Below are 66,965 nucleotides of genomic sequence, written 5' to 3' on the forward strand. Positions count from 1 at the left end.
TGACCCAAAAAGCAAAAATATAAATAAACAAATAAATAAATAAAGTTCATGTTCTAAAAAGAGCCATTGCAGATAAGCAGCAGCGTCTAGGATACAAATTTGTGTTTCTTTCGACTCTGAAGTGTCCTTTCTGTAGCCCCAAACGACAGTGCTCCACACCCAAGGGCAGAGGAGTCACACAGACACACTGGGGATTCTGCAGGGCAGGGTGGGGGCTGAGGCACTGAGCACAGACTCTGCCCCCAAGAGACCCCGGGCCGTCACCAGGACATGGACCCTGAATGCCACCTCTGCCGGGTGTGGTCCCCAAAGAGGAAAAACCGAGGGAGGGGATGAGAAACGTGGGCTGATGAGCAAGGATTTCATTTATGTGTTTTAATTTTTTGATTACAAAAAATGAAACATTTGATTGAGAGAAGGAATCCGGAGTTCGGACCCCCATCGACGGTCAAGAATCAGGGTTGCTGTCTCGTTTGCCAAGGCGTCGAAAATCAGATGGGCCAGACACGTAATGCGATTCAGAGATGACCGCTGGACTAGAGCTGTTACCGACTGGATTCCACGGGACGTCAAAAGACCGAGCGGCCGCCCACCAACGAGATGGTCAGACTTCTTCGTCAAAACCCTGAATGAATGGTTTGAGGCTCTTCGTGTTCCTGGAGCGAGCAGATATCATTGGGCTACACTAGCACGCGACAGGGACGAATGGAGACGTTACTGGCGCCCACTCGAGCAAATCGAAGATCAACGGGATGACAAGTGATACAAGTGATACAATTGAAACTACCCCTGTTTTTTTTTTTTGTTTGTTTGTTCATTTGTTTTGTCCACACCTGGTGGTCCCCACCGCCAGGCTTGCTCCTGGCTCTGGGCTCAGGGGTCACTCCTGGTGGTGCTCAGGGGACCAAATGGAATGCCGGGGATCAAATCCAGGTCAGCTGCTGCAAGGCAGTTGCCCTACCTGCTGTACTATCACTCCAGCTGGCCGTCCTTGGGGGCTGGTCCTACCTCTACACTCAGAGACCGTGTGGTAGTGGGTTTGAACCCCGGGTTCCTGCATGCAAAGCCTTTGGTCAGCGCACTGAGACATCTCTCCTGTCCCTGAAAGGATTTCATAACAAGCATCATCAAAAGTGTGTGTGTGTGTGTGTGTGTGTGTGTGTGTGTGTGTGTGTGCTAGAGACGGGGATGCAAGCCACGACAAGCAGACAGTGACTGCTCTGGCTGGCTGAGGGACCGTGACACCATGCAGCTGAGGCAAACCTGGATGGAGAGATGCACGCAGGTGCCAGAGATGGCTGGGGGCTGGACCAGTTATGTGGGGATACCCTTGGGGCTATCAGGTGTGGCCCCCCCAAAACCCAAAACTAAAAACAATAAAGATTTCCCTTCCCGCTGGCAAGAATTCCCAGTGACCTGGGTCTGGGGCGGGCGCGGGGGTGGTGTTTTTGATTTGAAGCCCCTTTAACAAGGAAGGGGAGCATCAGGACTCTTCACAATGACTCACCCCGTCCCCATGCTGAGTCAAAGCTGTCGGTGGGAGTGACCGCCTCCACCCAGTGGCTATAAGATTTTTTTAAATATTTTTATTTTTAATTTATTTTATTTTATTTTATTTTTATTTTTTTGCTTTTTGGGTCACACCTGGCTATGCACAGGGGTTCCTCCTGGCTCTGCACTCAGGGGTTACTCCTGGTGGTGCTCAGGGGACCATATGGGATGCTGGGAATTGAACCCAGGTTGGCCGCGTGCAAGGCAAACGCCCTCCCCGCTGTGCTATCGCTCCAGCCCTGGCTATAAGATTTTTTTGGTGGGGGTGGGGATAGGCCATACTCGGCGATGCTCAGGGCGTCCTCCGGGCTCCGCGCCCAGGAAGTCCTCCTGGCTTTGGGGGACCGTGTGGGATGTCAGGGATCAAACCCGGGTCAGCCGCATGCAAGGCAAACGCCCTCCCGGTGTGCCGTCTCTCCGGCCTACAGGCTGTGGTGCTTGGACTGGACCTTTGGGTCTCGTGACCAGTCGGAAATGTCTTTGCATACACGTGGAACGGTGGAGACATCACCCCCGATCCCACTCGGGGAGAGAATCTGGCTGCTGGGATCTCAAATGCATCTTAAATGTTAAATGTCTTTCATCCTCTTAAAATAAATGTTAGCTGGGGCTGGAGAGATAGCACAGCAGGGAGGGCATTTACCTTGCACGCAGCAGACCCAGGTTCGATTCCCAGCATCCCATAGGGTCCCCTGAGCACCGCCAGGAGTAATTCCTAAGTACATGAGCCAGGAGGAACCCCTGTGCATCGCCAGGTGTGACTGAAAAAGCATAAATAAAAAAAAAGTTAGCTATAGCAAAAAAAAAAAAAATCTCTTTTTTTTTTTTGTAACTGGTAGCAGAATTAAGGGTCTGTCCCGAGCCACATGCCATGGCCCTTCCTCCCCTGCCCTTAGCAAGGCCAACGCCAAATGCTCCTTTGACCTTTGGGGGTGAGGGGAGAACTCCCCCCCTACCCTCGCCCCTGCACCCACTCATCTACCCCTCAGAACAGGGGCCCGGGGCTCCGGAGCGGCATGCAGAGAGCACGTCCTTGGGGTTTTAGCTAAACGGACACGCTCGAAGCACAGCTGGGCTGTGGCAATTCTCCCCGCCACCACCCCTTTTCCTGTTCTTGCCTCCAGCCCCTGGGCCCGCTGCTCTTAATTCCTCAGGAAAGACGGGTCCTAATTAGAATGGATCGAGGAGTCTTTGCTCTGGCTTTGTTCCCCGTCTCGGCTGAATCGTTGCTTTAGGGCTTCATCTGCGGCAAAAGCTGGTGAGCTCCGAGCAGCCTGTGGACGGGCAGGCTGGCACCCCCCTGGGGGGGGAGCAGCGGGGACGGGAGAGGAAGGGGTGCCCAGGAAGGGGGTGCCCACCCGCCCCTGCCTCTCCTCCCGGTCTCTCTCCCTGCTCTTTTTTCCCCCTCTCTCTCTCTCCACCTGCCTTTTCTCCCTTGTCAGTCACAGCCCAGGGCATCAGGGTGCCCGGCACTGCCGGTGGAGTGTAAATTGGTGCCATTTCTCTAGAGGACAATTTGTCAAATGCTATTAAAAGCCTTAAAAAAATTTTTTTTTCTTAAAAAGGTGCATAGACTCTGAACTGCTAAGTCCCCTTCTAGGAATTTGGTGACTGAATAATTGGTCACGGGAATAGGGGGCGGCCTGTGTGCAAAAAAAAAAAAAAAAAGGGCTTTTCACCAGGGACCACCTGAAAACACGAGGGGGCTTTACAAGTGATCACGTGGGACCCGAGAGATAACAGAGAGGGAAGGCGATTGCCCTGCACGTGGCTGACCCGGGTTTGATCCCCGGCATCCCGGAGGGTCCCCTGAGCACCGCCAGGAGTGGTCCCTGAGCGCAGAACCAGGAGTAAGCCCTGAGCATTCCAGAGTGTGGCCCCCAAACAAAAAAAAAAGTGATTAAGTGATCAGTGGGTGCTGACTGGGGACATCTGCATCTTGGCTGGTTGTGAGAAGAGGCGGCTAAGGGCTAAGGGATGACTGTTAATTTGCTCAGGTGTGACCACCACAGGTCTAGGGACAGAGTTTGCGACACCTGGCAGGAGAGCCACCAGCCTGGGGTCTAAGTGGTGATGACAGTAGAGTGATGGCAGGGGGTGGCAGGGGGGGGGGGGCGCTGGGGAAGTGGGGGGAGGGACAAATCTTTGATGACAAATCAGCTCTGATTCTGCATCTGGCGCTTTGGGTGCCTGAGTGGAGGGGAGATGCTCTCTCTGTTTGGGTGGAAATCTTAAAAATTTCTCCTGAGGGAAAGAGACATCAAAGGGATATCCGCAAGTGCATCTCGGGACCTGGGAGTTGGATCCAGGACCTCAGTGAAAGACGAGAAAAATGCCAGCACTTCTGGACGGGCCGGCCAGTTTTATTCGCCTTAAAAAAAAATTGTCAGGGCTGCAGCAATAACACAGCAGGGAGGGCGCTTCCTTTGCATGAGGCCGACCCAGGTTCAATTCCCAGCATCCCACAGGGTCCCCCGAGCACTGCCAGGAGTAATTCCTGAGTGCATGAGCCAGGAGGAACCCCTGTGCATCGCCGGGTGTGACCCAAAAAGAAAAAAAAATTGTCAGTGGTTTTTAAGGCGAGAAAAAGGAACGGCGTCAGCCGCAGCATGTTAACCGTGGCTATTTCTGGAAGGCGGGATCAGAGTAATTTTCATTTTCTTCTTTCTCCTTTTCAGTAATTTCTGGCGCCTTCCCCCCACCACCCCCCCTTGCAATGAGCATTTATTACTGCTCCATGCACAAAGCGATCGTCTCTAGGGATGATTCGGAAACCACCTGCTGTACACTGAGCTGTTGAGATTTTGCGAGAGCCCGGGCTATGTTAAAAAGGGGCTTCGAGGGGCTGGGAATGCTGGTTTCTTTCTAGGTTCCAGCCCTGGCACCTGCCCAGCCCTCCACCCCAAGGTCTTATACATCTTAATGCACACACAGTCGCTGGTGAGGGCGACGCTGTTCTCTCTCCAGTTGGTAAATGAGGAAGCTGCCCAACAGAGAGGGTGCGTGCCTTGCCCAAGGACACACAGCAGTTGGAATCCCACTCTTTGGAGACAAAACCAGAGTTCTCGGCCCCGCAACCCGGATGCTGTCAGAGCCCTCGAAAGGAGGATCTGGAGTGATTCCAGCCCCCTGAAAACCAGCACCGTCTCTGCTCCACTGGCCTCCCGCCCCCAGCACTGCTCCAACCCCCCCTCCCCCGCCTCCCCGTGTTACAGCAGAGCCCTGGCCAAAAGCAACCCCCGGACCCCCAAGGACAGGTGCGGGTTCGACACTTCGTCCTAACGAGCCTTGCCCGTGCTCGTGCCTTTAAAGGCGCCTGGGAAGGAGCCCTGGGCTCCTGTGCCCGTGTTTGTGGGCCCTGGGGGGGGCGGGAGAGACAGTTCGCAGGGCATCAAGATCCTCAAACCCGCAGAGGGCCGGAGACCCGGCGCTTCATCCTGGCCCCACCACCAGGCCCTGGAAGCCCTCCTGGGTTTCCCCAAGGAGGAAAGAGACGGCCCAGCCCCTGCAAACAAACCGCTGCTGCCCTCAGGAAAAACCGGGCTGGGAGAGCCCCGGGTTGGGTGTCCAGAGTGTTTCCCCCGAGCGTCAGCTGATGTTCCCCGGCAGGGGGCTTTGTGCCCCCCCCATTACCCCCAGCCCTGCCCTGCTTCTGTCACTCCCCACCCTCCTACCCCCTGCAGGCTGGAACCCTAAAACCCTTTAGCGTGGCTCCTTTTTGTGCTCTGGGTAAGGAAAACTCCACACCCTGCCCTTGGCGTCTCCCCACATCTCTCCTCACCCCATCCCACCACCCCACCCCACCCCCGCCAGAAAGTCCCCTTCCTTTTCATGCCTCAGGGCCTTTGCACCTGCCATCTCTGAGTCTGGAGTGCCCTTCCCTGGCCACCATGGGGCACTGCCCTTGTAAGGTCATCGGAGACCTTCCCGAGCTTCTTCAGGTGTCAGCCTCAGGCGCCCAGATATGCAGCAGGGGCCCCTACTGGGGGTGGGGGGGAGGTGCAGCCCAGAACTGGGGTGCACAGGGGGCCAACCCCGCCGAGGAGGGTAATTCTCAGTCCCTGTCCTGGGTCCCGCAGAGGCTGTTTGCGCCACCCCAGTGGGGACCAGGGAACGTGTCATTTTTAATAGCCCACACGCAAACTGCCTTTTAGCACTCGCGCGACTGTGGTTTGCAGAGCCTGCCGCCGCCTGCCTGCTGCCCGTCCCCCCCCCCCCCCGCCACCCCTGTCCCCTGCAGAAGCCGGCTGAGCCCTCCTCCCCCTGCATGGCCAACTAGGAGGCTGACTCTCAAGGGCAGGGCCAGGGGCACCCCCCCAGCCCCCACACACAGGGGCCTGGGACCTTGCAGCCGGGGTGGCCAGAACGCTGAGCCCACAAGGGACTCTGAGCCTCGGGTCACCAAAGTGTCGGGCACCGACTGCAGTCCCACTGTGCGTCACTCACCCACCTGTACCTGCACCCACCCAAGAGAGGTCAGCAGGTAGTAAAGACCCTCAGAGATGGGCCGGAGCGATAGCACAGCGGGGAGGGCGTTTGCCTTGCACGCGGCCGACCCGGGTTCGATTCCCAGCATCCCATAGGGTCCCCTGAGCACCGCCAGGAGTCATTCCGGAGTGCAGAGCCAGGAGTGACCTCTGTGCATCGCTGGTTGTGATGCCAAAAAAAAAAGACCCTCCAGAGAGACCCCCAGAGCCCCTGGGTGAACCCCGAGAGGTCAGGCCCTCCCTCCGCAGGGGAGGAAGGAAGCGGGGAGGCGGGGACCCCCGGCGACCCACAGGTGAGGGGGGCAGTGTTGCTCCGTCCCTCTCCTCTACGGAGCTGCCTGTGCTGGCCTGGCGTCCCCGTGCTGGACACTGCGAGAGGGAGAGGAAACGGGGCCGTAGGGTCCCCCCACCCCAGCTGTCGAGGGACCCCTGAAGCAAACACGGGGGAGGTGCTGGTCACTCATCTTGCTGTGATGCCCCCCTCCGTGGGAGGTGCCTGCTGATGCCCGGAGTCTCACCTGCCCCGCCCCCTGGCCCCCGTGCCCCCATCTGGCTGCACCCCGCACCCCCCTAGAACAGAAGCTGCCTCCGAGGAAAGGGCTTCGCCTCCCAGTTTGTAGACAAGGGCCATCGGGGGTGGACAGACACCGCCTGTGAGCAGGGCACCTCTGTTCCTTGAGACGTGGTCCCCTAGACACAGGGTTCATGCCCACGGACGGCCGTGCCCACGCACCTCCCCACCCCGCACCTCCTTCCCACCACATCACACACACACACACACACACACACACACACACACTGCCGAGCACAGGAAGCCAAGAGGGTCCCCTGACTTCCTGGTCTCTTTGCAGGAACATCCACCTTCTACACGGTGTTGTGCCCGCTCACCCACGTGCGTGCCCCAGGGCCTTTGCATGGCCTTGCCACGGGGCTAGCTCAGCCCCCTCTAGCGTCACCTGTCAGACCTCAACGCCAATGCCACTTCTCGGGGAGCTTCCGGAACCCCACAGCCTGCTCCTGGGTTGCCAACCCACAGCCCGAGCCTGTCCTTAGCCAGTGCTGTGCTCACTGACTCAGAGGGCCGGGCACGGGGCCCTCCACGCCCCACCCCTGAGAGTAAAAACCTCTGAGACCTGGGTCCAGGGCTCCCTGAAAGCGTGCGACCCCTGCCTTGGGGTGTCCCGGGGGATGGGGCAGGGTGGGGTTCGACTCTGGGCCTGGAGCTTCTGGGGGGTGCAGGCCCCCTCTCAGCCCCCGGAGCACGCCCTGGTCTGGGGTGTGGGCAGAGAGACCCCCACACATGCCCTTGTTTGTTTTGGGTTTGTTTGGGGGCCACACCCCCAACCGGGGTTCCTCCTGGCTCTGTGCTCAGGCATCACTCCCGGCAGTGCTGGGGGCGCGGTGGGATGCTGGGGCTAGAACCCAGGTTGGCCAGAGCTAGGCATGTGTCTCCAGTCCGTGCCCTGGTCCCGGCTCCCCCTTGTTGGCATTTTCTTTGCTTTTTGGGCCACACCCGGCGATGCTCAGGGGTTCCTCCTGGCTCTGCACTCAGGAATTACTCCTGGCGGTGCTCGGGGGACTCTATGGGATGCTGGGGATCGAACCTGGGTCAGCAGTGTGCAAGGCAAATGCCCTCCCTGCTGTGCTATTGCTCCAGCCCCCTTGTTTTTTTTTTGGGGGGGGGGGACTCAGGAATGCGGGGGTCACTTCAGTGGGGCCTGATCAGGGCTGACTGCTCCACCAGGCCTCCACCTGGCCGCGCAGTGCTGGGGGTCAAACTCGGGGTTTCGGGTCTGCTGGGCAGCCCCCTGGGCCCTGACACCCCCACCCCATCCCACACCCCACTCCCACAGAGATCTTTGGGTTTTCCCTTCCCAACAGCGGAGCCCTCGGGGCATAACTCAGGGGATGTCTGAGACCCCACTGAGAAGGGAGAGGAGGGGCTGCGAGGGCCCACCCAATCCCGGTTTCCCAGTCTCGGCATCCCCGCAGCGCCCCCCCCCCCGCCCCCGTCCCCACCCCGCGGGGCTCTGCAGAAAGTGGGAGGCGGCGCCGGCCCCAGCTGGGCGCTGAGCCCAGGAGGCTGGTTCCCTGGCCCTGGGCTCAGCGCGTCTCTGGGCCCTCATTGACGACAGCCAGGCCGAGGGCGCGGAGCAGCGACTCAATTAGGGCGCAGATGCGGTGGGCTGGGCCTGCGGGGCCGGGGCGGCTGACCCGCTGCTCCCGGGAGCAGGGCTGGGGGCGAAGCCGCGGGGGACGGGGGGGGGTGGAAGTCTCCCCAAAGGGTGCGCGCGATGGAGCACAGAACCCGGAGCCCCTGCAGGCCCCCAACCCCGGGGAGTGGGCAGGGCACGCGGGGCGGACCCAGGGGAAGGCAGGTCACTAAAGGAAACTGGGCCCTTCCTTCTTCCTCCTCCACCTCCTCATCCTCTCCCCCAGCCCCCCTCCCCGTTTTCCTCCTCCTCCCCCTCTTCTCCCTCTGTCCCTGGACTCTGCCCCCGGCAGCTGGGGGCGGGTGCAGGGCGGTACCCACCCAATAGGCTGCGGGGAGGCCAGCAGGGGGCGCTGATGAGTGCGCGAGGAGCGCTCAGCGCACTGGACGTGGGTACCCAGAGGGGGAGGCGGAGCGTGGGTCAGCCAGGCTGAGCCGCCCCCTGCCCCACGGCGGGGGTTTGCTCCCGGGGAGGCCCGGAGGTTCCAGCAGGCTCTGCCAGGTGGGGGTGAGGTCACCAAACAGCTCCTCCTCCCGGCCCCAGGCGGGGGCACCGAGACCCCAAATGCAGCCCCGACTGGACAGGCAGCTGGGGAAGAGGCCGAGGAAGAGAGAAACAGGGCAAGTGAGTCCCCCAGCCGAGAGCTGGGCAGCGGGGCCCAATCCACCTCCTTTTAATTCAGTCTCATCAGGCTCCAGTGCTCGGGCGGGTCTGTCCATGGGGGGAGGGGCGAGCCCCTCACACCAGCGCCCAGAAGCCCTCCACCTTCTCCCAGTACAGGTGCAGGAACTGTTTGGCCAGACAGCGGAAGGGGGCTTCGAAGTTCTCCATCTCCTTCTGCGGGGAGACACGGGGAAGGTTAAGGGGGAGTGGGGGGGGACTCCGGGCCCCCTCCCCCCCACTCTGCGTGAGCCTCCCCCTGGGGGCTACACACGCCTCCCCCCATCGTGGCCCCCATGCCGGGGCTAAGGCGCGAGCCGGGCAGGCTCTCCACGTCTCTATGGGGCGGGTCCGTGCCGCTGGACTTGGAGCCAGTGCCCGCAGCAGTGTGGCCACCGGACGCTGGAGTGGCCCGTGCTGGGCCCTGAGCAGACAGCAGGGGGCGCTCCCTCCAGCCCAGCAGACAGGCCTGGGCACTAGGGGGAGATGGCGGGGCCAGGAGGGACCAGAGCACTGTCCAAGGGGGGCCGGGGGTGTTCAGAAGGCCTGGCCAGGCCTCCAGGCTGCAGGAGGGGCCGGAGGTCTCTGGGTGAACTCAGAGAAGAGCCGGGACGCGCCCTCGATTTTTTTCACTAATGGCAAGAACTGGCCCCCAGAGGTGGCGGAGGTGTATAGGGGGTAAGGGGGGCAGGGCCACCTGAGCCCCCTGAGCTGCCACCTGCCCAGCTGTGTGCACAGGGGGCTTCTACGTGTCTACTTTGGTTTGGTTTGGTTTTGCTTTGGGGGGGACACACCCGGTGGTGGCGCTCAGGGCTGACTCCTGGCTCTGTGCTCAGGGATCACTCCCGGCAGGGCTCGGGGAACCGTACGTGGTGCTGGGCCGTGAGTGAGGCCAGCCCGTCAATCCCCGTTCTGTCTATCCGGCCCCTTATTGATGTGTATTTTTTTTCTCAGAGAAGTTGGCAGCAGGAGGGAGCCCCACCTGCCTGGGCCGGGCGGGAGCCCCGGGGCCCAGGCACTGGTCTGGGATGGCCCCTGACGGATGCTGGCAGGATGCTGGGAGACACGGGGACCCGGGGTACCAGGGAGGGGGGCTCTCACTGCAGCTGTCACCAGCATGCAGTTCCGGGCCTGCGATTCTGCTCCTACTCCAGGACACCAGAGGACTTGGGGACCGTGACTCCCCGAGATCCCCCCAAAATGGTTTTCAAGCCCCGAAGTCACAGAAAGAAGGAAATGTTGGGGCTGGAGCAATAGCACAGTGGGGAGGGCGTTTGCCTTGCACGTGGCCAACGCAGGTTCGATCCCCGGCATCCCATAGGGTCCCCTGAGCACTCTCAGGAGTAATTCCTGAGTGCAGAGCCAGGAGGAACCCCTGAGCAGCGCTGGGTGTGACAAAGAAAGAAAGAAAGAAAGAAAGAAAGAAAGAAAGAAAGAAAGAAAGAAAGAAAGAAAGAAAGAAAGAAAGAAAGAAAGAAAGAAAGAAAGAAAGAAAGAAAGAAAGGAGGGAAGAAAGAAAGAAAGAAAGAAAGAAAGAAGGAAAGAAAGAAAGAAAGAAAGAAAGAAAGAAAGAAAGAAAGAAGGGAGGGAGGGAGGGAGGGAGGGAGGAAGAAAGAAAGAAAGAAAGAAAGAAAGAAAGAAAGAAAGAAAGAAAGAAAGAAAGAAAGAAAGAAAGAAAGAAAGAAAGAAAGAAAGGAAGGAAGGAAGAAAGAAAGAAAGAAAGGAGGGAGGAAAGAAAGGAGGGAGGAAAGGAAGGAAGGAAGGAAGGAAGAAAGAAAGAAAGAAAGAACGAAAGAAAGGAAAGAAGAAGAAAGAAAGAAAGAAAGAAAGAAAGAAAGAAAGAAAGAAAGAAAGAAAGAAAGAAAGAAAGAAAGAAAGAAAGAAAGGAGAGAGGAAAGGAAGGAAGGAAGGAAGGAAGAAAGAAAGAACGAAAGAAAGAAAGGAAAGAAAGAACGAAAGAAAGAAAGAAAGAAAGATAGAAAGAAAGAAAGAAAGAAAGAAAGATAGAAAGAAAGATAGAAAGAAAGAAAGAAAGAAAGATAGAAAGAAAGATAGAAAGAAAGAAAGAAAGAAAGAAAGAAAGAAAGAAAGAAAGAAAGAAAGAAAGAAAGAAAGAAAGAAAGAAAGAAAGAAAGAAAGAAAGAAAGAAAGAAAGGAAGGAAGGAAGGAAGGAAGAAAGAAAGGTTAGTGAGGGGCTCCCTGGCGTGGCCTGGGGCTGATGTCTGCTCGGACCCGGCTCCTGTGGCCACGCGAGACCCCATCGGGCCGCGAGTCCCCGGGCGGCAAAGGAGACGATTGCCAGGCGCAGAGAGAGGCAGCTCGCCTGGCCCTGGACAGCAGCCGCCCCGAGCAGCCCCTCTCAAAACCCGGGCCAAGGACCCCCCAGAGGCGATTTTTCAACATCACGGGGCCGAGGGAAGGGGCTCGGCTGTGACCGGAGAGTGGACACCGGGGCCAGTGTGAGCAAAAAGGGAAGCAGTGACCGGTGCCAGTGGGTGTGGGGAGTCGGGAGCCCCCGGGCATGGCCGTGGGGGACCCCCCGGGGGTGCCGGCCTCGCTGAAGCCCAGCACCAAGGCTCCTCCAGGAAAGTCAAGCCGGAACCGCGAGGTCCAGCTGTGCCACATCTGGGCGAGGCCCAGAGGAAGGGAAGACGCCCTCCAAGGGGGCTGCGGCCCGGAGCGCCCCATCATTCCGAGGGGGGGCCAGGAGCGGGGTCCCGGCTTTGACCCCCAGCACCACCACGGAACAAGCAGGGGGGAGCCCCTGAGCACGACCAGGGGAGGCCCCAGACCATGAAACAAAGCCAGGCCGAGCAGCCACCGAGCGGCGAATGGGCGAAGCAAGCGTGGTACACGCAGTGCACACGCCGCAGCCTGGGAGACGGGCGCGGTCCTTCATTCCCGAGCCCACCTGCAGGGGGCGCCCTGCCCCCATCCGGCGGGATGTCTCCAGCCCACAGGGCGCCACCTAGCGCTGGCCCACGTGGGGCGCGTGGTCACCCCCACCCCAGCACCAGGCAATGACGCGGGACCGTCGGGGTGGGGGGGGCCTGGAGGCAGCTTCCGCCCCACGAGGGCAGGAGGCGACGCCGGGGGCACCTCGAAGCCCTGGCTGGTCTCTGGCGTGGGAAACACGGAAGCCGGAAACGGGGCCAAGTTACAGTTTTTAAGTCCTGAGCATCCCCAGAGCCTCCGCCGGGCGCCTCCTCCCGGGCGGGGGCGTTTCCTGCGCTGAGGGGCAGCCGGGGGTCCCACGCCGGGGCTGTCTCTCGGCGGGCACTGGGCCGCACTGTCTTATCTTTGAGGGGGGGGAAGAGGGGAGTGGACACACCTGGCGATGCTCAGGGCTGGCTCCTGGCTCTGCACGCCTGGCAGTGCTCAGGGGACCCTATGGCATGGCGGGGATCGAACCCGGGTCGGCCGCATGCAAGGCCAACGCCCTCCCCGCTGGACTATCTCTCCGGACCTGCAACAGCAGAATCTGGATCGTTTCCGAGATGCAGCCATCGAGCTACTGGTTCGTGGCCTCGGTGGCAAGTGGCCCCCGGGAATCCCCATGAACCGGCCCCCTGACTCGAGGAGAGCCGAAACAGGGCAGGCGGACAGGGCCAGGAATGAGGTCCGAGCTGTCGTCCTGGATGTCTGGGGCTGAGCACCACGGAGCCCTTGGCCCTCCCGGCTCTGAGCTGCAGGGCCCGAGCCCACCTGCAGGGGGCGCCCTACCCCCACCCAGGGGGATGTCTCCAGGGAGTATCTTTGCCGGGCGCTGCCTGCTCCCATGTCAGCACCCTGGCTGTGGGAAAGCGGGGACCCCAACGTTCCCCAGGAGGACTGGGGGGTCCACCAGCACTGGACAGTCCGGAGCAGACGCGAGTGTACGGAGGGGCCAGCAACAGGTCACTGGCTGGAGTGAGAAGCAAGGGGCCCCCAGTCCAAGCCCACCTGGAAATCTGTGACCGCAGAGAGGTCACTTCCCCCCACACCCAAGGCAGACAGCTGTCTCATGGGTGGGCGCACAGGAGGGCCTGGGAAAGCGGGTCCCAACGCCAAAGCCCATATGAAGTAAGGCAAAGGTCCGAGGGCACCAACATTGACACCCCAAAGGCCCGGGGGGCCCTGCTAGGTCAAGATCTCGGGCCCAGGAGGGAAGCCGCTTCCCCACCCCCACCCCAATCCGGTGGCAGGGTGCTGGCCACCTGCAGCCTCAGCGGGGGGTGGGGGTCCCTGCTCCATGATGGGTGAAAGTGGGAGCACGGGAGGGGACTCACCACGGATGTTTCAAAATACTCCAGGCCTTGGCCCAGCGCCCAGGTCCGGGCCTGCACCGTGTCCACGGTTCTCCGGCCGGCCAGGTCTGTCTTATTTCCGACCAGCACACCTACCCGTGACAAACGAGCACAAGGAGGACAGTTGGGGGGGGGAGGGAGGAGGCAGGATGGGGGAGGGGGAAGGGGGAGGGGAGGGACAGCCCTGGAGAGGGTGAAGGGCGAGGAGGCTGGGGGAGGGGCGGCAAGGCAGGAGAGAGGCAGCCAACAAGTGGGGGCCCCTCCCTCACCCCTCCCTCCCTCCCTCTGAGAGCATCTGTGCACCCCCGCCCCTCTCCCGGGCCCAAATGACTGGGGGTGGGGGGGTCCTCTGCTCTCACTCCTCACTCGTGGAGCAAACTTCAAAACGGGTCATTAATACTAATCTGAGAACTGGGCTCGGAGTCAGGGCTGCCTTCCCGGCTGCATCCGCGGCCGCTAATTTCTGAGCCTGTCCCTGGAGACGGCCCTCCCGGCCCGTAATGAGCGGGATCTGCGGATCTCGCCGAGGGGACGAGGGGACGCGCAGCCAAGGGGTGGGAGGCATTCGGAACCGGCAGCGGGGGGGGGGGGGGGGGGGGAGGGGGTTGGATGTTTACTCGCACCCCAGCGACAGGAGAAAACCAGGCGGCTGGAACTAAAACCCAGACGCACACGTGCCTCGCCGGGGACGGAGCAGGGCGGGGGTGGGGGGGCTGGCTGAAAGGTTCCGGGGGGCTCCGGGACCCAGAGCCTCGGGGACAGCCCAGACCACCACGTCCACAGCCCCCCCCCCCCCCGGCACGCTCGGGCACCCTCGGCCTTGACCCACCCGCAGCCCTGGAGGTCGCTGAGGGCAGGGCGGCTGCCAGGGACATCGGGGTCTGGGGGTGGGGGTCCCTACCTGGGAGGGGGACGCCGGGGCTGTGCGCCCGAGCCTTCTCCAGCCACTTGACGCAGCTCTGGAAGGACGGCTCGTTGGTCACGTCGTAGACCAGACACAGCAAGTTGGGGGCCTCCCACTGCACCCAAGGACAGAGAGAGCTGGCGGTCAGCGCCGGGGCCCTGGCCGACAGGTGGGGGAGAGGGGGAAGCTGGCCTTCCGGGAAAGCGCCTGGGGAGAGGAGAGGGTGTCCGCCGGAGCCAGAGGTGGGCACGCGGGGCCCGATCGGTGGAGGGCAGGAGAGGGTGACTGACTTGCCCCATCACCTCTCGCCCCAGAAACGCTTCCGCCAGCCCGTTGCATTCATGCATCGTCCACTTACAGGGAGGCTCACGCACGCATATGGGGGCGCGCGCGCGCGCGCACATACACACACACATGCATGCACACACATGCATGCACACGCACCAAGGCACAGTGCCTTTCTGCTGCGAGGGGCTAAAGGACAGTCCTCCCGCCTGCCTGCTGGCCCCCATCTCCCCAGGAGCTGCTTCCCATCGTGCACCTCCTCCAGCCAGTGCTCCAACTCCTCCCCGCCCCCCTCCACACGGGGCTCTGCTCTCGCAGGGGTCCTTGGCATGCTGGGGGGTCCTGCTGCCTGCTAGGGGGGACAGAGGACAGCTCTGCTGGGTCATGCACGGAAGAGTGGGGAGGGGGACTCTTGGGCAAAGCCCTTAGGCATACAGCACAGTGCAGCCTGGCTTAATCCCGGGGTGTCAGGAAGTGCGTGGGGGGCGAGGGGCAATCCCTGCCGCCCAGGCCCCGCGGGGTCTCCCTAGAACCACTCGGGGTGGACCCCGGAGAGCCTGGGCTGTGGGGTGGCTGGAGGTATGGGTGAGCTGACGCTAGACACAGCCACCCTGAGGACCAGATCCACTCAGCGGCACTCGGTAAGCAGCTGCCCTGCGCTGCTGCTACTGTTTCTCCCGAGTTGCAGAAAGGGCTGGGAACTGAGGAGGTGTTAAATTGTAGCTGTTCTTGGAAGGGCAGGGAGGGCTCCAGAGAGCTGGGACCTCCTAATTAGCCGCCTGGCCCAGATTAGCAGAACGGTTACCTTGGAAAGTACAGCACGCTGGATGCTGAGCGGCTGGCCGGAGGGAGGGACGTGAGTCCGTGAGTCCGGGGAGGCACCAGGCATGTCCCCAAGCAAAGTCAAAGGGGAGGGGGGTGGGGGTGAGGGAAGGACGGAGCCTGGAAGTGGTGAAGCCCCACTATGGGGGCTCTTGGGCGCCCCCCAGAGGGCAGGGAAGCATCTGCACCTGGGAGGTGGCAGGCCAGGGCGGACATAACACACCAGGAAGAAATACCGTCTGCAGGCAGATGGGGGTGACTCAGAGGGGAGGGTCCCAGAGTGGGGCGCCCCAGGGCTGAGCACAGAGCTGGGGGGGATCCATTTGCAATAGGGACATTCCAGGGGGCTGGAGCAATAGCACAGCGGGGAGGGAGTTTGCCTTGCACGTGGCCGACCCGGTTCGATTCCCAGCATCCCATAGGGTCCCCTGAGCACAGCCAGGAGTCATTCCTGAGTGCAGAGCCAGGAGGAACCCCTGTGCATCGCCGGGTGTGACCCCAAAAGCAAATAAAATAAAATAAAATAAAAGTCACTGTCACTGTCATCCCGTTGCTCATCGATTTGTTCAAGCGAGCACCAGTAACGTCTCTCATTGAGAGACTTATTGTTACTGTGTTTGGCATATCCAATACGCCATGGGGAGCTTGCCAGGCTCTGCCGTGTGGACGAGATACTTTCAGTAGCTTGCCGGGCTCTCCAAGAGGGGCGGAGGAATCGAACACGGGTCGGCTGCGTGCAAGGCAAACTCCCTACCTGCTGTGCTATTGCTCCAGCCCAAAATAAAATAAAATAAAATAAAATAAAATTATGTTAAATGGGGCCCAAGTGATAGTACAGTGGGTAGGATGTTTGCGTTGCACGCGGCTAACTCAAAAAGCAAATAAATAAATAAATAAAGGTGATCTCTTAAAAACAAGCGGAGGGCATTCCAGCGGTGGGGGAGGGGGCCATCGTCGGCATGAGAACACCCCTTCATGAATGTTTCCCCCGTGACTTTTCTTGGCAGCCGGGGGACTTTGTGGGGACAGAGCTTGGGCGTGCTGCAGCCCTCAGGACGGGAGGGGGGACGGGTGGTCCGGACAGGGCTGTGTGCTACTTGCCAACTTATCCAGCATCTCAGAAAACAGCTCCTTGCCGGCCGAGTCGAAAATGAAGAATTCCTAGAGTCACAAAGGAACGGGAGCCCGGAGATCAGGCCGGGAGCACCGACACTCGGCCCCGCAGCCCCCAGCCCCGGGGAGAGGGGCCCCTGCACGTTTCTGTCTGGGCTCGCTGCAGAGAGGGCCGGGTGAGGGCCCACCGTGGGGCCCGAGGGGTGGGAACATGAGCTCTGGGCGGCGTCTGCCCGCCCCGGGGATGGGGCTGGCTTCCCGCCTGGCGGAAGAGCCCAGACATGGCCACCGAGGGCTCCGCGGGCCGGGGGGTCCCAGGGCACTTGGTTGACCAAGCGCCGTCTCGAATCTGGAAGCAATTCACCCTACAAGAGGCCAGGGCAGAGGCCCGGGGAAGGTGCTGGAAGTCGGGCAGGCTGAGCTACCCCCCGAGGCCCAAGGGGTGACCGTGGCGGTCAGCCGGGTCCCGTGCGTGCCCCAGTCCCATTGCAGGACACAAAGTCTCCGAGATTTCCTCCTGGCTGGTGCCGGCCTGGCTCCCCACCAGAACCCCCACCCAGCGCAGCTGCAAAGTGCTCTGTGGGGCGGGGTACTTCGAACTGGACTGGGCTCAGCGAAGCCTCTGAGTGTGTGTGTGTGTGTGTGTGTGTGTGTGTGTGTGTGTGTGTGTGTGTGTATACGCAGGGGGTTGCGGCTCTCCCAAGCAATGCCCAGGGTGGGGCCCCGTTCTCGGGGTGATACTCAGCTAACTGGTGACATTTGGCCTCAGCAGTGCTGGGCTTGGGGTTTCCACAATCGGGCCAGCTGGGCGACCCCCCTGGGTGGTACACAGGGGACCACGTGGAGCCACAGATGGAGCCTGGGTGGCGGTCACGGCCGGGAAGCACTTGCTCCAGCCCTTGGTTCTGTCTTCCTGGCCCCCACCTGGGCAGCTCTGACCCCTTCTCCCCAGGGAAACGGATGCCACATGCCCATTCATGGACCAGAACCAGGCTTCCCACAGGGACCCGGATGAGGACCCGGGTCACGCCGGGAGACAGTCCTCCCACTTCTCCGTTCAGAACCTCCCAGAAAGAACCGCTTTCTGGGCCCACTGTTCCGTCCCCGGGCGCCCCGGGTGCGGGATGGGGGACCCCGGCATCACTTACCACACTGTCCGCCGTGTCTGGGACCGTCACCGTCTTCACCACCAAATCCACCCCCGTGGTCTGCCAGGGAGAAACAGGAGCACTGGAGTCGGAGTGGGGGGAGGAGGCGGGCAGAAGCCCCTGCCCAGACCCAGGGGCACAGCCCCCCTTAAGTGTTGGGGCTTGGGGGGGCCTCATTTGGGGCTCGCCCGTCCACCTCCCTGCCCGGGAGCGAGCCTCACAGGGCGGCCTGGACAGTCCAGGACCCGCGTCACGGTCAGCTCTGTACCGCGCGGCATCCACCCGGGTCACTCAGGGAAACGTCCCCCTTCGGGGCGCCGGCGCCCCCCTCACCAGCGTGTAGTTCTTCTGGAAGAGCGCCCCGTCCGTGCGGAACATCTGGGCCAGGGCCGTCTTGCCCACGGAGGGGTCTCCTGTGAGGTCCGGGGAGGGCGACGTCATCCCCCCAGTGCGTGATGAGCCACTGCCCCCCCCAACCGTCCACGAAATTTCCAGAAAAGAGGGAGCGGCCAGCGGAGACGGGCTGCAGGGTGACCGCCAGGAGAGGGTGTCTGCACCCCAACAGGGACCGGGGAGGGTGCCGAGCCCCGAACCCAGAGACCTGCTTGCAAGAAACATCCCCAGTGTGGGCGGGGGGCGGGGGACACCAGACTTTGAGGCCTTGAAGGAAAAAGGGGCACGGAGGGTCAGTTCCGCCGGACACGGAAGCAGCTGAGCTTACTTACACCTCCCTTCTCTGTGTGTTTTTTGTTTTTGTTTTTGTTTTTTTGCGCTTTTTTGGGTCACACCCGGCGACGCACAGGGGTCACTACTGGCTCTGCACTCAGGAATGACTCCTGACGGTGCTCAGGGGACCCTATGGGATGCTGGGAATCAAACCCGGGTTGGCCACATGCGAGGCAAATGCCCTCCCCGCTGTGCTATCGCTCCAGCCCTGTGTGTGTATGTGTGTGTGTGTGTGTGTGTGTGTGTGTGTGTGTGTGTGTTTTGGGGCCACCCCCAGTGGTGCTCAGAGATTACTCCTGGCTCTGTGCTCAGGGAGCACTCTCGGGCAGGGCCCGGAGGACCCTCTGCCCATCTGAGATGCCGGGCATCCAGCCTGGATGAGCCGCCTGCAAGGCAAGAGGCCCAGCCTGCTGGACTGTGGCTCTGACCCCGTGCTGGGCCTTCTCTCAACTGCCCGGCTCGTCCGTCCGAGCCTTGCCCAGCTGCCATCCGACGGGCAGGTCCCTCCACTCCTGGTGACCTGGTGTGTCCCTCTATCTGCTTTGGCCTGCGAGAAGCCAATTCTCTTCCTTCCAAGTTGCCACTTCCCCTGGGGACCCAGCACCTGTCCAGCCTCAGAGCAGAAGTGGGGGCCCCCCCCGCAGGGCTTCAGCTCCTTCTCCCCTTCCCATCCCCCGCACAGAGACCACCTGACAGAAGAGACGAAGAAGCAGGACCGAGAGCAGGACGCCAGCGTCTCCCTCTCTCCACCCAGGCCTGAGGGCACTTGTGACCACCTTTATTTTATTTTATTTTATTTTATTTTAGGTTTGGGGGCCACCCCCGGTGGTTGCTCAGGGCTGACTACTCCTGGCTCTGCACTCTGGGATCACTCCTGCAGTGCTCGGGGGACCCTAGGGGATGCCGGGGATGGAACCCGGGTCGGCCAAGCGCAAGGCCAACACCCTCCCCGCTGCACCATCGCTCCGCCACACTGTGACCTTTTTTTTTTTAAAAAAAAAAAAGACCTTCAGGGACTGGAGCACAGCGGGGAGGGCGTTTGCCTTGCACGTGGCCGACCCGGGTTCGATTCCCAGCATCCCATATGGTCCCCTGAGCACCGCCAGGGGCAATTCCTGAGTGCAGAGCCAGGAATAACCCTTGTGCATTGCCGGGTGTGACCCAAAAAAAGCAAAAAAAAAATAATAATAATAAAATTAAAATTAAAAAAAGACCTTCATCAGGCAGCGTCCCCTGAGTGAGGGTGGGGGCAGCCACAGGTGGCAGTGCGGCCGGGCACCCCTTTGTCTCCCAGCATGCCGACACCCCCCTCTCGGGGGGCTCTGACACGGCTCCGGGGGCCCAGTCAGCGGGAAGCTGCTGCAGGGGGACTCCGCGCCCAGTGCTGGCACCCTGCGGGGATCCTTCCCCCAACTGGCAGCCGGCAGCCCCCCACGCTCCTGAGTCGGATCTGAGCGCGGGGAGGGGGAACCTCGGGGATAAACAGTCGTGCAGCCTCACGGTGCCAAGCCCCAAGCCAGACGGCACAAGCTGAGCCGCACCGGCCGGGGGTGAGGGGAAGAAAGGAAGGGGAGGACAGGCCAGGGGGCTCCGTGCACGGGCAGGGGTCCGGAGGCGCGGGGCAGGGTCTGCCCCAGAGGGCCTCCTGGCCATATCCACACTCGCACAGGCCTCTGGTTTTTGTATCTGAGGGGCTGTGGGGTGCAGGGGATCGAACCCGGGTCGGCCGCGTGCAAGGCCAGCGCCCTCCCGCCGTACTGTCACTCGAACCCCACTTCCTCCCGAAGCCTCTGGCCCTGCAGCCCTCGTGCTCAGCTATTTCTCTGCCCCCCAAACGGGACCGCTGGGGTGGCACGGCTCTCCTCAGCTGGGCCGCCCCCGCTGGGCAACCGTGCATGTGGGCCCTGGGGGGCACTCCCGGGCCTGGTCTGCGCCCTCCAGACCCGGGTCCCAGGCCCTGCGGCTCAGAGCTCTGGCGGCTCTGACAGCACCAATGGTCTGAGCTGTCCCCCTGCCCTCAGGGCTGCCTCCTCCTTCTTCCCGGCCCCTGGGTCGGGGTCAACCCTGGGCCCCTTGGCCCTGAATGTGGCTCCAGCCACGTGTCCCCAGTCATCTTTGTGGGTCATCACTGGGGCTTGTCATAACCCCCATCCCCCCCCCCGCCCCGCCCCATGCCTGCTCGGCCCCGGGGGATACGGGAAGAAGAAAGCGCCACACTGTGTTCCCGGCACACGAGCGCGAGTGGCCTTGTGCGTGGCTGGCCTGGTCTGAACTCTCGCACTGTATATGCCCCCCCCCCAATACCTGTCAGGAGCACAGAGCCAGAGTAAGGCCTGAGCACCACCAGGTGGGACCCCCCCCAAAACAAGAGAAAAAACAGGGGAGGGGAGGGGGCGTGGCCTGAGTCCTGGTCCCAACCAGAGTCCACTCTGAGCCGTACAAAGGGGCCCCGCAACGGTGAGACATAGGCTCAGGCTCATCCGTTCTACTAATCCCGAAAAAATATACCCGCTGTGCTGCAGACACCGGGGATACTTGCAGGGCAGCAGATCAGAGATTCTTTTTTTTTTTTTTTTTTTTTTGCTTTTTAGGTACACCTGGCGATGCACAGGGGTTACTCCTGGCTCTGCACTCAGGAATGACTCCTGGCAGTGCTCGGGGGACCCTATGGGATGCTGGGAATCGAACCCGGGTCGGTTGCCTCCCCGCTGTGCTATTGCTCCAGCCCCAACAGATGAGAAATTCTTTCTCAGGTGGATTCCATGTTCACGGCCTGGGGGCCGAAGTCACCCCTTCCCTGTCCCACCCATACGGGGGTGGGGGGTACCATTTGCAAAGAGCGTGTGTGAGTGAGTGTGAGTGTGAGTGTGTGTGTGTGTGTGTGTGTGTGTGTGTGTGTGTGTGTGTGTGCGCGTGTGTGTTCCCGCTTAGTAAAAACTTCACCGGAGTCTCTGAAGCATCTGGGGGATGCTTAGACGGACTTTTTCACGAGTCTTCGCCTTCGAGGTCCCGGTCCCCCTTGCGCGGGGGCTGGGGGTGCGCAGACAAAGCTTGGCCCCGGAAACCGAGAAAATCACCCAGGTGCTTGCTTGGAAGGAAACTCAGTCCAGGCCGAAGCGACGTGGTCGGGACGGCATAAACTGACTTTGCGGTGGCAGAGGGGGGAGAAGGGGAGAGAATGGGGTGGGGGGGAGCCAAGGCACGCGAAGGAGCAGCTCTGGACGCTCGGGAGGCCGCTGGCTGAGGGCGCTCCAGGCTCGCGTGTGTGGACTCACCTGCCAGGATGCATTTGGCTGCCAGCTTCACCATGGTAACCGGCCGCTCCGGCGGACCCGAGAGGGCCGGGGCAGCGGCTGGGGCCGTCGGCGGGCCTGCCGAGGCCGCCAAGAGGGGGGCCTGGGATATCACGAGTGGGCACCGGGACCCCTGGGGCGGGCTGGGGGGTCCACAGAGGCGCTAGGGGCTGGGGTGGCGAGGCAGAGGCCCCGAGCCTCCGAAAGCAGCCCGGGGAAGTACAAGCGTGGCGGCGCGGCCCCCGCCGCAGGTCCAGCCCCGAAACCCGAGCCCTGGCAGCGGGGATCGGCAAACGGGACCCCGAGACCCCGCAACCCCGCAGCCCCAAGCACCGCGCTAGACGCGCCGCCCGGGCACCATCTCCTGACAGCCCCGCCTCCGCCACCTCCTCGCTCGTCATGATTGGCTAGTCCCACTAAAAGCCCCACCTTCAAGACTCTCAGGGACCAATGGGAATAGGGGGCGTGGCCAGCATTCGCTTCTCGGGACACCATTCGTTTTCGGAGCTGCTCATCAAGCTCTTCCGCTCGGCGAATTGTTGCAGGAAGCTGTCAATCATTTCCACTTCCCACCCCGACGACGTCGGAGCGCTTCTGGGCGAGGCGGTGGGCAGTGCTGGAAAGCAGCTTTCTGGTTGGCCACACGCCGGCCGGGCCCATCCGGGGGAGGATCGGGGGTCCGCTGGCCCCGCCCCTCGGGGGGGAGCACGTCCGCCCTACAGGGCCTGCGCAGTGGCCAGCCCGCCGGCCGCAGGGGCAGCTTGGGGCGGACCTGGCCTCCCGCGCGCTGGCCGCTGCCCCTGTCCCCGGCCTGCAGGGCGCGTCCGGGTGGCCGGAAGCCTCGTGCCGGGGACCCGCTTTCTAGTCCGGGGGAGGGGAGGGGCGAAAGCAGTGGACAGAGGGGCCAGCGCTCCGGCCCGGCTGTCAGGTGCTCCGGGTGCCTCTCTGCGGGCAGGGACCCTGGGTCTCAGTCACCCCAGCCCCGCCAGGAGGGGGTCGCGAGACACGACACCGCCCCCCATACACACACACACACACACACACACACACACACACACACACACACACACACACACACACACACACACACACACACCCCACAACATCCTGAAACCACACAGTGTGGCACCGCCTGTATGATCTGCCACCACACCATGCGACATCACACACCACACATGACACACCACCACAGATGACACCACACATGATATCCCCACACAAGCATCACACAGACACATCACACATACGACATACACATGGCCCAACACCACACACCTTCCACACGCTGGTACACAGGATCCCCCGCAATAACGTCACTCACGGACACCCCACATGTGACACGCCGTCATAGAGACACGGCACACATTGCCCACAGGACAAACCACACCTGACACCCTGCTTCATGTGTCACGGCACACACAAATGCAGCACGGCACACACAGGACCCCTCCACATAGGACACGTCACCCCCGTGACACCCCCTACCACACATGGCCTGTGTGACGGCCCCCACAGTTGGCACCTGCAGGTACGCACATGCCCACTTAACTCCACATGGCCCGCCACACGCATACACACGTGCTTCACACATGCCAGCACCCGTGTGCCACATGCAAGGCGTCTGCCCAGCCCCTGAGGAAAAGGCTTCACGTTGTCTCGTTCCTCGTGCTGGGGTCAGGCCCACGTCCCCTTTGTCCCCTCTCCTCCTTTTCTTCTCTGGAGACTCTGCATGAGTCTGTCTCAACCTCTCCCCCCAACATGCACGCACACACACACACACACACACACACACACACACACACACACACACACACCCCTTACCTGCCCCCAGCTGGGCAGGCCAGAGTCTGGGCCCGTCTCCAGGCTGCCCTGAGCCCTGCACCCCCACACCCCGTCCCCCGCCCCCTGGGGGACTCACCCTAGCCAGGCAGCTGGTGACCCCGAGGTAGCCCTGAGGCCGCCTCCGGCCCCCCATTTCCTGCTCTGCCAGGGCCGTCTCCCTGCACCCGCTCCCTCCTCCCCGGTGATCCCAGCCCGCCCCCTGGGGCATTGTGCATCCTTCCAGAGGGGCGGTCAGCACCCCCAGAGTGTATCTGCCCCCCAACCCTGTCCCGGTGTCCGGGTGGCGGCTGAGTAGTGAGTGTGTCTCCAGCATTACCGCCGGAGCCTTGGGGCCGGGACATACCCTCGTGCCCCCTCGCTGTGGCGCCTACTGGGGCCTGGGGGGCTCGCACCCCGTACCCCGTGCCTGCCTCCTTGCCAGGGCGTGATTCAACATTCGCATAATGCCCGATACTCGATACTGGATACTGGACAATCCTGTGGTCTCGGTCATGGCCGCTGAGAGCCGAGCACCGGCCCAAGGGGGTCAGAAATGCCCAAGGTTATAAACACCCCAAAAGGGGGGGAGTGAAAAGAAGGAGTCAGAGCAATGGGACAGCGGAAAGGGCGTTTGCCTTGCATGTGGCTGACCCGAGTTTGATCCCCGACACCCCATATGGTCTCCTGAGCCTGCCGGCAGTGACCCCTGAGCACAGAGCGAGGAGTCAGCCCTGAGCACTGCTGGGAGTGCTCCCCCTCCAAGAAACCACCATCCAGGGATCAGGTTTAGCACAGGGAGTCTCACATGGCCCCAGTGGGGACCCTGCCCTCCCCTCACCCCGCCTCTCCTCCCCTCCTCCTGGGCTAGTGCTCATGCTCACCGCACAGGCAGGGCCGGCCCGGCTCAGCCCCTCGCACCTTCCCCGGGTCGGAGACCAAGACTCGGGCAAACGGGCCGCTTGGGGCTTCGCTCTTATCAGCAGGAAATGCAGCGTTCCCTTGGCCAGCCGGAGTCCAAGGGCACGGCCAAGGTCAGCTGGAGCCAGACCCGCTCGACCAGGCCCCCGGCCCCTATGCGGTGGGATTCCTCCCAGTTCCACCCCCGGGCGTGTCCTGGGCGCCTCCAGGGGCCCAGCTCCAAACCGTCAGACGGCACCCCCCAAAGAAGGTGACCGTGTTCCCGGCTACTCCTCGGCCAGGCATGGGGGGGACGCCCGCGTATTCCCAGGGGAGCCTGGGACCCCCCCTTCCCGCCACCCCGTCTCGGAGGGGCCTCCATATACCGACCTGCAGGTCGGAATATAGGTGCCCACCCCCCTCCGTGGGCTCCCCGCCCCCCCGCCCTCCCCCCCCCCCCCCCCGGACTCAGGAGAGCTGGAGGCACGACAGGAGGAACGTTCTGGAAGCCTCAGAGGCCCGGTGAGGATTTAGAAGGCGGAGGCAGAGAAAAGCCCTCCCGGGCGGGGGTGTGGAGCTGGGGTGATGGGGTGAGCGGGGAGCGTTTGGGGACGGGGTGGGTGTGGGGGGGCTGGCTGTGCTTCAGAGTGAATGGGGCCTTAACAAGAGCTCCGCCCCCGGCATCTGCACGGCTAAATTTACAGCCGCAGGGCTGACTGCGCGAGCCCCGGCCTGGCCTAGAACCCGCTTGGAGATGCTCACCCAACCCCTATTTCTGCAAGTGCTTACTAAGCAAAAAACACACAGAACCGCCCCTGCCCCCGGGAGCTGGGCGGGAGACCGGAAGTCAGGCATTAGGTAGGAAGGACTGTGTGTGGGGGGTGTGTGTGTGGGGGGGGTGTTTGTGTGTGGTGTGTGTGTGGGGTGTGTGTGTGGGGTGTGTGTGTGTATGTGTGTGTGTGGTGTGTGTGTGTGGTGTGTGTGTTGTGGTGTGTGTGGTGTGTGTGTGGTGTGTGTGTGTGGTGTGTGTGTGGTGTGTGTGTATGTGTGTGTGGTGTGTGTGGTGTGTGTGTATGTGTGTGTGTGGTGTGTGTGGTGTGTGTGTGGTGTGGTGTGTGTGTGGTGTGTGTGGTGTATGTGTGTGTGTGTGTGTGGTGTGGTGTGTGTGTGGTGTGTGTGGTGTGTGTGTGTGTGTGTGTGGTGTGGTGTGTGTGTGGTGTGTGTGGTGTGTGTGTGTGTGTGTGTGTGTGTGTGTGGTGGGGCAGTCCAGAGGCCTGGGGCTGGTGGTCGCCCATCCCGTACGCCCCTGGACGCCACAGGGTCCTGTAGCCCCCCATCCCCCTCCCTGGGGTGTCACTCCCTGTAAAGCAAACAGGCTATCTGTTTGGGGCCCCCCGTCAAGCCCGTGTGCGCCCTCTGACCCCCCCACCACAAAAGCAAGTGGGGGACAAGAGGAAGAAGCCTTCCCTGCGGGGTTTCCTCAGCCAGTGACCCCCGAGTCAGACAGACCTGGTGAGGATGAATTGAAAATCACCTATACACTGGGGTGTCACCTCCACCCCCACCCCATGTTTGTGTTAACCATCCTGGCGATTCTGCCACAGGGTCCTGCATGCAAATCCATGCTCTCAGGCAGTACCAGGCAGGACCTACCTGGAATCAGGTTGTTTCACTTTTCTCAAACACCCTTGGCCGGCCCTACCCCAGGGCCTTTGCACACACCTGTTTTTTTTTTTTTCTTCCTGGCTTCCAGGTCATTGCTCCAGTGTCCCCTTTCCTGGAAGAGGCCCTCTCCAGCCCACAGTCCATTCACTGTCCTGCCTTCTGCACTCACCCTGTCAGATACTGTTTCTGAACATGCATAGTCCACAGAGGACTGGTCCACGCTTCGGAAGTGCCACCTTCAAGGATCACGTCCCGATGCAGAGTTCTCCAAGTTGCTGGCACTGTGGTCCGTGGGTTCTGTGCAGCTCTGTATAGCATGGAGGGCTGCCTGGTGCCCCCCACCAGATGCCGGATCTTCTCCCCGGTGACCTCAGCCACGACCAGCCACCCACTCTCCCTGGTCATCCCCAGAAGGACAAGATCCCATGGGATGAGCACTTTGAGGAGAGAAGGTTGATTTAAAACAAAATTTGTACAGTGGGTAGGGCGTTTACCTTGTACATGGCCGACCCGGGTTCGATTCCCAGCATCCCATAGGGTCCCCTGAGCACCGCCAGGAGTAATTCCTGAGTGCAGAGCCAGGAGGAACCCCTGAGCATCGCCAGGTGTGATCCAAAAAGCATAAATAAATAAATTAAATTAAACAAAATTTGCTGTGGGAGGGAGGCGTGAGGGGTTGGACCGAAGCTGACTCGAGGCTTACTCCAGGTTCTGTGTGCGGGGCTCACCCCTGGTGGGCTCCGGGGGCCCTTTGCTAACGGACCCAGTGACGGGGCTTGATGATGCAGTTCTATTTCCCACGTCCGTCCCGCTTTGCAGCTGGCTGCTGATGCCTCCTCTGGTGCCGCACTGGGCAGTGGCCGTCCCCATAAAGGGCAGAAGAGATGAGAGTAGGAAAGAGAGTAGACATGAGGGTAGAAGTGAGAGTGGCTGTGCCAGCCCCCACCCCCGCCCCCATCTCTGAGTGTAACATGGGGCATGAATGTAACCAGCCACTCTGGAGGTGGCACAGCGCCTGCCATGCCTCACCTGCGCCAGCAGGGGGCAGCAGCAGCTGGGGAAATGCCCGCTGCAGCCTGGCGCCCGGGCGCTCTTGGGTTTCCTTGGCCGGCCGGTGTCTGAGCAAATCATGCTCGCAGAGTCACCTCCTTTCACGGCGAAAGCTCCTCTGCGAGAGCCAGGAGTGGCTGTGCGGGAACAAGCCGCCTTTTGCAGGGCCAGGCCGTTCCAGATGGCCCCGTCTGGCCCCCCACCCGCTCCTAGGGGTGGAGCTGCTTGCCCGACCCCCTTCTCTGCTCCTAGCCCTGTCCTGGAAACAGGAACCAACCAGGTGGAAGAAGCAGCATCCTGGGGTGCCGCCACTCATGGCCACTAGGGGGCGACCTCCAGGACTCCAGGTGCAATGAATGGGACAGCTCAGGACCCCTCCCAATCCACCCCACACACACCGGGGCTCGGCACCCCTGGGTGGAACTTGATCTAGAGGAGTCCCCAGGACGTGTGCAGGCAGAGGCTGTGTCCTTTGCCCCCTCCATCCTGGCTGCTACAGCCACCAGAGGGTCCCGGGCCGAGACAAGGTGTAGCCAGGTGGGGCCCACGCAAGGCTCTTCCCCAATCTGAGAAGCCAGGCACCGACCTCGCCTGCACACTCAGTGTCCCCAGAGGGAGTTTGGGCACACTGCAGGCTTCGGGAGTCTTCTTTCAGGTCCTTTGCTTTTTGAGTTGTGTTTGAGCCCGGCTGCGCCCAGGGCATGCTCCTGGCTCAGTGCTCAGGGATGGCTCCTGGTGGGGTTAGGGACCCCACGGCCCCACGGGGTGCTGGGAATTGAATGTGATACCATAGCACAGCGGGTAAGGCATTTGCCTTGCACGTGGCCGACCCAGGTTCGATTCCTCCATCCCTCTCAGAGAGTCGGGCAAGCTACCGAGAGTATCCCGCCCGCACAGCAGAGCCTGGCAAGCTCCCTGTGGCATGTTCGATATGCCAAAAACAGTAACAACAAGTCTCACCATGGAGACGTGACTGGTGCCCGCTCGAGCACATTGATGAGCAACGGGATGACAGTGCTCCAGTGATACTGCTGCTTGCAAGGCCAGCACCCTGCCTGTGGTACTATCTCTCTGGCCCAAGTCTTTTTTGTTTTGTTTTTGTTTTTTGGGGGGTCACATAGTTGGGGCTCCAGGCTTACTGCTCCCGGCTCAGGGGTTCCCCCTGCCCCACTGATGCTCTGGGTATTGTTTATGGAACCAGGAGTTGAACCTGGGTCCGCCAGATGCAAGGCCCCAAGTTTAGTCTCTGCTCTGTGTGTGTGTGTGTGTGTGTGCACGCGCACGTGCGTGCAGGGGTGGGTGGGAGGAGAATGCTGTCCACTCCCAGACTCTGTCCACCCTCCCTTGAGTACGGTACATGTCGATGCCAGGGAGCTGGCCAGAAAGGGCGTGAGTGGAGTGAGTTCAAGTTCAACCTCTCTGAGCTCAATCCTGTGGGGATGGTGGCGGTGAAGGGTGGGGGGAGGGGCCCCCCGGGAAAGGTGAGCCCGAGTCCCTCACCCAGAAGGGAGGCAGAGCTCTGGAGAAAGCGGCCAAGGAAATGCAGAAGAACCTGTCCGCGTTTCTCCTTCCTCCACACCACACGGCTTGAAAGCGCAGGCGGAGGGGATGAACGAAGAATTCTCAATCCGCTTCTCCTCTCCGCCCGGAGCGAGGAGGCTCTCGTTACCAGAACCCCGAGACACGAAGGCAATTTCGTCTCGATGGAAATCAAGTGCCCGTTAACGCAGTTCCCGGTGGCAGAGAATTAGCCGTCACCTCCTCTGGTTCCTCCCGTCCTCCAGCGATCTTTCCCGGACTGAGAAACAGGCTGGAGGGCCACCCAGCCGCGACCTCCCCCCTGGCAGAGCGGCATGGAGACACCTTTGTGATGCTTAGGTCAGACCTCCCCATCACTCCACGGTTCGACTTTTGCAAAAACTGCAGGAGCTGAGATGAGCAAAGTCTCAGCAGCGCTGGCTGGGCACCAGGACCCCCTGCCACACAGCCTCCCTCTCGCCAGTGCTCTGCCCAATACACTGCCCGCTGCTGGCTCCCTGGGGGCTCCCTGGGGGTTCCAGAGGAGCATGACGGAAGGGGTGAATATTAACCCTGGGGCCGGAGCGATAGCACAGCGGGGCGGGCGTTTGCCTTGCATGCAGCTGACCCAGGTTCAATCCCCAGCATCCCACATGGTCCCCCGAGCACCGCCAGGAGTAATTCCTGAGTGCAGAGCCAGGAGTAACCCCTGTGCATCGCTGGGTGTGACTCACAAAGAAAAAAAGAAAGAATATTAGCTCTAAGTGTTTTAGGCTTCATCAGTGAGTTGCCCCTCTTCCTTCCCCCAAAGAAGCTTACAGTGCTCCTAGGAGCACCCTTAATCCCCCAAGTTTATCTTTAACCTTCCCTTGTGCTTTACCTCTCATTGTCATAATTCCCCAACTCAGGGTGGGTTTTACTCATAAGTTAAACCTTTTGGTAACTCTGGACTTTGTATTTGTAGTGAATTACTTGCTTTTCTATTTTCCCTATAGCCTTTTCATATTTCACGATAGAGCAACGTTCTCTGCTTAAACACAGAAAGACCATCAATGCTGTGCTCCTAATATTTGGGCCCTAACTGACTCTGAGATGTGTCTACTCCTGGGCATCCGTCATAATTACTTGACTCAGGCTTCGGTTGCCGTGGTTCCTAACACCCCACAAAGGGAGGTCCCGCTGTGGAACTGGGATGGACCTGGGGTGAGCGGCAAAGCTACCCCAGCATCAAAGTGGAACAGTCTAAGGAAGCGTAAAAGCATGGTCTTAAGGCAAGCCGTGATGGCTTAAGAGACAGGACCCCCAAGGGGACGAACAAGCTGAACTAGCCTGAGGACTTAGTCTGGGATTTACGGTAAAAGCCTTGTTCACCCTCGGAGCCCAGAGAACTGAGTTTGGAATCTGTATCTCTTACCCTGTTTATCCAAATAACTGAGAGTATTAATAAGAAGTATTAATAAGTGCTTGATGTGCATAACTATAGGGAGAGAGAAAAACAATATAGATGTCCCTGGGAGACAGAGCGTCTCCTTGAGTTAACCCCTGCAAGAGAATTGTCTCCGTGGAAACGCTTTCCCTCTGTGAAAGATCAGTCACACCTACCTGCAGGCCGGTACCTGGAACCCCCTCAGGTGTGCTATTGGCAGGCCAGCAGCTCTGTGCTAGACGGGCCATTTTGCTTTTTGGGTCACACCCGGCGATGCACAGGGGTTACTCCTGGCTCTGCACTCAGCAATTACTCCTGGCGGTGCTCGGGGGACCCTATGGGATGCTGGGGATCGAACCCGGGTCGGCCGCGTGCAAGGCAAATGCCCTACCCATTGTGCTATCGCTCCAGCCCCAGACGGGCCATTTTGACCCTCAGTTCAGGGTCTCATGGGAGGCTGAGGAAGCGCCACGGAACACACGTGTTGCTCATCCCCACGCTTTGAACTCACAGGAGGAGAGGGGAGGAGGCCGAGTGGCCGGGACCTGGGAACAGCCGACGGGTGACAGCATGTCTGAGAGCTTCCCGAGAGGAGGAGGCGACCCAGGCAAGGGGAACTGGAGCGACCCCCACCCCCACCCCACCGAACCCACAGCATCGTGGTCAGAGTCGGTTGAGTCTCTGAGGAGCGGAATCCTGGACACCTCACTGGGGGAGGAGGGGCGCGGGGAGAGGGGAGGAGGAGGAAGGCATCCTGGGAGGGAGCACTTCGAGCCCCTCTCACACTGCGCGTGGCTGTGTGGCTGCATGGCCCCTGCCCTCGGCACGCTGGCCAGGCCTGCACGGGACCTGGCCAGCCACCGCCTGGAGCACTCGGGGCCCTCCGGTGAGAGGCGTGGGGGTCCCCCTGCAGAAGCAGCGACTGCTCCCCCAACACAGCCCTTGGGCGGCTCCCGGCCTCAGTTTCCCAATCTGTGGACAAGGAGCCTCGGTCTGCACCGCTGAGGCTTGGATGGAACTGGGGCGGGGAGGGGGGGTGAAAGGGCGGTGCACGCAGAGCAGGGTGTGACCAGGTGCCTGCACTCTCGCTTGCTTTTGGTGCTTCTGGAAAGTTCTTGGCCCAAGACCTCCCACGGGTCACCAGCGCTATGCTCCCCGCCCCCCCCCCCCCCCCCGCCGCACTGTCGGTGACGCCCACTTTTTTTTTTTTGCCTTTTGGGTCACACCCAGCAGTGCACAGGGGTTCCTCCTGGCTCATGCTCTTGGGAATCACTCCTGGCAGTGCTCGGGGGACCCTATGGGATGCTGGGAATCGAACCCAGGTGGGCTGCGTGCAAGGCAAATGCCCTCCCCGCTGTGCTATTGCTCCAGCCCCGGTGACGCCCACTTTTGAAGCCCCCGAGAACGATGTCAAGCAGCTTCTGTGCTGGGCAGCCCGAGATACTCCTTGGGAGATAAGCAGCTGTGTCCCCCCGACTGTGCCACACCCCACCCACGGCCCCAGTTCCGAGCACTCTCCTATCGATCTGGCCCAGCAGGACACACGTTCTATGCCTTTACCCACCCCCCACCAACCACCAACCACCTCCAAACACCAGAACCGACCATACTGGGCCAGGCTAAAATTTAGAAGTTGTTTTTTATATGGCTGGCTCAGAGCAATCGTTCACAGTTGGCCCCCATTGCTATATGCATTTCTTTCTCTCCTTTTTTAGGATACATTGGTTTGTCCTTTCTCCCTTGTCACAAAGAGTTTGTTTTTTTTTTCTTTTTGGGTCACGCCCAGCAATGCACAGGGGTTACTCCTGGCTCTGCACTCAGGAATGACCCCTGGCAGTGCTCAGGGGACCCTATGGGATGCTGGGAATCGAACCCGGGTCGGCCGCCTGCAAGGCAAATGCCCTCCCCACTGTGCTATCACTCCAGCCCCCAAGAGTTTGGGTTTATCTGGTAATAATCTCTAAACTAGTTTTAAGGCAACATTGGTATGTCCTGTTCCCCTTGCCACAAGGAGCTTAGGTATATCAGGTCACACCCATCAAGGTGCTCCGGAGTCACTCCCATTCCTTTGTAACCATTCTTCTGTAACCACTTGTGTGCTCTCTTCCCCAACCAGTTAATCACGTTTTTCCCCTAATCAGACTCTGTTAATTTGTCAGGTCAGACCTTTCTAGGACACTGAACTTGTGTTGTAAGTTAATATTGCCTTTCTCCTCTCCTTGTGTCTTTTGAATAGTTTACCTTAAAGCAATGTCCTTTTTGTATGGACAAAGAAAGACAGTTGTTAATATGCTTCCGTAACATGGGATTTAATTGGCTTCAAATATTATTCACTCCCGAGGGGGCTGGAGCGATAGCACAGTGGGTAGGGCGTTTGCCTTGCACGCGGCCGACCCGTGTTCAATTCCCAGCATCCCATAGGGTCCCCTGAGCACAGCCAGGGGTGGTTCCTGAGTGCAGAGCCAGGAGTAACCCCTGTGCATCGCCAGGTGTGACCCAAAAAGCAAAAAAAAAATTAATAAATTTAAAAAAATTAAAAAAAATATTATTCACTCCCGGGCATCTGCTTTCTCAACTTAAGCCTCAGTTGCCCTTACTTCCTAGCACCCCAAAGGCAGGGTCCCAACAGACCCAGGACAAGCGGTGAGTTATGTGCTACCCTGGCATCAAGATGGGCCGGGCCAAAGTGCCTAATGTTTAACTATAAGTTAAGAGCTTGGTCATGGACAAATATTGTCATGATCCAAAAGCAACGACGAGACTAGGACCCTGCTAGGGATAGGAAAGACTAATCTGGCCTGAGCACTATAGTCTGAGATCGAGATGGCCCCAGGAGAGCAATTCTATAAGCTTAATGCATCTCTTGCTGTGTCCATACAAAATGATTAATATTATGAATGCTTATATGTTAGTTGGACGAGGAGAGGAGAAACACACCCATGGGATTCTGCTCTTGGGCAGGTGTCCTGCTGAAAGAGAATCTGTCCTAGTAGAAGCATCCCCCGAGGGAAAGAACTTTACCCCTGTTGATTGTGACCACACCTATGTGTAAGCCCCAACCCCTCGTGCTGGGGGATTTAACTATGCTGAAAGAGTGGGCTGGGGGCCGGTCCCAGTGCCAGATCTGGAGAAGCTAGATCGAGATCCAGACCCAGAGGAGAAGGAGAATGAAGTAGCATGAGGAAGGAAGAAGCAGGAGGAGAATCAGAGGAGAATGGAGATGGGAATGGAATAAACTGAAACTGAGACCAACCAGCCTGGCTCTGTTCCTTCCTTCGCCTGCCTCATCATCGCCATCAACCTCCCTGGGGTGGGGGAAATGGCTGGAGACTACCAAACTCGGGCGGCGGGAGAGATAGAGCGCCGCTGCCCTGTGCCCGGTGTGGTGCCCCTTCTCCTTTTTTGTGTGTTTACACACTTTTGGTTTTGTTTTGGGGGCCACACCCAGTGATGCTCGGGGCTTGCTTCTGACTCTGCACTCAGGAGTCACCCCTGCACCGCTGGGGAACCATGTGGGATGTTGGGGGTTGAACCCAGGCTCAGCCACACGCAAGACGAATGTCATACCCGCTGCACTGTGGTTCCGGCCCCACTACAGGTCTTTCTTATCCTTCTGTGGCGTGTGATTGGCTGAGAATATTTTATGTATGATTAATTTTTTTCTGCAAATTTAGGTTCATGTCTCTTGCCTGCCCCCTACATGGACTAAGTAACCTAAGAGCAGAAGTTTCCCCCCGAAGCAGCCATCCATCCACCTATCCACCTGCCCATCTACCCATCCACCCATCCACCCACCCGTCAGCCACCCACCCACATACCCATCCACACCCACCCACCCACATACGCATTCATCCACCCACCAACCTATCCATCCATCCATCCATCCATCCATCCATCCATCCATCCATCCATCCATTTACCCACACATCCATCCACCCATCCACTCACCCATTCATTCATCCAACAATCCACCCATCCACCCACTTATCCATCTATCCATCGATCCACCCACCCACCCACCCACCCATCCATCCATCCACCCATCCACCCATCGATCCACCCACCCACCCATCCATCCATCCATCCACCCATCCACCCATCGATCCACCCACCCATCCATCCATCCATCCATCCATCCATCCATCCATCCATCCACCCACCCACCCACCCATCCATCCATCCATCTACCCATCCATCCATCCATCCACCCATCCATCCACCCACCCACCCATCCATCCATCCATCCATCCACCCACCCATCCATCCATCCATTCATCCACCCACCCATCCATCCATCCATTTATCCATCCACCCATCCATCTACCCACCCATCCATCCATCCATCCATCCATCCATCCACTCATCCACCCATCCATCCATCATCCATCCATCCATCCATCCGTACATACATACATACATCTACCCATCCATCCATCCATCCATCCATCCATCCATCCATCCATCCATATATACATACATCCATACATACATACATCCATCTACCCATCCATCCATCCATCCACCCATCCAACCATCAATCCAACCATCCATCCACCCATCCACCCATCCCCCCTCCACTCTTAGCTGTCAGGCCTTAGGACACTTCCCTTTCCAAGACTTAGTTTCAACATCTGTAGAATGGGGATTTCATCACCGACCCTATGGGGTCTTTGCAAGGATTAACGGGTAGCCTGTGCGGAGCACCACCCTCTTCAGGAGCGCGGTGGAGGGACTCCGTCCGTCCGTCTCCCTCCCCTCCCATCTCTCCTGAATCCTGCCCCACCCCTGCCGGGAGGCCAGCGCGGAATCCACGCCCCTTCCCTTGCTGGCCCACCTCCCCCCAAGAGCAGACCTGGGTTGGAACAGACTTTATTGTTCGTTCACCGTGTTCCAGAAGAAGGCTGTCATTCCAGGGCTGCAGGGAGGGAGGGGGGCGTAAAAAATAACATAAACAAATGGAACAGAAATGCAGACGGGGCTGAGGTCAGGAGCCGGGGGCCGAGGAGGGGTGCGGGGGGCGGGCAGGGCTTCTTAGCTTTCGGCCACTAGGGTGGAGAATTCTGCCAAAGCAAAGGACAAAGAGAGGTGAAGTCAGGGGTGGACAGAGACCAGCGGAGGCCCACCCCCCGCCCCCACCCCATTCCTCCCGGCTCACATCTGCCCTGGAAGGCGGGGGGGGGGGGTGTGGAGTCCTGAGCTGGGCCTGAGCACTGAACAGCTGGAGGGCGGGAAGGGGGACAGGGCCACACACCGTGGGCCGTCACGCCCCTCACACTGACTGAGTAACTCCGCTCAGGGGCGATCATTTGCTGAATGCTGAACCTTCATCAGGGGCTCTCCCAAGCCCCCCAGGCCTCTGCTGGCTCCTTCGGACCCCCTAAAATGGGTAGGGGGCCGGTCGCTCCCCACACAGGAGCAAAAGCTAAGGCATGGACCCGGCTCTGTTCAATGCTGAATCTGCAACTCTTTCATTCTTTTTCTTCTCATTTTTATGTATGTTTGTTTATTTGTTTTTTGAGGCTCCCAAACAGTGCTCAGGGGATCTTGGGGGTCTCTCTGATGACTCTTAGCAGTTCCAGGTAACTGGGGATGCAGAGAGGGTCAGGCCCTGTGGTGTGGGGGATTCCTGTTGGTGCTGGGAGGTGGGGGTTGGGGGGTCTCCAGGGCCGCACCTGGCAGTGTGCAGGGACCCGTGTGCAGCTGGGGGTCACGCCCAGGCCAGGCACCTGCTGTGACACCCCTGGGCCCTTAGTTTGCATTTTTGGCTTTGGGGGCCAGATCTGGTGGTGTTCAGGGCTTACTCCCGGCTCTGTACTCAGGAATCATTCTTAGTGGGGTTCAGGGGACTCTGGGGGCTGACCCCGGGACAGCTGCGTGCAAGGCAAGCGCCTTACTTACTCATTTAACTCGTGCCAGACCTCCCACCCCCTTATTTTGGGTCATACCCCAGGGTGCTTGGGAGTTTCTCCTGGCGGTGCTCAGGGGCCACGCACTGCCGGGGGCTGCAGCCTGGGCTCTGCCCGTCTCGGCCCGTTGGGTTCTCTCTGGCCCCAGCCCTGAGCCCCTTCTTACCTCCACCTGCTCATCAGAATCACGGACAGAATTGACAGGACCGAGTCTGGGCCGGAGCCACAGGACAGCCGGGGTCCAATTCCCTGGCACCTCCTATGGTCCCCTAAGCCCCACTCGGAGTGATCTCTGGGTGCAGAGCCAGGAGTAACCCCCGGGCCTGCTGGGTGTGCCCCCAACACCCCCCAAAAAAGACAGAGTCCCAGGTCCTTCCTGAGACCTAGGTCATCTGGGGTATCTGTGCAAAGACATTGCAGGTGAGGAGCCTCGTCATAGAATCAGAGGGTGGACACTGGTAGCCACGGGCCACACGGCCTCCTGCACTGGGCAGGCCGGCAGCTCAGGCTGTCTGCAGCTGTCTAGCTTCTCCTGTGGGCTGGAGTGAACTGCCACTTCTTTTGTGGAGCTGGGGATCGAGCTCAGGGCTACACACACACACACACACACACACACACACACACACACACACACAAACACACACGACCTTGGGGCCCAGGGGGACACAGAATCTCATGAGAAACAAAGAAAATAGACATGTGGGGGCTTCCAAAAGGCTGCGAGGAATATCAGGACCTCCTCCCTGCCATTCCCCCACCAAGGTCCTGGGGTGTGGGGCAGGTTCTTCGTGGGGGAGCTGAGCAAAGGGAGAGGAAACCCCAAGTGAGAACTGTGTCCAAGCAGACAAGTGGGCTCAGCCAGGCCAGCTCGGCCGTCCCCAGGGGAAGAGCCTGGTGCTGTCCCCTCCAGGGCATGACCTGGGGAACAGACACTGCCCTCTCCTGCCCCCCGGCTGGCTCCCAGGACAAGGAAGTGGAGATCTGAAAATGCAACCCACGTGGGGGGCTACCCACCAGGGCGTCTCGAACCCCCAGGGTTGAGGCTGAGTATAAGGTGTGAGTGGCTGAGGGATGCTGAACCCCAAGGCCAGGGGTCAAGCATTTGCCTCCTTGTCATGATCCTGTTGACCTTACAGCACACAGCCAGGGCCCTGGTCTTTGGAGATAGCACTTAGCGTCAGTCCTTGGAGGACTCGTGTTGACTTTGTGGTTTTTTTTGTCATTAAGTTCACCAACTGCCTACGTGGATGCAAACACAAGTCATCTGCAGGTACCTCATCTGCATACATCTGCATACACCTAATTTGCATGCATCTCGTTAAATCCTGCTGTCCACACCAGGGAAGAGAGGCCATTAGCTAAGCTTTATAGATAGCATTAGCTAAGCTTTATAGATAGGGAAACTGAGGCCCAAGACCCCAAGGGCTTGATCACATCACATGGTGGACGTGACCTGCTCTGAAGGTTTGTGACCTACTTTGACCTAGGCATAGAGTGACATATGCCCCCAGCCCTCCCCACGACTCTGTCACACCAACCACTTCTTATTTCTTGATACTCAGCGCTCTCTGAAACAATCTAGTGATGCACTTGCTTGTTTTTTCTGTAGCTGTTCCCTGTCCACCCCACGCCCCCAGCCAGAATGCCGACTCTAGGAAAGTAGGGACCCGTGTCTGTCTTGCTCACCAGTTTCTGAAATGACATAGCACATGGCAGGTATGATAAAAGAAAGCTGAATGGATGGGTTGACGCATGGACTTATGGATGGATTGGTGAATGGGTGACTGGTAGGTGGGTAGTTGGATAGGTATGGGTGGGTGGGTGGGTGGATGGATGGATGGATGGATGGATGGATGGATGGATGGATGGATGGATGGATGGATAGACAGACAGACAGACAGACAGATGAATGCATGATGGCTGGATGGAGAGACGAATGGTGGCTGGGTGCCTGGGTGGGTGAGTGGGTGGCTGCCGGATGGATGTGGATGAGATAGATGATGAATAGGAGAGCAGATGACCAGTGCCTGGCCAATGAAGCCTTCTGAAGGTTCAATAAGTATGACTTAACATTAAATAATTCTCACCACAGCCCTGGGAAGTAAGTGGAATAGTTCCCGTTCTCCAGATGGGAAAATAGAGGCCCAGAGAGGTGACTTGCCAGGGTCATGTGGAAAATTAGCAGAAGGAGCCTTTCGCCTATGATCTCAGGAACCCACCTCCACCCTCTCCCCAGCGCCCATGAATGAACAGGGATCCTGACGGGGGGTGAGCATCCGGCTCAGGGACTCTCTCCCGCCTCCTCCCGCTGCAGGTCCTCCCTCTCTCTCCTGCACTGACTCCCTAACCCTCACCCTGGAAGGGGTGTTCTCTCTCTCTCTCTCTCTCTCTCTCTCTCTCTCTCTCTCTCTCTCTCTCTCTCTCTCTCTCTCTTTTGGCTTTTTGGGTCACTCCCGGCGATGCTCAGGGGTTCCTCCTGGCTCTGCACTCAGGAATCACCCCTGGCAGTGCTCGGGGGACTCTATGGGATGCTGGGAATCGAACCTGGGTCGGCCGCATGCAAGGCAAACGCCCTCCCTGCTGTGCTACCGCCCCGGCCCTGCGGTGTGCGCTCTCGGCCACGCAGTCAGGAGCCCGCGGTCCCCTTCCCCCGGACGTGCCTGGAGAGCCAGGGCCGCCCCGCCCCCCCCGCGCAGAGCCGGGGCCCCTGCAGCCCGCCTAGGGGAGAAGCCGGCCAGTGGGGGCTGGAGTCGGAGCCCCCCACCCCCCCCAGGGCCGCCTGCAGCCGCAGGACGTCCCCACGGCCTCTCGCCCTGGCTTTCCGCAGGGAACACGGGAAGCTAATTTTATCCTCCCGGAACCTGAACGAGCACTTTGCAGACAAATTGGGGGCAGGGGTCACCTCCCTGTGCCTCCCGTCCCTCCCTCAGGGCAGCGGTCTCGGGACCCAGGACCCGCCAATGAGCTCACAGCCTCATTTCGCAGGCAGGAGGCACGAACAGTCTCCTCTAGAACGTCCTGGTCTCTCCCTCGTGCCGAGCACAAAGGACGAGCACCCCGCAGCTCCGAGACGCCCGCCTGCCCGTCAGCCCCGGGATAGGAGGGAAGATGGGCGCCAGGAGGCGGGCTTCCGGGATCCCCGCAGGAGACCCCCGTGTCCCCGTCCTGGGGTTCCTCCTCCGCCCGGCACGGGGCCGAGTGCCGCCTCGCCAACCCACCAGAGCTCACACGCATGTGCGCCCCGTGCCCACTCCCGCCTCCCCCTCTGACCTGGGCGACCTGGGCTCAGGGGCCCCCCGGGCAGCTGCCTCCCAGGGCGGGTCAACACTGAGTGTGTCACAGCCACGGGTGTGACGACACTCCACTCTGTGGAGCTCAAGCCACGGCTCCAGCTCCGGTCACACGACACCACGCCGGCTGTCGGGCGGGCAGTGAGGACTCGGCCAGGCACGCAGCACTCATCTCCATGCACCATTACTGCTATTTCCCCCCACCACTTCCCGTACTTCCTGCACTAGTCCCCCACCACTTCCTGTGCTCGCCCCACCACTTCCTGTACTAGTCCCCCACCATTTCCTGTACTTCCTGTGCTCGCCCCCACCACTTCCTGTGCTCACTCCCACTTCCTGCACTAGTCCCCCACCACTTCCTGTGCTCGCCCCACCACTTCCTGTACTAGTTCCCCACCACTTCCTGTGCTCTCCTCTCCACTTCCTGTGTTCTCCCCCACCACTTCCTGTACTAGTCCCCCACCACTTCCTGTGTTCTCCCCACCACTTCCTATGTTCTCCCCCACCACTTCCTTACTAGTCCCGCACCACTTCCTGTGCTCTCCCCACCACTTCCTGTGCTCGCCTCTCCAGTTCCTGTGTTCTCTCCCCTCACTTCCTGTGCTCTCCCCTCACTTCCTGTGCTCTCCCCACCACTTCCCGTGTTCTCTCCCACCACTTCCTGTGCTCTCCCCCACCACTTCCTGTGCTCTCCTCCACCACTTCCTGTGCTCTCCCCCACCACTTCCTGTGCTCTCCCCCACCACTTCCTGTGCTCTCCTCACCACTTCCTGCGTGATTCCCCGCCACTTTCTGTTCCTCTCCCCCCAACTTCCTGTCCTCGCTTTAGACCTACCTTCATCCTTCCATGTTTCCCAGAACTGCACCAAAATCTCATGCCATTTCCAGCAGGCAGGGGGGCCTGTGGTCCTTGTTTACCTGTCTGAGCCTCAGTTTCCCTGTGTCAAGTGGGTATGAAAATGCCATGGACGCAGGGGCCCGCAGGAAGATTCAGTGAGGAAGTGCGTGGCTCCTAGATCGTCCATACGTGTTAATCCTGTCCAGTTCCGATCTCTGGCGCACAACCAACTCGAGTCGGAGCCTTGAAAACACAAGCACTAGAGCAACCCTGAGACCAAAGCACACAGGAAGTCTCAATCTGGGTCAAACTGATGCCTTGCCCCGGGGCCGACCCGCCCGGTTCAGTCCCCAGCACCCCGCAGGTTCCCCCGAGCAGGACTGCCCAGTGCAGAGCCCAGAGTAAGCCCTGAGCATACCGGGGTGTGGCCCAAAAAAGCAAAAAGAGAGAAAAAAAAAAAACATGTCCTAAACCGGAAGACCTGACACCCTCTGTCTCCTGCGGGCTAGGGTCCCACCTCCAACACGGCCCTCCACAGAAACAGTCCCTGGCCCTCAGTTTCCACATCTGTTAAAAATGGGTATAGCTCAGGGCATCTCCTCAAAGGGACAGGGCAAGAACAATCTGGCGGAGTGGAAGAGCAGTGTCCAGCACGGCAGCGCCTGATGCAGTTAAATCGGTTCCCCTGGGCCTGATGCAGTTAAATCGGTGCCCCTGGTTGAGGTGGGAGCCAGTGCTCCGCAGGAGGGGTCCAGACTCCCATCCCCGATTCGGGGGGGCCAGATCAGCCCTCCTTCTTGCCTTGGGGAGCCGGGGTTTGGGGTGGCCCGGGGCCCGGCTCCCTGCGGACACCCTCGGAACTGAATGCACGAAGGTTGGGGGTGGAAGAGCGGAGGCAGAGCGGAGGCTGTGGGGAGCGGGAAGGCTCCTAATTAGGTCTGTCCCGGTCCTGGGCGCTGTGGGGACTGGACAAATTTAGAAGCTATTGACAGGTGGGCCCGCCCCGTGGGGGGGGCCCCGCAGTGAAACCGAGACAGACCTTGAGTCAGCTCCTGGACGGCGCCTCCCTTCCCGCGCCCGCGAGGACCAGGACGGAGGCCACGGGCCTCCGGCCTCATCGCCTCCTCCCGAAATAGCTCCCAGGCCGGGTTTCTTCTACCCGGGTATTGCAAGCAGGGATCACTTTCCCCATCCCGGAGAGAGAGGGGAGGCAGGGGTCACCCGGGGTCAGGCCGGCTGAGACTCGTCAACACTTCCTGGGGCGCCCTCCGGGCCAAGCACTCTCCCCCAGGTCATCCCGGCCCGGCCCGGCCCGGCCCGGCCTGTTCCCGTGGCCCCATTTCACTTCCAGGGAAACTGAGGTGGCGGCAGCTGCGGCGGCTGCTGCAAGGCAGCGGGCAGGGAGGGGGGAGGGGGGAGGAGCCAGGTCTGACCCGGAGGCGAGGAGCTTCTGTCCTGCCACGGCTCCAATTTTTCCAGGAGGGCAGTTACATAAGGCGCACACCTCGCTCTCCTCTCTCTCCCCGGCCGAGGCCAATCTAGCGCAGGGGGAGGCGGGGACTGTCCACGCGGGAATATCGCAGCACAAACCATTTATAACTCAGGCCTGGGTGAGGGGGGAGGCCAGGGAGGGAGACCCAGGTTCCGCCGGGCCGGGCCGGGCCGTGGGCTTGCCCCAGGACCGCTCATGGGATGGTGGGCCAGGACCAACCCCGTCCCTCTGCCCTTAACCAGGTGCAGGGGTGAGACCCGAGACTGCGGCTGCTGGGGCCCGGCTGCCTGGGAAACCAGACCCTCCAGGGCTGAGTTATGGGTGGGCCGGCGCTCCCCTCCCACCTGCGAGTGGACTTTACTTCTGGGGAGGGCTGGCAACCACGCGCCCTCCTCCCCCCACCCCTGCCTCGACTTCTGGAAGGGGCTGGGACGGCGCAGGGCTGAAGTCAGAGGCAAGCCACCCTTCCCAGGACACTCGCTGCACGGGAGCAAGCACCCTGTGATAAACACCCTTCCATCCCCACTTGGGGTGTGGGTGGGGGGGAGGCTGGCCCCTTTCAGGCCAGCAGCACCCACCTTCTGAGGGCGGAAGTTTCTGCCTGATTCTAGGCGCCCCCCAGCCCAGCCCTGGGCGCTCCCCCTAACCTCACCGGCCGCCCACCTGCGTCAAACCAGCTATTAAGGGTGAAAGAGGGCGGGTTTCATCTGAAGGAAGCAGGAAAGACAAACGCCTTGCGGCAGTGAGCGGGATGGAGGCAGGACCTTGAGGGTTTCGGCAGATGCAGCACCAGGCCAGCCTCAGAAGGTTCTGGATGGAGACTACAGCTGCGACTGGGTTCCTGGGAAAGCTGGCTAGGCTGAGGCCCCCTGGTGTGCCCTATGTGCGTGCATGTGTGTGTGCATGCACGCGTGTGTGTGTGATGCGTGTGTGGTGCATGCAGGGGGTGTGTGTGCATGTGTGGTGTGTGCGTGGTGCATACGTGATGCGTGCCCGTGTGGTGTGCGTGTGCCTGGGGGTTGTGGAAACTCTGTCCACGGCCGCATGGAAAAGAGTGAGACCACTGGAGTCTGAGGGTCCGTGCGGAAGGGCTGTGTGATGGTGAACCACTCACCCTCTTCCCCTGAGCCTCAGTTTCCCTTGGGAAGCTGTTGTGAGCATTCATGAGCTCAAGGAGGACAGGCCTGTGCAGTGGGGTGGGGGGCACACAGGAAGAGTCTGGGGGTCCCCTCTCCTCTCTCCTCCCCCCCCCCCACCCACCGCAGTGTCACATGATGGGCAGACTGCAGACCCAGCCCTCACTCTGCACCTGAGCGACCCTGGGTGTGCAATGGATCTCTCGGTGCCTCGATGTTCACGTCTGGAAAACGGGGGGAAGGGGGCAACAGATCGACACCTACTTTCTAGGAGAGTCACAAGTCGGTGGCTTTGGGTGGCTCTGGGCTGCTGGCGCCCCTTGGGGACATGTGAGAAATGCACAAGGCCCCCTTTTCCGGAACTAAGCCATCAGACACCCTGGGAGCGGAGAGCCGGCCCCCCGTCCCGGGCTGGGGACGGCCACTCTGCAGCCAAGTCCACCAGACGCACCTTTACCCAGTGCCGGGGCTCTGCAGAGCAGCCGGATTTGGTGCCAACGCCCCCGGCCCCACCCCCTTCCCAAGCTCTGCGGCACCTTCCAAGGGTGGTTTTCAAGAATCAATCGACCCGCCTATAAAAGCCCGAGCTTCCTGGAGTAGCGTCCACGGGGGTCAGCGCCGCGTTATTATTAGAGCCTTGGTTCCTCTCGCCCACCCGGCACCCTAAAGCGGGAACTGCCACCCCCCTTGCAGAGGGGCAGACAGGGCTGGAGCCAGGGCACCCCCCAGCCCACCGGCCAGCCAGCCCCCAACACTGGCTTCCGTGCCCCCTGTGAACCCCGCACTGGGTGCACAGTCGCTCGTTTAATAAAGAAGCTCTTCCCGGGCCCCTGCTCTGGGCCAGTCTGGGGTCAAAAGGGAACAGAAGGGCCGGGAGCTGGCACAGGGGCTAAGGCACTTGCCTAACACACAGCCGGACCCTGGTTCGAATCTCGGCGCCCCTTGGGCTCCCCCGAGCACCGCCAGGAGTGACTCTTGAGCACAGAGCCAGCAGGAAGCCGTGACTCACAGCCAGCCAGGAGCGTCCCCAAACTTTCCGCCACAGACAAACCCACAACTGAACCAGAGCAGCCAAAGGGGTGCAGGGGACCGAACCCTGAGCTGGGGTGGAGACACCAACGGGGACGGAGGAGCCAGGAGTGCGGCGGAAACGCCAACCTGGAGCGGCAGCGACACCCCCCTCCACCCCCAGCAGCTGACAGGGGTGGGGGACAGCACAGGGCACAGCGTTTGGGGTCCCCATGGGCCCAGCTCCCAACATCGCCTCCTCCTCGGGCGTGAGACTCGAAGCGAGCCCTCCCTCACCTCGCCACGCCGCGCCCCTGCAAACCCACATTGCTGCTCCCCGAGGCCGAAGGCAGGGCAGAGGAGCAACCGTCACCGCCCCGTGACGTCACCTGTCCTCACCACCATCTTATTCCGGTCAAGGTCGCAGCACAGAGCGGGCCCCTTGTCTGGACACGCAGCCCCTGGGCGCCCGGGGGCCGGCGAGGGGGCCTAGAGCGGGCAAGGAAGGTCCGTGCGGGGGGCCCCCCTCCAGCTGATGCCCAGGGCTCCGACCCACTGACCAGCCGAGGGAGCAGGAAGAGCGTCAGAGCTAGACCTTGCTGAGGGGCTCTGCTCCCCCACCCCACCCCGTCGCCTCTCCCCTCCCAGCCCCTGCAAACAGCCGCCTACTGGCTGTGTTTGAGACTCGCCGTCCCGGCTTTAGAGCCTTTGCAGAGGTCAGCATGGGGCGTGCGCCCTGGGCCCCCGCCAGGCTGGTCACCGCCTCCGTCTGGGCAGGAACCCACATCTCTGCCTCCCGTGGGCCCATCGGCACCTGTTGGCCGTGCATAAAGCACGCACACACACACACACACACACACACACACACCTGTGAGCACCACGCCGACAGCAGGGCCGACAGCAGCAGCCCGCGTCTGGGGTTGGGGGGAGGTTTAGCGGTGACCCCCGTTCTGTCAGGCCCGAGACCTTCGCCACGTCCAGGGAGGGACCCGTGGCGGAAGCCAGCTTCGAGCCGGCGCTCGCCCGGGCAGCTGGAGCTGGCCGCTGAGCGGGGCCTTGGCACCCGGCCCACGCCAGGACACATCTGTTGGCGCGGGGCGGGAAGGCTTGAGTTGGCGCTTTCAGATCTGGGCTGGCGGCTGCCGGCCCGCTCCCCGCCGGGATTCAGGTTGTCGGGAGCAGCCGGCCGTGAGGACCTGCCTGGGGCTTCAGAGTGGCGGCCGTGGCGGAGTAAAACCACCAAAAATAAAAGCCAAAAAAAAAAAAGGCCGGCTGGGCTGGAGGCGGTTCGGGGTGGGGTCCCGGGGCGGAGTGTGGTCTGATTTGGGGTGAGGGGACACCCGCCACGTGTCTCTCCCTCTGCCGCCCGCCCGTGACCCCCTCCTCTGCCCCCAGCTCCCGGGAGGGCCGGTGGCGTCAGAGGGCCCGGCGCTGGCCCTGGCTGACCTTGCGAGAATCTCTCTATTCCTGTTCCAGGCATGAAACTTTAATCAACTTCCCCCGCGATCAGCATCCTCGGCCGGGTCCCAGGGCCGAGAGGAGCCCGCGGCCACTCCGTCCTCCCCAGGAGCACCGGGCAGCCTCGGGGGAGGGAGGGAAGGGGGGCCTCGATGAGGCCAAGGTCACAGCTGGGAAAGGTCAAGGTCATGGCGGGGAGGGAAGGGACACAGGCTGGGGGAGGGGCTTTCCGAGGGGCTTTGGGCCAGGTAGGGGCCGGGGCCGGGGCCAAAGGTTAAGTCCCGATTCCCGCTTCTATTCACTTAGCTCTGGGGCACACAGTCCTGGGTTCGATCCCCGGCAGCGCCTCAGACAAAACAACCGACCCGTTTTTAACCCTTATCCTCCAAGAAGAGAAAGCGGAAGCCCAGGGTAGTTGACTCACCTGCCCAGAGTCCCACAGCTGGGAAGGGGCAGGGCTGAGCCGGGAGCCAGGACCAGCGGGACCCAGACAAGCCAGACGCGCCCACCCTTTCCCCCCCACCCCCGCCTGGCCCCCAACAGTTTTCTGCAGCTGGCAGAGGGGTCAAGAGGGGGTTTGGGACTGGTGGGGCGTGTGGGAAACACTCCTCCCTGTTTGGGCCCGAGTGCTAGGACAGTCGGGAGGGCATTTGTCTTGCATGTGTCTGACCCAGTTACACCCCCCCAGCACCACCAATGGTCCCTAAGCCCCATCGGGAGTGATCCCTGAGCACAGAGCCAGGAGTAAATTCTAAGCACCACCAGGTATGGCCCCAAACCAAAACATGGTTTGTTTTGTATGATTCGTTATGGCCCCCAAACCAAACCAAACACACACAAAAAAACAAGAGTTACTCCTAGTCAGAGCCCCGAGGGTTCTAAATCTGAAGTGCTAGAACAGGCGAAACACTTCCAACCTCAATTTTCCCACCTGCCAAATGGACGTGATCCCTAAAGATGTGATATGGGATGTCCCTGGTTAGCTCTGAGTGAGAAAGGAAGAGTGTGCATGCATGCATATGTATGTGTGTGCATGCATGCATGCATGTGTGCATGTGTATGCGTGTGTGCATGTGTATGCATGTGTGTGCATGTGTGTGTGCATGCACACATGTGTGTGCGGCATGCATATTTGTGCAGGCATGTGTGTATGTGTGTGCATGCGTGTGTGTGTGTGTGTGTGTGCATGTATGTGTGTTGCAAGGGGGATGCAGACCACCAGCTCCTCACCTTGCCCAGGGAGAAGAGTGGCACACAGGACTGGGCCACCTTGTCCTCTCCCCACCTCCCAGCTGGATCCGGGCTGTCCCGAGCACTCTACACTGCCCAGATGTCCTATTCAAAGGGGGGAGGTGCGAGGGGGCCGGAAGTTACAGGACACCCGGATCGAGTGGAGATAAGGAATTTCCATCTCAGGAATCTGAGAACAGGGACCTCGGGGACTGTTTGGGCTCCTCTTGGGTTACACGTGGGCGTGTGAGACCCAGGGAGGGAAAGAGGCTTCCCAAGGTCACACAGCAGGCCGGGGAGGAATCCCAGCCGCGGGAAAGGAAGCCCCTCTCCCTCCCGGGCGAGCCTCTTACCCCGACAGCACCCCTCACTGGCTCCTGTTCTGGGTGGCTTGGCCCCTCCAGGGGACAGCCGGGGCACTGCGTCTGGGGACGCCCCGTGGCCAAGGTCACGCCACTCACCCTCCACTCCAATCTTGCCGTCCCCATCCTTGTCCCCGGCAGACAGCAGCGCCTTGGTCTCCTTAGCAGACAGATCTCTGGCGTCGGCGGAGAAGCCCTTCAGGATGAACCTGAGGGGAGAGGAGAGGGGGGGGCGTCAGGCCAAGGGCACCTTGCAGTCTGGGGGGGGCGGCGGACGCGGGCAGCTGGGCCTGCCGGCGGGCGAGCTCCAGCACGTGCACGAATGTGAGCGATCTGGGCACCTGGGCCGCGGCTGTGGGCCCTGGGGGGGAGGCACGGGGCGGGGGGGACGTTCGCGGGAAGGACAGGCTGTCCCCGGCGAAGGCCTGACCTCATTTCAGGCCGCACTTGACTGTGCTCAGCCGCACAGACACTTCTCTGCGCCTGGGCCGTGCAGGGCATGGGGGCACGGAGAGAGTCTTAGGGGAAACCGGGAGATCTTCCTTGGGGGAAGTGGGGAAGAGGCGGAGAGCGTGGAGAGAGAGAGAGAGAGAGAGAGAGCCCAAAGTGTGATGGGAGCAATGTGAGGGTGCGAGGGGGAGGAGGGGGCTCAAAAGGGGCCTCCCTCTCCCCTTGGGCTAAGGGGAAGCATCAGGGAGGCTTCCTGGAAGAGGTGATATGGATGGTGAGCCTGCACACACACACGCACACACACACACATGCACACACACACATAGAGTATGTGTGTGAGTGTGTATGCATGTGTGTGTGCGTCTGCCGTGCACATAAATGAAGGTTCTAGATAAAGTGTAGCCAGCGGGATGGTTTGGGGGGCAGTGGTTGAACGGGGCGTCCCTCTCCCCATCCTCTCCCCCCTGTCCTGACATAACCCAGGGCAGGCCAGATAGACGTGAGACACAGCTGGATCTGCAGACGGGGCCAGGTGGACAGGGGAGGGGTCTGGTGGGCCATGGAGGGGGGATCCGAGGCAGGAGGGTCGTTGGCCAACACCACGTGGTCCCGTGAGCACCCCCAGGAGCCGCCTCTGAGCTCTACCAGCTGTGGCCCCCACGGCCCCAAATCACAATGAAAGCACAGTCCCCGAGACACTCAGAAATGGCTCTTAGCAGACCCCGAGACAGCAGGGGCTGGTGGGGGGGTGGCCAGCAGGATGGCGGGGTGTCTCGGGGACTAACGGGAATCAATAATATACCCCGGTGAGTGCTGGCTGCCCGTCCCCCCCCCCCCCGCCCCGGAGTACTCGCAGCCGTCTCTGGTGCGGGGCGGCCAGAACGGCCTCTTCCTCGGGACTAAATTATTAAGTAGCATCATTCCATTAGCGATATTAAGTGGCTATAATTTAACCTAGTTAGCTGCCCTCTCTGCAGGCGCCTGTTCTTCCGGAGGCCGCTTCAGGGGCGGGGGGTGAGAGGCCGTGCAAGGTGCAGCCCCCCCACCCTCCCGTCTCCCCCCCTCCGCTCTGCTCTTCCCCTGGCCTCAGTTTACCCCAGTTCATCCTCCTCGATGAAGCCGCTCTTGTCTTTATCCAGGATCTGAAACACCTTCTTCACGTCCTCTGCACTCTTCCCCTTCAGGCCCACCATTTGGAAGAATTTTTTGTGGTCAAAGGAGTCCACGCCTGGAGGGGAGAGGGGGGCAGGAGAAGTGATAATAAATATGTGAATAAATAAACTAAATAAATTGTATTTATTTAGTCAAATAATAAATAAATAAATAAATAAATAAGGAGAGAGGGACAACATGAAGAGTGGGGCGGTGGGGTGAGAAGGGGGTCAGAGCATCCGCTGATGGACACCTCCCCCGTGGTCCCGGAGGATGGAGGGCCCGGACCCCCACGGTGTTGGGGGGCGGTTAGTGGGAGGAAGCTCGGGGAAGGAGAGAGGCTTTGCCCAAGGTCAAATGGCAAAACTGAAAATGGGCTCGCACCGATCTCTCCAGCTCCAGAACCAGCCCCCCCCTCCACGTGGGAGGGGGAGCCTTTGAAAGCCGAGGGGGGTCCTAGGTTCCTAGTTGGCAGCCCCTACCCCACGCTGTGCGTGACTTGGGGGGTCGCCCTCTCTGGGTGGAGCCAGGGAAGGGACAGGATTGTGGAATTTCTTGCAAGGTCACCCAGCAAGAGGAGGGTGTGCCCTCCCGCCCCCAAACCTGTTTTTGCTGCTGAGATCCACCCTGGGGGGGAGGGGGGTCGTTTCAAGGGCCCCTAAGAATTCCTGGTGACTTTGTTCTCCTTGGAGTGAATTAGGAGACTCCAGGAGAAGGTTAGCCCTGCAACTGGGAAATGGGGTGCTTGGCGCCCCTTTCCCTGCCCTGCCCTGTGAGCTGCCGGGGTGGCGAGACCCCGCAACTTGTGTGCACGGGGGTCCTTTCGGGGTCCTGTCCTCTCCCTTCAGCCCCGAGCTGAAGAGAAAGTTGCTCCATGCGCCCTGGTGGAGAGAGGGGGGGAAGCAAGAGGCAGGAGTTCTTGGATAAGACCACCCGGCCACCCCACCTCCTGCCCTGCTAGGTGACCTTGGGAGCCTCCCAGCCCAGTCTCAGCCTCAGTTTCCCCATCCGGGTGGTCGCGGGGAGCAGGGCGGGCGCCCATGAGCGCTCAGCCCCGCGCGCCTCCCGGCTGCAAGTTCTCCCGCGCGGAGGATGCTCTTGAGCCGGGCTGGCCAGCGGCGGCCGCGGGAAGGTCACCCCGCGCGTGGCTGCCCGGGGCGGGGGGGGGGCTCTGAGTCCCCGGGAGGAGAGGGCTGAGGCAGCCGGGGAGGGGGGCACCCTCGGATCCCGCTGGACCCAGCCAGAGTGCTCCCTCGGACAGCGGACAGGGCAGGCGGACCCGGAGCGCCCGCCCGCAGTCCCCGCCACCTGCCTTAAAGGGGAAGTTACGAGTGTCCAGCAGGACCCGGAGGTCGCCCCACGCGAGGGTCTTGCCCACGCGAGGGTCCTCGCCTTGTATTCGGACCCCGAGCTTCCGTGCGGGGGGCGCCCGCTAGTCTCCAGCCCCGCGTCCCCGCGCCCAGTCCCGCGGGCTCCGAGTTGGAGGGGGCACTCCGGGAACCCCCCAACGCGACCGCCCCGCCAGCGGCCCGCGGATTGCGCGGGCAGAGGGGCGCCGGGTCGCACTGGGGCCCCCCGGGGCCCTCGGGTGCAGGGGGCCTCCCGAGGCAGAGGAGGGGAGGGGTGGGGAGAGGGGAGCGCACAGCTCACCGGCGAAGGCTGCCAGAGCCTTCTTGATGTCCTCCGAGCTGAGCAAGTCTGTCATCGACATCCTGCAACTGTTTGAGCGGGCAGAGCAAGTGCGAAAAGATTAAAAAGTGCTTTTCTCATCATTTCTGCTCATATGACCAGCGCTGCAGTGCCGCGCGCCGGGCGCACGCCCGCCCGGCCTGGCGCGCCGCCAGCGCCGCGCTCAGAGCAGCCGCGCCGCCGAGCCGGCCGGCCCCGGCCCGGCCCGCCCGCGCCCGGGACCCCCGCCCGCGCCCCCCGCCCGCGCCCCGCGCCCCGCCCGGGCCCCCGCGAACCGCCGCCCGCGCCGGGGCCGGGTCCGGGGTTCAGGCCGGGCGGAAGGGACCAGCCCGCACACCTTCCGCCCCGTCCTGCTGCCCGCGGCCCCGGCCCCGGCCTCCCCGCGCGCCCGGCGCTCCTGGACGCAGCTTCACGCCGCGAAACCATCGGGCGCTGAGGCCTGGGGGTCTGACCCAGGGAGGATAGAGGGGCTGAGCCAGGGGTGCTGTCCGCGCCCCCACCCCCAAGGGAACCCTTTCCACGTCCCCCGGGAGCGCTCATGCTGAAATCTGAGTTCATTCCCTCCCTCCCTTCTTTTACCTTCCTCCCTCCCTTCCTTTTACCTTCCCTCCTTCCCTCCTTCCCTCTTTTCCTCCTTCCCTCCTTCCCTCCCACCCTCCCTCCTTCTCTCCTTCCTTCCTCCCCTCCTTCTCTCCTTCCCTCCTTCCTTCCTTCCTTCCTTCCTTCCTTCCTTCCTTCCTTCCTTCCTTCCTTCCCTCCCTCCCTTCCTTCCCTCCCTCCTTCCTTCCTTCCTTCCCTCCCTCTTTCCTTCCTTCCTTCCTTCCTTCCCTTTCCTCCTCCTGTTTTACTTCTTTCTTTCTTTCTTTCTTTCTTTCTTTCTTTCTTTCTTTCTTTCTTTCTTTCTTTCTTTCTTTCTTTCTTCCTTCTCCTTCCCTCTTTATCTCCTCCTTCTCTCCCTCTTCTTCCTTCTTCCATCGTCTCATTCCTTTCTTCCCTCTTTCCTCCTTCCTTCCATCTCTTTCCATATTTCTCTCCCTCTCCTTCCTTCCTCCCTCCCTTCCTTCTTTCTTTCCTTCCTTCCTTCCTTCCTTCTTTCCTTCCTTCCTTCCTTCCTTCCTTCCTTCCTTCCTTCTTTCCTTCCTTCCTTCCCTTTCTCCCTCCCCCAGTCTGACTTGTTAAAGATCCTTCCTGCCTCCTTAGTAACTTTTGCTTTTTCACTAGGCTGAGAAAGCGCAGTGCTGAGTTTCAATCTCCTGCTCCTGCAAACTCGGGGGACCCCAGGGAAGGTCAGAGGTGATTTTCTCCGGCTCGGAGACCAGAGGTCGCATGGGGACACCTTTAGGTCACACCTTCTAGACCGCCCTGGACCGCCCTGGACACCCTCTGGGACAGAGCGCTTTGGAGAGGGGTGTCTTCCAGCAAAGCGGGCTGCACCCCCTCCCCACCGGCTCGGCTGGGCCCCCGCAGGGAGCCCTGGGCTGGCACCCGAGACCTGGGTTCCAGCTCTGTGACCCCGGGGGACCAAAGAGGGAGGGAGGAGAGGGAGAGAGAAACATGGACAGAGCTGGAAGGAAGCAGGCAGCCTGTGCGTACTGTGTCCAGTTCCCTTTGGGTGCCAATGGCCTTGGGGTGCCCGATGGAGACGGGGCCCCAGTGAGAGGCCCATGCAGGGCGCGGGCTGGACTTCGAGCTCTCCGGCCCTGGCCCGCTGCCCTTCCTGGAAGCCTGAGGGCTCCCGAGGGCTCTGGGCCAGCCCCTCCCGGTGAGTCAGCGCCTGCGGGGGCCCCTGACCTCATCTTTCTGGGTGCGAGGTCTTTCCTAGACCCCTCTGCTGGCCCTGCCTCCGGCCGGGCTGCTCACCCAGGGGTGCCGGGCCTTGGGGCGCTTGTGTCAGCCCCCCGCAACCGCCAGTCACGTGTCAGGGAGCCTCTGCTTCACCGGCCAACCGGGCACGGATGGGGAAACTGAGGCCGCGAATGTCCGTGCCTGGCCAGAGGGTGCACCGTGACACAGCAGCTGAGCGTGGCCCCCCCACCATCAGAGGTGCTCACTTAGGGGTCGGTGACCCCCTCCCGACAGCACCCGTGTGTCCAGGATCTGGCTCAGTTTTCCGTCCGAGTTACCCCCGGGCCTGAGGCGGGTGGGCTGGGGTCTCCGCCAAAGCCTCAGCCAAGTTCCCACCCACGATCCTCTCCTCCTTCCATGCTACCCCCACCCGCCCCCCGCCTCGGCCCATCCGCTCAACACCTAAGCCTGCAGCCCCCAGATCCCCCGCGTGGTCCCAGGCAAGCAGAAGCCCCCCAGGAGCCTGGCTCCGCCCCTCCCCTGGCAGCACAAGGGCCCCACCCTCTCGCACAGGTGCGGGTGCGGCACCCCGGGGGGGGGGTGCGGGGGCGGGGGCTGCCCTCCCGGCCGGCCTTCGCCTTCCTCCCCTCCCTCCTCCAGGTCGTCCAGCAGCTGCCACTCACCTCGGCCGGGGCTGACACGCTGGAACCGCAGCTCTTGTGGGCGCTGTCACGGGCGCCCCCTATATAGGCTCCTGCACGGGCTATTTTGGGAGGTGGCGCTCCCTCCAGCCCCCGGCCCCCTCCCCGGGGGTGTCAGATAGTCCCCAGCTGCAAGGCAGCGTGTCAGCGTCCGGCTCACCCCCGCCCCCAGGGACCCATCGAGCCAGGCCTATTAATAACCCCCGGGGCCCGGCCTCCTTGCAGCACCCACAGTGGGGGGCCTCTGCCGTCCCCCCCCACCAGCCCACAGTCACCGCTCGCCCCTAGGAGGGGGCTACTGGGGGTCTCAGGCCCCCCCCGGGAGTCTGGTCTTGTTTCTGCGTCTTGGGGCCACACCTGGCGGTGCTCAGGGCTGACTCCTGGCTCAGTGCTCAGAGATCACTCCCGGTGGGACTCAGGGAAGCCTATTAGGGGGCGGGGACCGAACCAGGTGGACCGCAGGTGATGATGCAAGTGCCCTCCCGGCTGTCCTGTCACTCCATTCCCCAGGCCCGCAGGATTCAAACCCGCTTCTGGAATCCGCTTCCTGGAGAATACGAAGGGGCTTAGGGTGGGGAAGGACGCTGGGCCCCGCCCTGCCATGAGGGGGTCTACTCAGCCTCTCCCCTGGCCACCTCCTCCCCCTGTCGGCCCCCGGCCACCGCAGGTGTGAAATGAGCCCAGTCCCGCCACCCTCAGCTCTGTAGGGGAGCATGGGGGGGTCCCGGAAGCCCCTGGGGGTCTATGTCAAAGTCACAGGGACAAGCCCCGCGTGGGGCTTCCAGGGCCCAGTGCTCAGAGGAGCCTCACAAGAGGAAAAGCACGGCACACACAAGGGTCGCAGAAATACTCGCTGCCCTTCCGGCGGGACCGGGGAAGTGTCCGCTGCTTGCCCAGGTCTGACAGAGAATCACCAGGGATGAGACCCCCAGGGGTCGGAGCGGCAGGACAGCGGGGAGGGCGTGTGGCTGACCTGGGCTCGATCCCCGGCCTCCCCTAAATTCCCCGAGTACCACCAGGAGCCGTCCCTGAGCACAGAGCCGGGAGTAACCCCTGAGCACCGCCAGGTGTGACCCCCAAACAAAACAAAACCCCCAAACCCCAATGAGATCCAGATCTTTTTGTGCGGGGGTTGGGGTTTGGGGGGGCACACCTGGTGGGGCCCTTTCTGGCTCTCTGCTGGGTGGACGGAGGGACTCCTGGCAGCGTTCGAGGGACCATGGGGGATGTCCAGGGTTCAAACGGGGCCTCGAACGCCTTAACCCCTCCCCTCTCCGTGCCTAGGGTCCAGGTGTGGTGGTCATAGCGGAGACCCGGACTTCAGGGAAGGGAAACGGGCGGCTGTGTTAGTCTTTCCCGGGCTCTGCGGATGGACAGGGCAGAAGGTGGACTGGTCAGGGCACCAGGGCTGCAGTCTCCATGGCGGTGGGGGGGCGGTGTCTGGGCAGGGGGAGAGGGGTCGGGGTGGCGTGAGAGACTCGGGGAAGTCTCAGAGCAGAGATTCTCCCAGGCTCAGGGGCAGTGAACAAGCCAGGCGCGCCCCCCTGAGTGGTCTCTGGCCAGGGAGCCTGTACGGGCTTAAGGGGCCTTGCCTCACGTGCAGCCGACCCGGGTTCGATCCCCGGCACCACACAGGACCCCTGAGCACAGAGCCAGGAGTCAGCCCCGGGCACGGCCCAGGGTGACCCCAGCATCCCCTCGCCCGAAGGAGAATCAAGTCTGAGTGGGCTCTGGTTTCCGTGGAGAACAGAGGGGCTGTGCTGGGCGGGGGGTGGGGGGAGTAGGGGGCTGCTGGGCATCCTGGCGTGAGGGGCTGGGAACCGTCCAGGCCTCTGCCACCACCCTCTGGCAGTGCTCAGGGGACCCTATGAGGTGCTGGGAGTCGAACCCGGGTCGGCCACGTGCAAGGCAAACGCCCTCCCGGCTGTGCTATTGCTCCAGCCCCAGCAATGGGCTTTTTAACCAATGAGAAAACAAGGCCCAGAGAGGTCAGGCGACCTGCCTAAGGACACAGAGCAGAGGGTGCGCTGTAAACTTCCTCCGGACCCTGTGCTCGAAGTCCACTGTGTCCATCGCAAGGACGTCCTCAGGAATCAGGATGGGTTTCCTGGGGTGACTTTAGATGAGCTGGACGCCGGACCTTCCTGTGCGGTCTCGTTCACAGGGAAGTTTCTGCCTGATGCATCATGTCATTTGGTGTTGTGCTCCTCGGAGCATTCGGGGATGTGAAGGAATCGTCTCAGAGAGGTCGGGTGACCTGTCCAAGGTCACACAGCAAGTAAGAGAGCTGAGACTCAGATCCCAGCAGCCCTTCCAAAGTCGGAAGCACCGTCCCGATCACCTCCCAACACTGGACGCAGAACAGGGATGTCGTAAGGCCGGAGCTGGGTATCCCGAGGCAAGGCCTAGCCCCCTTGGTGCTGAATTGGGGCTATTCCACGCATTGTCTTGTTGTTAACTGGTTTCACAGAGGCCTTGAGGCCAGAGGACGAGTTTCTAGCCAGGTCCTTTAGACTTTTGTTGGCAGAAAGCCTGACTCAGGCTGGATGAAGATAAAAAATAAAGGTGTGTGTGTGTGGATTGATACATGCAGCTAAACCGGCCCAGTGGGTGGCATTCAGGTCTGGCTTGATCCAGAATTCTCTCTCTCTCTCTCTCTCACACACACACACACACACACACACACACACACACACACTCTCTCTCTCTCTCTCACTCACACACACAAACACACACATGCACGCACACGCACGCACACACTCTCTCACACACGCACACACATGCATACACACACTCTCTCACACATGCACACATACACACACACTCTCTTTCTCACTCACACACACATACACACAAACACACTCTCGCACACATACACACACTCTCTCACTCACACACACATGCACACACACACTCTCGCACACATACACACACTCTCTCACTCACACACACATGCACACACACACTCTCGCACACATACACACACTCTCACTCACACACACAAACACACACACACTCATGCACACACACGCACGCACACTCTCTCACACACACAAACACACACACACTCATGCACACACACGCACGCACACTCTCTCACACACGCACACACACACTATCTCTCTCACACACACTCTCTCACACACACACATGCACACATACACACACACACACCTTTCTCAGCGACACGGGTGCTGCAGTGGCCGCCTGTGCATGCTGGCTGTCACCCAGGCCTCGCGATGTGACCGTCCCCCACCGCAGTGCTGTGAGCTTTCAGACCCAAGTCCTCGGAGGGGTGGGGTGTGTGGACGACGGGAGTGAGGGGCTGGGGGCGTGGGCGGGTGTAGACAAACGGCGTTTGCAGCCCCCAGAGCTGGAGCAAGTGTCCCAGGGCTGATGTCACTGGTGCGGACCAGCTCCTCGGTGACGGAGCCACCACGGGGGGCAGCCAGGGGCGGGTGAGCTAGTCCCCAAGCGCCTCCACACCAGGGCGCCCGGATTCTTCCTCAGGGCTTGGAGTTTGGGCGGGGCAGGGCAAGCTGGGTGGGCACTCTACAGGGAGCACTTAGAGCAGGGGGTCCCAGGGTTTGGGCCCAGCTCCCCCCTCTGCAGGAGAAGTGATCGCTCGGCACCTGCCCCCGGAAACCGACGTCCTTTGGATTCATTGTAAGTTTGTTTGTTTTGGCCTTTGGGGTCTCCCCCGGCGATGTTCAGGGGCTCCTCCTGGCTCTGCACTCAGGAATGACTCCTGCCGGTGCTCAGGGAGCCACGTGGGGCGCCGGGGATCGAACCCGGGTTGGCTGTATGCAAGGCCAACGCTCTTCCTGCTGTGCCATCGCTCCAGCCCCGGAAACCAACATTCTTTAAGGGAACCGGCAGGAAGTGTGACCCCAAGTCACACGGTGCCCCTGAAGGGCTGTGTCCCCCTCTTTGGGGACCACCGATAGAAATCAGTCCCTGGAGAGACGGACTTCTAGATGGGAGCCCCCCACGACCCTCTCCTGAGCTGTAACAGACAGTGCCCCCGCCCCATCTCTGCTTAAGGGGCTCCCCGGGATTGTGGGAGTCTTCCTTTGAACCCGGGTGAGGCCCCTGGGGAGAAGGGTGGGCGACCCCTCTTCACCCTGACCTGCCTCTTCACTCTGGGGGCTCCCCCTCCCTCACCTGGCCCGAGCTGAGTTATTTCCGCATTTACTTTTCTTTTTGGAGGAGTTAAACCCAGGGACAGTGCACACGAGACCAGCTTCTAACACCCAGCCCCCTCCTCGGCCCCGGGGCCCTCTTTCTTTTCTCCTTCTTTCATTTTTTTTTTCTGCTTTCAGTTCTGGGTCCCACCGACAGTGCTCAAGATTTAGTTCTGGGGGCTGGAGCGACAGCACAGCAGGGAGGGCGTTTGCCTTGCACGCAGCCAACCCAGGTTTGATTCCCAGCATCCCATAGGGTCCCCCGAGCACCGCCAGGAGTGACTCCTGAGTGCAGAGCCAGGAGGAACCCCTGAGCATCGCCGGGTGTGACCCGAAAAGAAAATATATATATATAGAAGAAGCACCGATCAAGATGGAATCATTCCAGGTCTGAATGACAGGACGGCGGGGAGGGCATTTGCCTTGCACGTGCCCAACCCAGGTTTGATTCCTCATGTCCCATATAGTCCCCTGAGCACTACCAGGAGTAATTCCTGAGTGCAGAGCCAGGACTCACCCCTGTGCATTGCCAGGTGTGACCCAAAAAGAAAAAAAAAATTAGGTCTGGCTCTGCACTCAGGGCCTGAGGTAGACCCCCATTGGCCCCGTGCAAGGCGAGTGCCTGAGCCAGGTGGCTGTACCCTCTCCCCACCCACCCCTTCCCTTCTCTTTGTTTTTGTTTTGGAGCCTCCGTCAGCAGCTTAGGCGGGCTCTGCACTCACAGTCACTCCCGGTGCCAAGATCAGCCTCAGGTCAGTCGCGTGCAGAGCTGGTGCCCTCCCCGCTGCCCCCCTCCCTGCCCGCCCCTCACCTCCCTCTTACAGACTCAACACCGGGGCTCGGGGCTGCGCCCCCCAGCACCCCAACCCCGAGGCTGCCCTCTCTCTCAGCACACCGCCCCCTCCCCCAGCCCCGAGCTGTCCGGCCAGCGCCAGCCACCCGCTCGGGCCCCACAGCTGGCTCGGGGGAGCCGGCCAGAACCCAGAACCGCGGGTCAGCAAGTCTGGGCCGGCCGGCAGACGAGTTCAGCTGTCGGCCCGCTGGTGCGATTTCATTAGTTCACACTATGTCCACCTGCTGGGGCCTTGCAACAGGATCCGGCCGGCGGGCGGCCAGCGCGGGGCGGGCCGAGGGCCCTGCAGGGTCTAATGATATTTCTGAGGTCAGCCCCGAGAGATGACGCGCGTGGAGGCTTCGCGGCTCAGCCCTCGGCACCCAGACTGGAGCGGGGGACTCTCACCCCCCTCCCCGCCCCTCCCCTGTATTGTAGCATCATTTCTCCAAGGGATCGGAGTGGCGGGGATGGGGGAGGCGTGTTCTCGGGGTGATAAGGGCCCCTGGGCCCAAGGCCCCACATTCCTGTCCTGATTCTGCCATTTCCCCAGCTTGGGGCCTGGGGCCTGGGGCCGGGGGCCTCACTGGGCCTCAGTGTCACCATCTGTAAAATGGAGCTGCAGAAGCATCTGGGACCCTGGCTCTGGGCCTGGAAGGAGTGAACAAGTGAGGGTCTGGGGTCCCCCCGGCCCTGGCAGCCTTCATTAGGCCCAGTCCTGGCTGGGGGCTGCAGAAGTCCGGGAGGAGGGACTGGAGGAGGTGTCGGGGCCGAGGTGGGGGGATGGGGGAATGTGGCAGGGTGGGCTGGGCCCTCTCAGCCGAGGGTGCTCTGCTCTCACCCGGGGTTTTGGGTTCTTGAAAACCGGGCGGGGAACAGGGAAGGGGTGTGGGGGGATGCTGGGCTGCAAAAGCCCCTTGAGCCAAGCCTGTGGGAATCCCAACACCAGAGAGCTTGGGGCTCCCTCCTTGGGGGCGGGGTGGGGGTGTCTGTCACGGGAATTTGCGTATATATGTGGTATCGGGGTGTGTGTGTGTGTGTGTGTATGTGGTATTGGTGTGTAATACCTATGTTGTGAATGTGTATGTGTGTGTATGCTACTTGTGTATGGTATGTGTGTATGTGTGTGATATACTTGTGGTTTACATGTCACACATGTGTGTATGTGTTATCTATGAGTGTGTGTATATGTGTGGTATTGGTGTGTAGTATCTATGTTGTGAATGTGTGTATGTGAGTGTGTGTATGCTACTTGTATATGGTATGTGTGTATGTGTGTGATATACTTGTGGTTTACATGTCACACATGTGTGTATGTATGTGTTGTCTATGAGTGTGTGTATATTGTGGTATTGATGTGTAGTAGCTGTGTCGTGAATGTGTGTATGTGAGACTGTGTCTGCTGTTTGTATATGTGTGGTATGTTTGTATGTGTGTGATATATTTGTGGCTTACATGTTACACATGTGTGTATGTATGTGGCATCTATGAGTATGTGTGTGTGGCATTGGTGTGTGTACCTACATTGTGAATGTGTGTATGTGAGTGTGTGGTATTAGTCTATGTGTGTGTGTGGTGCGTGTATGTGTGTGATATATTTGTGGTTCACATGTCACAGATGTGTGTATGAGGTATCTATGTGTGTGTGTGTATGTGGCCTTGGTTTGTAGAATCTTGTTGTGAGTGTATGTATGAGTGAGTGTCGGTCTATGCCTGCGTATCCATGCATGGTGTGCATCTGCGTGAGTGATACATTTGTGTGTGCTATCCGTGTTGTATGTCTATGCATGCTCTGCTTTGTGTGTGTTGGGGGGGGGCTTCTGTGGATGTGTGTGCATGTATGTATGAGTGGTGTGTGTTTTGTGGGGTGCCCCGTGAACTCTGACCCGGGGTCCCTCTGCCTGGCACACCCCCAGCCACCCGCCAGCATCCAGGAGAGACGGAAGGTTGGACACGTGCGGGGGGGTGGGGGCCAAGGACCCGCCTCAACCCCCCTTTGTGCGCCCTGGGACTAGGGTGGGGATCCCCCAGTTCCCTGGGGTTGCTCCAGCCCTGGGGGGGCACCAGGAGGCAGCCCCCACCTCCTCCGTAAAAGCAAACTCTCAGGCACGTCGGCGTTTATTCAGGCTTGGAGCGTTCATGAGTTTATTCTTTTTTTCGCCCCTGACAGAGCTACCGCAGGACGGGAGAGAAAACACAGGGGTTAAGGCGCTTCCCTTGCACACAGCCGGCGCTGACTCAGCACCCAGCACCACCTACGGTGCCCTGAACACCACCAGGAGTGATTCCTGAGCACAGAGCCAGGGGGCAGCCCTGAGCACCCCCAGGGGACCACAAAACAGCAAAAAAATAAGTCATCACTCACCCACCAGACCCCCTTCCTCCCTTCTAACCCCCTGCCCAGGCGTTCAGTGGCAAGGACAGAGCAGGTGAGGGGCAGGTGGGACCCTCCATTCTTCAGGGCAGGAAATGAAGGGGGAGGAATGTGGTGGGAACTGCTCTTGGCGGTGAGGCAAGTCCAGTCCTGTCCCACACTTGAGGGAGGGGCAGGGGGACACACCCTCGGCAGAGGTGGCCGTGGCCAGTGGCTCCCTAAAGATGGATTCTGCCCATTTGACAGATGGAGAAACTGACCAAGGCGGCTACCATATTACCTGGAGTTTTCTGAAGGCATCTTCACCCTCTGCACGACTGTGAGGCCGTGCGTGTGGGAAGGAAAGCCCCAGACAGCATTGCCTATATTTCATCCCATAGTCATTGCAGATCTCATCTATATTTTGCCCAAAAGGGGGGTGTGGCCATGGTGTGAAGCTGTTTCAAAGGCCATCAACCACTTTGAGGCTAGAAAAGCAGAGTGCGATGATGATACAGTAAATACGGTCGACTTTCCGTGGCAGGGAGGGCAGCTCTGTCCCCCTGGGAGCCCCTGTTCTGTGGTCTCTGGTCCCTCCTGCCTGCTGGCAGCACTCGACGGGGTCCTAGAAGTGTCCAGGCCACTTGGGCCCACCTGTCCTGCTGGTCTGTGTGGGGCTTCTGGAACTCTCCACGGAGGCTCCGTCAGCAGCCTTGATGGCCAGTGCAGGGCCCCAGGGGTGGCCTTGGCCTCTGCTTTCCCACACCCTCCTGTGTCCGCCGAGTCCTGCACGTGGTCCCTCCGGGGCCTCAACACGCTGTGAGGCGCCCACCTTGGCTCCTGGGGGGTCCAGCTCCCGGGGCGGGGAGCCAGGTGGGCTCCAGAGGGAAAGAGGGGCCCCAGACAGCGCCCCCCCCACCATCACCCCAGCGTCCCTACAGCCGAACACAGAGGGAACCAGCTCCCGGGGAACGTGGCAGGAACAAGAACTGTCCCGAGAAGCCCCGAGACAGGAAGTCCCTCTCTGCTCCTTGCACGCCATCGGGGAGGGGGGTGCGCAGGCAGGCAGCCTTGCAGGGGGAGGGCAAGGATGCCACGTATCCCAGGAGCACTGTGGAGAGACAGACACTGTGAGGGGCAAGACACAAACATCTTTTTTTTTTTTGCCTTTTTTTTGGGTCACACCCAGCAATGCACAGGGGTCACTCCTGGCTCATGCACTCAGGAATTACCCCTGGCGGTGCTCGGGGGACCCTATGGGATGCTGGGAATCGAACCCAGGTCGGCCACGTGCAAGGCAAACGCCCTCCTCGCTGTGCTATTGCTCCAGCCCCAAGACACAAACATCTTGGGGGAAACTTCCAGAACGTACCTGTGCAGAAGTGCAGGGCGCAGTTGGCTCAAAGCGAGAGCAGGAAGTGGCAGTTCTCTGTTCCTGTTCTGGCCGGGGCCCTGCCCGCTCATCCAGCCCCTGGCGCTGTTCTGCGGAGGTCACAGGTAGGGGAGGGGAGAGGCAGAACCACAGATGCGGGAAGGCAGAACAAAAAAAAAAAGGAAGCTTCGGGGCGAGGGGCCCCTACCCTACGGCTTGTCCTGTTGGGGTCAAGTCTCCATCCGCACCCCGCCCCGCCCCCAGATCTGCCTCGAGAACGTTCCGCAACGCCCGTGGAGAGCTTGAACGGGAAAATGGTACCTAGATGGTGCTGGCGGGCAGCCCGGAACACAGCTCACAGCTCGGCGGCAGATGGAGCGGGAAGGGCAGGGGAGGGCCGTGGGGAGGGGAATGGCCCCGCGCGGATGCAGAACTTGAAGTAACAGAGCTTGAAGCGACTTCTAATAATACCTACGGCTCATAATATGCCTCATGAATATGGGCGTCCTCGAAGATTCCCAGACAGAGTGTTCGAAGTGTCAATGGGTGCCGCCGAGTCCTATATAAGAAGATATTTTAAGGAAGCCAATATGCAGATGGCGCAACCGGGCCTGGGGGTTGGACGCCAAGGTGCTCAGGGGGGCCACCTGGGGGGGCCAGGGATCAAGGGTGAGGAGACCGAAGACCCAGAATAGGCTCCTCCGTCTGAACCACCCGCCCACCCCCAATTTTTTTTTTTTTTTTTTTTTTTGCTTTTTGGGTCACACCCAGCAATGCTCAGGGGTTACTCCTGGCTTTGCACTCAGGAATTACTCCTGGCAGTGCTTGGGGGACCATATGGGATGCCGGGGATCGAACCCGGGTCGGCCGCGTGCAAGGCAAACGCCCTACCCGCTGTGCTATCGCTCCGGCCCCAACCACCCCCAATTTTTAAATGTTTTAAATTTTTATTATTATCATTTTGCTTTTTTTTGGGGGGGGTCACACCAACAGTGCTCAGGGGGGACTCCTGGCTCTGTGCTCAGGAATTACTCCTGGCGGTGCTCGGGGGACCCTATGAGATGTTGGGGGTCGAACCGGGGTCGGCTGCATGCAAGCCAAAAGCCTTACCCACTGTACTATAGCTCCAGCCCCTTCCCCCAATTTTTTTTTTTAAATGTAGAAAAATGTATGAAGACCTCAGGTCAAAAATCTAGAGTGGGGTGGGGGTGGGGGGTGCACATAAAAAGTGTGAAATAGAACGTCAGGGCAGAGATGTTATCACAGCCAGAAGACCTGGTCCCAGACTCCGGGGAGATTCCATCTTATTCTTTGTTCTTGGTCTTCCCAGCTAGACAAATGGGTTTTGAGCCACTTCCTGGAGGTGGCCCAGCCGCTGCTCTGTCTAAGGGGAAGGAGCTCTGCCTTGGAAGAATCCACTTTGGGGACACTGAGCAGGTGCCAAGAAGATTCACTGGGAGCCGGCAACACGTAGGGAAGAGACGAGACCCTTTGCCTGCTTCTGTTGCGATGAGAAAGTGGAGGCTCAGCTCTGCTGCCAGTGTGTGCCGTTTCTTTCTTTAAAAAGACTTTTTTTTAAGGGAGCAGGAGCAATAGCACAGTGGGAAGGTGTTTGCCTTGCATGCAGCCGACCTGGGTTGATACCCAGCATTCCATAGGGTCCCCCAAGCACCGCCAGGAGTCATTCTGAGTGCAGGGCCAGGAGGAACCCCTGAGCATCACCAGGTGTGACCCAAAAAAGCCAATAAAAAATAAATAAAAATAAATAAAAATTAACTAGGGGCCAGAGCGATAGTACAGCAGGGAGGGCGTTTGCTTTGCACGCGGGTGACCTGGGTTCAATCCCCGGCATCCCCTAGGGTCATCAGAGCACTGCCAGGAATAATTTCTGAGTGTTCTGAGTGCATGAGCCAGGAGTAACCCCTGAGCATTGCTGGGTGTGACCCAAAAAAGAAAAAAAAAACGTTTTAAAATTAAATCACAGTGAGATAAAATGACAAAGTTGTTCATGATCGGGTTTCAGTCGTACAATGTTCTGACACCCATCTCTTCACCAGTGTACATTTCCCATACCATTTTCCCCACCATCTTTCCTCCTTCATTCACCCAGCCTCTGCGGCAGGTAACTTTCTTCGTCCCCCTGCCCCCCGTTGTTGGGCATTGTGTTTTTTTTTTTTTAATTTTAATTTTTTTCTTTTTGGGTCACACCCGGCAATGCACAGGGGTTACTCCTGGCTCATGCACTCAGGAATTACTCCAGGCGGTGCTCAGAAGACCCTATGGGATGCTGGGAATCAAACCCGGGTCAGCCGCGTGCAAGGCAAACGCCCTCCCCGCTGTGCTATTGCTCCAGCCCCGGCATTGTGGTTTATAACACGGGTACTAGAGGTTATCACGGTTGCCCCCTTCCCTCCTTTTCAGCACTCAGTTCCTGCCCAGTGATCATTTCCAACTGTCCTTGTCATGGTGGCCCCTTCTCTGTCCCAACTCCCCTCTCCCCATTTCTTTTGAGAAACGAAAGGTGACTCAGAGGTGGGACCCGGGCCCAGAGGTCAAGGCAAGAGAGTGGGGGTGAGCAGGGCAACGGGGCACAGCCCCTCGTGCAGTTACATGTCTGGCTCCAGCTAAGGACGATGCAGTTAGTTCTGGTGTTCGGCTCCGTTCCTGATTCCGATGGGCCCATGAGAGTCCCCGCCCCCGTTCTGGAACGCCCGTCATTCCTGGTCTGTCCTAGCCTCTCCCTTGAGCACTGGTATGTGGGGGCAGGAACTTGACTTTGGGGTTTTTACACGGCTCTGAATCAAGCGGAAATGTAACTTGTCCGAGGCCCTGGGGCTGCGGTGGTGGGAGGTCCCGCCTCCAGCCTGTCCCCGGGACGAGATGAGACTTTGGGGCGAGGGCCTTGGAGAGGAGAAGCAGGGGGGGAAATTCAAGGTCAAAGGCAAAGGAAGTGGATCAAGGCTAGTTCTACGTTCTTTTTGTTTGCTTTTGGATTTTCAGGGGCCACACGTGGCAGTCCTCAGAGCCTACTTCTGGCTCTGCACTCAGAACTCGCTCCTGGTGGTGCTCAGGGGACCATCTGGGGGTCCCTGCGTCAGCCGCGTGCAAGACAAACACCGTCCCCGCTGTACTATGGCTCCGACCTTTACCCTCTGTCCTTCCCCCATTAAAAAGTGAGACTCGGGGCTGGAGCGATAGCACAGCGGGGAGGGAGTTTGCTTTGCACTCAGCCAACCCGGGTTCGATTCCCAGCAGCCCATAGGGTCCCCCCCACCCCCCCGCCCCGAGCACCGCCAGGGGTAATTTCTGAGTGCAGGAGCCAGGAGTAAGCCCTGTGTATCACCAGGTGGTGTGACCCAAAAAGCAAAAAAAAAAAGAAGAAGAAGAAGTGAGACACTAGCTATTCCCCTGACGTGGAATCAATCTGGGCTGCGCCAAGATGTGCTCTGAGCCACATAAGACAGCCGGAAAAGCAGCCACAGGTCTGTCACTCTGCTGGAGAGAGAGGGGGAGAGGGAGGCAGAGACAGGGAGAGAGAGACACAGAGAGGGGGGGCGGGAGAGAGGGAGAGAAGGGAGGCAGACAGGGAGGAGGAGAGAGAGGGAGAGAAAGAGAGACAAGGAGAGAGAGAGGAAGGAAGAGAGGGAGAGACAAAAAGAGGGCGACCCCAGGAGGGGAGAGGTTTTTCTCTCTCGGCCTTCCCCTTCCACGGTGGCAGTGGTGGCCGTGGTGGCCACGTGGTGACCACCATCTTATAGAGCTCACTAACCGGAGGTACCAGCTTGCAGTGACGCAACTTCTGGCAGAAATTTCTCTGGACTTAATTACTAAAATACCAGAAATCCAAAACCTCATATGCTCTTCACTCCCCGCAATGGAAAACAAATTATCAAACGATGCCTTTTCGGCAGGTCTGATGGTGGGGGGGGGGAAATTCCAAATAATAACAGTGAGTTTTCTGTTGAAATATTGAATGCAATCAAAGAACAGAGAGAGTAAAGTGAAGATCATCTGCCCCATAGGCGGGGGGTGGGTGGGACGGGAGGTGTACCGGGGTTCTTGGTGGTGGAACATGTGCACTGGTGAAGGGACGGGGGTGTGATCATGGTATGACTGAGACAGACCTGAAAGCTTTGTAACTGTTCTCATGGTGATTCAATAAAAAAAGAATTAAAAAAAAGAAAGGGGGAGAGAGAGATGAAGAGAGCGAGAGAGACACACACAGAGAAAGAGAGGGAGAGACAGAGATAGAGGGAAGGAGACAGAGAGAGAGGAAGATAGAGAGAAGGAAAGAAAGAGAGAGGGAGGGAGAGAGAGAGGGAGACCGAGACACAGAGAGGGGGAGAGAGAGAAAGAGAAAGAGGGAAAGACAGAGAAAGAGGCAGACAGAGAGAGGGAGAGAAAGAAAGAGAAGGAAACAGAAATGGAGAGAGAGGGAAAGATAGAAAGGGAGAGAGAGGGAGAGGGAGAGGGAGGGAGGGAGGAAAGGAGGGAGGGAGGGAGGGAGGGAGAGCGAGGAGGAGAGGGAGGGGGCAAGAGGGCGAGAGGTCTGGGGGCTGGGCCACACTGAGGGGGGGACAGAGACCCAACTGGCCCCCCAGACGTTCCAGCTGCTGTCGTGGTGCCAGGGGGGGGTTAAAAAGCCTCTGCCAGGTCCTGTCACCCTCCGCCAGCTAAGCCCCGTGGTCCGTGCGAGTCATTCCCATGACAGGGTGTCGGAGACCATCCCCCCACACCCCCCTACCAGAATCCTTGGAAACAGGCAGCATGGGAAGATTCGGTTTGGAGTTCTTTTTTTTTTTTTTTTGCTTTTTGGGTCACACCCGGCGATGCACAGGGGTTACTCCTGGTTCTGCTCTCAGGAATTACCCCAGCAGTGCTCAGGGGACCCTATGGGATGCTGGGAATCGAACCCGGGTCAGCCGCGTGCAAGGCCAATGCCCTCCCCGCTGTGCTATCGCTCCAGCCCCACAGTTTGGAGTTCTTCTTCCAACTGAAACGCGCCTGACCATGAAGGTGGGGCACACGGAGCCTCAACTCCACAGGGGAGAAGGCACTGCAGGGGCCAGAGCAATAGCACAGCGGGGAGGGCGTTATCCTTGCATGCAGTTGACCCAGGTTCAATCCCAGGCGTCCCATGGGGTCCCCCGAGCACTGCCAGGAGTCATTCCTGAGTGCATGAGCCAGGAGGAACCCCTGTGCATTGCTGGGTGTGCCCCCCAAAAAAAAATACCGCACGTGTCCCTTCAGCATCCTGGGATCATCCCACACAGTTCCCGGTGCACGGGAGAGCTGGTGGCACCAGGCTGGGTTTGGACGCGCTCATCTCTGCAAAGTTGGCACCAGCCAAGGAGAGTATCAGCAAACAACTGCCCCCAGCCGGCCCGCCCGAGAGAGCACAGGAGCCCCAAGCGTCCCCTGGCAAACGCAGATGCCACCAGAGGGGATAGCGGGCAGCGGCAGGGGGTCATGGGCACTTTGGTGAGGCTGGGGTGGAGCATCTTTCTGGACTCAAACGTAAAACGTAGCAGGGCCAGAGTGATGGCTCGGAGCGGTGGGGGGGGAGTGTGCTGAACCAGCACGCAGCCCCGAACAGCTCCCGGAGTGGCCGTGAGCACAGAGCCAGGGGTCAGTGCTGAGCACTGCCAGGTCTGATCCACGAGTCAAAGGAGCTTCAAACACGAGTGCAGCCATGTTTTACCTCCAGCACAATCAACATCTCATTCAGTGTTTCAGTGTTGTTTTGGTTGTTTCTTTTTTTTTGGGGGGGGGGGGCTCCCGGCAGTGCTCAGGGCTCCCTCCTGGCGAGGCTCTGGGCACTCTCTGGGGTGCCGGGGATTGAACCCAGGCCGGCTGCAGGTC

At 60.3% G+C, this 66,965-nt stretch overlaps 2 protein-coding genes across 5 annotated transcripts; both read right to left on the reverse strand.

Moving 5' to 3' along the window:
• Window positions 1-8,865: 8,865 nt before the first annotated feature.
• On the reverse strand, window positions 8,866-21,864 carry IFT27 (intraflagellar transport 27). Its single transcript, XM_004610491.2, has 7 exons — window positions 21,471-21,864; window positions 17,803-17,882; window positions 17,470-17,529; window positions 16,310-16,369; window positions 14,099-14,216; window positions 13,180-13,289; window positions 8,866-9,088 (listed from the first exon to the last, which is right to left on the reverse strand). Exons 1-7 carry the CDS (start codon window positions 21,502-21,504, stop codon window positions 8,990-8,992), a joined length of 561 nt encoding a protein of 186 aa, XP_004610548.2. The 5' UTR covers window positions 21,505-21,864; the 3' UTR covers window positions 8,866-8,989.
• Window positions 21,865-34,718: 12,854 nt separating this feature from the next.
• Window positions 34,719-52,368, reverse strand: PVALB (parvalbumin). Of its 4 annotated transcripts, none has more exons than XM_055142439.1 (5): window positions 52,345-52,368; window positions 49,838-49,905; window positions 48,131-48,263; window positions 46,685-46,794; window positions 34,719-34,925 (listed from the first exon to the last, which is right to left on the reverse strand). In XM_055142439.1, the coding sequence occupies exons 2-5, from the start codon at window positions 49,896-49,898 to the stop codon at window positions 34,897-34,899; spliced, it is 333 nt and encodes a 110-aa protein (XP_054998414.1). In that variant the 5' UTR covers window positions 49,899-49,905; window positions 52,345-52,368; the 3' UTR covers window positions 34,719-34,896. The 4 variants fall into 4 exon arrangements, with proteins under 4 accessions (XP_054998414.1, XP_054998415.1, XP_054998412.1 ...); XM_055142440.1 differs by lacking the exon at window positions 52,345-52,368 and adding an exon at window positions 50,456-50,479; XM_055142437.1 differs by lacking the exon at window positions 52,345-52,368 and adding an exon at window positions 50,214-50,232.
• Between the last annotated feature and the right edge of the window lie 14,597 nt (window positions 52,369-66,965).

The sequence above is a fragment of the Sorex araneus genome, chromosome 6 (genome assembly GCF_027595985.1).
Source record: "Sorex araneus isolate mSorAra2 chromosome 6, mSorAra2.pri, whole genome shotgun sequence".
Classification (NCBI taxonomy): Eukaryota; Metazoa; Chordata; class Mammalia; order Eulipotyphla; family Soricidae; genus Sorex; species Sorex araneus.

Bases quoted from the DNA above. Each gene is read 5' to 3' on its own strand.
- IFT27 (XM_004610491.2), bottom strand. From the start codon at position 21,504: ATGGTGAAGCTGGCAGCCAAATGCATCCTGGCAG. The intron at 17,530-17,802 runs GTGAGGGGGGCG...TCTCCCTGGCAG, and splicing joins TCCAGAAGAACTACACGCTG to ACCACGGGGGTGGATTTGGT. The intron at 16,370-17,469 runs GTAAGTGATGCC...TTGTGACTCTAG, and splicing joins CAGACACGGCGGACAGTGTG to GAATTCTTCATTTTCGACTC.
- PVALB (XM_055142438.1), bottom strand. From the start codon at position 49,229: ATGGGCGCCCGCCCTGCTCCCCGCGACCACCCGGATGGGGAAACTGAG. The intron at 46,795-48,130 runs GTAAACTGAGGC...CTCTCCCCTCAG, and splicing joins ATCGAGGAGGATGAACTGGG to GTTCATCCTGAAGGGCTTCT. The intron at 34,926-46,684 runs GTGAGTGGCGTG...TTGCTTTGGCAG, and splicing joins CGGCAAGATTGGAGTGGAGG to AATTCTCCACCCTAGTGGCC.